This window comes from Xenopus laevis, chromosome 6L (assembly GCF_017654675.1).
Source record: "Xenopus laevis strain J_2021 chromosome 6L, Xenopus_laevis_v10.1, whole genome shotgun sequence".
Classification (NCBI taxonomy): domain Eukaryota; kingdom Metazoa; phylum Chordata; class Amphibia; order Anura; family Pipidae; genus Xenopus; species Xenopus laevis.
The window spans coordinates 137656508-137728596 of NC_054381.1; the positions used below are offsets into that span (position 1 = coordinate 137656508).

The 72089-nt window shown below is 40.0% G+C and overlaps 2 protein-coding genes and 1 pseudogene across 3 annotated transcripts; 2 read left to right on the forward strand and 1 right to left on the reverse strand.

Annotated features, from left to right (window-relative positions):
- Window positions 1-14108: 14108 nt before the first annotated feature.
- Window positions 14109-22945, forward strand: LOC121393050 (pyruvate dehydrogenase [acetyl-transferring]-phosphatase 1, mitochondrial). Of its 2 annotated transcripts, none has more exons than XM_041566551.1 (2): window positions 14109-15300; window positions 19343-22945. In XM_041566551.1, exons 1-2 carry the CDS (start codon window positions 15243-15245, stop codon window positions 20971-20973), a joined length of 1689 nt encoding a protein of 562 aa, XP_041422485.1. In that variant the 5' UTR covers window positions 14109-15242; the 3' UTR covers window positions 20974-22945. The 2 variants fall into 2 exon arrangements, with proteins under 2 accessions (XP_041422485.1, XP_041422486.1); XM_041566552.1 differs by having other exon boundaries at window positions 14109-15114.
- A 16961-nt stretch (window positions 22946-39906) lies between these two features.
- pdp1.L (pyruvate dehydrogenase phosphatase catalytic subunit 1 L homeolog) lies at window positions 39907-49368 on the reverse strand (the record flags this gene model as incomplete). The annotated part of the gene is given in 6 exon segments (NM_001094221.1): window positions 39907-39997; window positions 40065-40565; window positions 41408-41434; window positions 42327-42389; window positions 42610-45018; window positions 49234-49368. A coding segment is annotated over 1 exon segment (1587 nt).
- Window positions 49369-63083: 13715 nt separating this feature from the next.
- On the forward strand, window positions 63084-64595 carry LOC121394506 (annotated as a pseudogene).
- Window positions 64596-72089: the final 7494 nt, after the last annotated feature.

The following is a 72089-nucleotide window of genomic DNA, read 5'->3' on the forward strand; positions in this document are numbered from 1 at the left end:
CTGATTCAAGTAGCCCTGCCAAGAGATTCTTTAGCCATAGTACTGAGCTGGTGCGGGGCTGCTGAGACAAGGATAAACAATGAAACCCAATTGCAATTTGTCTCAGAATATCACTCTCTACATCATACTAAAAGTCAACTCAAAGGTGAATATCTCCTTCAATATTCCATACAGTGTATGAAAAGCCCCCCTGCAATCACAGGGTCTGCAACCTGTGCAGTTAATCCATTGATACAGGTATGGGATCCATTATCTGGAAATTAGATTTTAACATCGGATTGAGCACCGGCTCTAGGGCCAAACAATCAGATTAGTACAGCATTACACACCATAGGAGGTACACTGCTCCGTTGGTGACGTTGCCAAATGAGCGGATCTTATAATGTATGACTGCAGTGTTGGACTGGGATATCAGGGGCATGGCCGAAAACTTTAGACCGTGGGCCCACTTTCCAAATTATTATTCCTCCTCTCCTAACTCAACCTCTATTCCTCTAGTCTTTTATTATCTATTTACTATACTCTATTCTTCCTTTATTAAGCCTCTATAGGCTAAATTGTTAGAAGAGGCCCACTGACACCTGGGCCCATCGGGATTTTCCTGGTATCCCGAGGGGCCAGTCCGACACTGTATGGCTACCTTTAAAAAGTGCCAGTGTTGCTTTAATACTTGCTCACTTTAATGTGTCCACTGGATTTTAATGGAAAATGCAATAGAAGCAACATTAGCTACAAGTTTATTGAAGTATAGCAGCCATATATTAAAGGGGTGGTTCTCCTATGATTTAACTTTTAGCATGATGTAGAGAGTGATATTCGCAGACAATTTGCAACTGGTTTTAATTGTTTTTTTAATATTTGTGGTTTTTGAGTTATTTCGCTTTTTATTCAGCAATTCTACCGTTTGCAGTTTCAGCAATTTGGTTGCTAGGGCCCAAATGACCCTAGCAACCATGCACTGATTTTAATAAGAGACTGGAATAAGAATAGGAGAGGGCCTTAAAAGAAAGATGAATATTATGAAGGAGCAATAACAATACATTTGTATTTTTAGATGGGGTCAGTGACGCCTATTTGACAGCTAGAAAATTCGACTTTGACCATTCGCAATCTAAAACCTGCCGAATTGCTGTTTTAGCCTATGAGGGACCTCCTAGGCCCTATGTGGAGTCAATTGGTAAATTTGGGGAAAAATTCATATTCGTATGATTTGAATTCGATCAAAATGGACCAAATCGATCGAAAAACAGACCTATTCGGCCAAAAAAACCCTTCAATTTAATTTCGGTTGGTCTTTTTAAATTCGAATGTCGAAGTTTTTCAAATTCGAAATTCGACCATTGATAAATATGCCCACGGTGTTGGGAGCCTTTGTTGTGATATAGTCCTGGTATCTCACTGACACTGGGCACTGCTAGTGCAATAGAGTGAGAGACATTAGATACACACACTCGGAACTTGAACCAAAGGGGAAGAAGAACTGAAAATAAGGAGACAAATTAAATGGCTGTGACGTCTCTAACTCCAGAAGGTGAGACAGTACAACAGTCAGGTCAGGTATGTACAGTTCTATCAGCATGTAAATATTGTTTCTTTATTGTAAATAGTGCAATGGGCAGTTCTACCAGTAGATGACAGTAACCCGTAAGGTTGGTCATATGTTTGAGTATATTGTATTTATATAGTTGAGAAGGGAAGTTAAAGGGCACTCGCTTTATATATCTGTGGAGGGGGTTATTTAATGAGGACAGTCTGTAAAACTGGCCATACACATACTGTCCAATATTGATATATATATATATATATATATATATATATATATGGAGCCCACAGCTCCTCTTCACTCCTCTGCTCTAATGATTGGACTAATACCATGTGTGACTCCCCATACACTGTCCATACATTCTGCCCGTGGCCTACTGGATGGAGAGAGAATACTTGGTGAGCTTATGTATGGCTTTCTTCAGGATCTCCATAGAGTGGATTTGTACACTGGCATAGGAACTTGTCCCAAGCACTGACCATTATAAAGTTAAACATTTGTCAGTTCAAGTCCCCATACCATGGGTTTAGTCATCATCTTGTGTTGTATAGTGCAGGGAGCAGTGCTGGATTGGATGTAATGGTTTTACAGCATGTTTGACTCCGCCCAGTTCCTGTACATCTACACTCTATAGGGATTTGCTTTGTGGCAGAAATGTGAACCCAGCACCTACATATTTTGGGTGTGTCTTGTCCATGGCCTTGGTTTTGTCCTCGATGGAAGGAGCTGGAAGCATCACAATACTGCCTGTTTTCTGAAATATTTCAGAAGCATTTTCGGGGAGAGGACTAAAAGGGTTAATCTCCCACACATAAGCTGTTTGCTCCATAGCTCTCTAGTTTGGCCTAACAATAGATACCTGGGCACCCGCGAGCCTCACCTGCACATCCTTCCCCCAGTAATATCTGGAAAATTTGTTAAAACATTTATTCTTCAAGTACTCAAAGAATTCAAGCAGAGGAATCAGTTTTACTTGAAAATACAATATTTACTGTGTTAATAACAAGAGTTAATCATTGCAGTGTTAATGTTACACTATGGGGGGGGCGAGTGCAAGACTCTCTGTCAGTCACATACACAACTTAAAGCAATAAGTGATTGGTGACTGTATGAGAACCATGGCAGAGCATCCGTCTGGTTAGTATTTTAATTCACGGAGGACAAAAAGCCATTTTTGTGAACATCGGGACAAAATCTTTATGTGAAAATCGGTAAAACATTTAAATAAGGAAAATGCATTAGTGTACAGGTCAACTAGAAGTCGACCCAACCCTCGCTTGCCCATTCCCAATCTGTACCCGACCTGAACCTGCCACTTCTATTTATAGGCCCGCGTCTGACCCACCCATCACTGACATCACAGAAGAGGGAGGGGCAGTGCGTGGCTATAAATAGACGCTGCATCACACATTAAAGGGGTGGTTCACTTTTAAATTAACTTTTAGTATGTTATAGAACGACCAATTCTAAGCAACTTTTTAATTGGTTTTCATTATTTATTTTTTTAAAGTTTTATTTATTTGTCTTTTTCTTCTGTTTCTTTGCAGCTTTCAAACGGGCGTCGCCGCCCCCTTCTGAAAAAACAAATGCATTATTATTGCTACTTTTTATTACTGATCCTTCTATTTAGACTCTCTCCTATTCATATTCGAGTCTCTTATTCAAATCAAAGCGTGGTTTACTAAGGTAATTTGGGCCCTAGTTACCAGATTGCTTAAAATGCAAATTGAAGAGCTGTTGAATAAACAGCTCAAGTAACTCAAAAACCTTCAATAATAAAAAATTAAAACCAATTGCAAATTATCTCAGAATATCATTCTTAAAGTTATCTGAAAGGTGAACAACCCCTTTAAGCCAGCCTGTTCTCTGCCCACTAATGAACCGTTATTAATGTTCTTTAATAAAGTTGATTGAATTATAAATATACATTGATTGTCCCATCGCTCGCTGACCACACCGGTAGTTCCGTTATTGTGGATTTTGTGAGCCGTCCTTGTTGTCTGTGGAGTCAGAATGGAGTGAATGTCGGCTGGTGGAACCGTGTGGGTAGGCTCCCTGTCATTGTGTTTATTCCGCTTTTATTATCACACTGGGCACACGTCAGATTCTTTTGTACCAGACTGCACAGGACCCAGTGACATAGTAAGTAAAGATGAAATAAGACTCACTTGGCCTCAGAGAATAAATATGCCCAACCACTTCTTATTAATACTCATGAGAAACAAGGGAGATAGCTTGTTCCTCCTACAGATACAAACTCGATTTTCACTGTAACTTTCAAAATACAAAGAAACCCAGAGGAAGTTCATACCTCCCAACTGTCCCGTTTTTAGAGGGGCAGTCCCTCATTTGTACTGGAAAGTCACGTTTATTTCAGCACTGAACAGCCAGAAAAAGAAACAATGTTTCTAAATTAATTGGCTTTTGGAAGAGAGCCCAGAACAGCCACAGCAGCAGATAAGATACTTTTGCGACAATTTCAAGATAAGCAAATAAGTAATTGTAACAATATAAAGTAACAGGTCCCTTGGGAAATGTTAGACTTGTAGCTTAAAGGGCAATTCACCTTCATTAGCAAAACTGTAATAACTGGAAAAAAAAACAGAAATATGTTCAAACTTTCAGAACCTGACAAATTTTGTAAAATGAACATGGTAATTAGGGGGTGTGGCCACAAAAATGGGCATGATCAAAAGAAATTGCCGCGCTACGCGTGACAACTTTTTTGGCCCTCTTTTTACTTCCAAAATGTTGGGAGGTATGGAAGTTAAATATTAAGAACACTATAATAAAGCCAGAAGATTTTTACATGTGAAAACGGAGATTAGTCCCACATTGGTTATAAGGAATTAATATAGGGATGAGCTAAATCACCTCATGTAATGCCTTCTGCCCCTGAAGGTCCTTATACCCATAAAAGAGACAATTCTATTCTATTAAGGGCATGTGGTTACTTTGCATGTAAGGGGCATCACAGCTGCTAACATATCTCTCATCCACTTTACTAGTATACTGGTACAGTACCATGGTTTCTGCAGTAGGTCCAGTTTCTATTTACATATAAACATATTTGACCCCTGTTATTGATGTGCATAGTGGGTTTTTTTTTAAATGAAACCTTAAAAGTAGGTTTTAAGCTTAGCTTGCCATCTAGTGGTTCATTATGATTAGTGCACTACAAACAAAGTTAAACAGAAGAAATCTACTGTATGGTATGATACACTGTGCTATATGTATGCTGTATCACTTAGTTAAAACATTCACACACACATATATGTGTATATCAGGCTAATATTACACCAGGCGTCTGCTCTGCCTGCGTATGTCTCCATGCACAATTGTTTGTTTTAATGAGTCTGTGCAATTCTTTTATAGAAAGACAATCATCTTGTTTCTGTGTTGGAGTTGAATAGAAGAAATAAAGTGAAAAATGTAATCTGTTGTAATTTTATTTTCTAGGGCTTACACTTTATTAACTCTATGTTGCCTGCCAGCACTGTATCCTCAATGGGAGTAAGTTACATTGAACAAAACCTTTGCACAACAAACGATGTAGAGCATAATATTCTGAGACAATTTGCAATTGGTTTTAATTTTACATATTATTTGTTGTTTTTCAGTTATTTAGCTTTGAATTCAGCAGCTCTCTAGTTTGCAATTTCAGCAATCTGGTTTCTAGATTCCAAATAACCCTAGAACCCAGGCATTGATTTGAATAAGAGACTAGAATATGAATAGGAGAGGCCTGAATAGAAAGATGAGTATTAAAAAGTAACAATAACAATAAATGTGTAGCCTTACAGAAGATTTGTTTTTATATGTGGTCAGTGACCCCCATTTGAAAGCTGGAAAGTGCCAGAAAAAAAATGCAAATCATTTAACTAAAACTATAAAAAAAAAAATAAAGACTGAAGACCAACTAAAAAGTTTTGGCCACTCTATAACATACTTAAAGTTAACTTAAAGGACAACTAAAGCTTAAGTAAAGAAATAGCTAGAAATGTTGTACATTATATTTAGGACTTCTGTACCAGCCCAAGGCAACCACAGCCCTTTAGCTGTAAAGATCTGTGTCTCCAAAGATGCCCCAGTAGCTCCCCATCTTCTTTTCTGCTGATTCACTGCAGATGGCCTTCCTGTAATTTGGAGCTTTCTGGATACTGAATTTCCATATAACAGATCCTATACTTGTATTTTGAAGGGCAGAAAAGTACAATTTATGTTTTTTAGTTCCTCATAGGAACCTTCCAAGTACATATATATACTGCCTTTATCTGGTGCAACTGCAATTCCTTCCTTGTATTCACATGATTATGTACCTTGTTAGGTATTCCGCGGTGTTACAGTAAAATCTGCCAAGGCTCATTTGTATTTTCAAGTGGATTAAATATTTTTTAAGATACTTGCTGTGTGAATTCTTTTTCTACATTAGATGTGGATGAAATGCGGTGGAAATAGAAGAAACTTGCATCAACTGGTTTTGCTTATAATAAAACCTGGAGTTCACAAATGATTTGACATTACAGGTGAGGAGATTGTATGCTGTTGTATTTACTGTATATAGAACCACAAATGCACACAGTGATTTATAAAGTGTAACCACAAATAAGTGTATAGTTATTGTCAATTAGACAGTGAGAATAAAAACTTAAGTGCTACGTGTTTCACTGAAAAAGTTACAAGCGGACAGAAGCTACAGTATGTTCTATACTGAATCAGCCTATAAGAGTAATGCGTTGGCCAGGAAACACTTTCCAATTAAAAGCGATTAATCCAGAAGGTGCCGGTCTATGAAATATATGAAAAGCATGGCACGTAGGATTGGTAAACTGATGCTTAAAGGGGTTGTTTGCCTTTGAGTTAAAGGGATACTGTCATGGGAAAAAAAATTTTTCAAAATTAATCAGTTAATAGTGCTGCTCCAGCAGAATTCTGCACTGAAATCCATTTCTCAAAAGAGCAGATTTTTTTATATTCAATTTTGAAATCTGACATAGGGCAAGACATATTGTCAATTTCCCAGCTGGACCAAGTCATGTGACTTGTGCTCTGATAAACTTCAATCACTCTTTACTGCTGAACTGCAAGTCCGAGTGATATCACCCCCCTCCCTTTTCCCCCCAGCAGCCAAACAAAAGAACAATGGGAAGGCAACCAGATAACAGCTCCCTAACACAAGATAACAGCTGCCTTGTAGATCTAAGAACAGCACTCAATAGTAAAAACCCATGTCCCACTGAGACACATTCAGTTAAATTGAGAAGGAAAAACAGCAGCCTGCCAGAAAGCATTTCTCTCCTAAAGTGCAGGCACAAGTCACATGACCAGGGGCAGCTGGGAAATTGACAAAATGTCTAGCCCCATGTCAGATTTCAAAATTGAATATAAAAAAATCTGTTTGCTCTTTTGAGAAATGGATTTCAGTACAGAATTCTGCTGGAGCAGCACTATTAACTGATTCATTTTGAAAAAATTTTTTAGCATAAGAGTGATATTCTGAGACAATTTGCAATTGGTTTTAATTTTTTATTATTTGTGCTTTTTAAGCTATTTGGTTTTTATACAACAGCTCTCCAGTTTGCAATTTCAGAAATCTGGTTGCTACGGTTCAAATTACCCTAGCAACCATTCATTTATTTGAATAAAAGACTGGAATATGAATATTAGAGGGGCCTGAATAGAAAACGAGTAATGAAAAAGTAGCAATAACAATAAATGTGTAGCCTTACAGAACATTTGTTTTTAGGCGGGGTCCGTGACCCCAATTTAAAAGCTGGAAGGCGTTAGAAGCAGGCAAATAATTAAAAAAAAAAACTATAAAAAGAATAATGAAAACCAATTGAAGAGTTGCTTAGAACTGACCATTCTATAACAAACTAAAAGTTAACTTAAAGCTGAACCATCCCTTTAAAGCTCAGTTCTCTTTGGTTCCCTAGCTCCGGGGCCAGGCCAAGGGATAGGCAGAGTAGCCACGTGCCTAGGGCGCAAAACTGGGGGGGCGCCAGGCACGTACCTCCTCTGTCACCTACCCCCAGTCCATTCCCATCTCTACCCGACTCTCTCTGGCCTTTTCTTCTTTGTGCGCTCCTGCACGAATTGGTGCTGACGTGCGGTCCCCTGTCTGCCAGATCGTTTCTGCCCTTTTCAGTGCATGTGCGCATGCGCAGTAGCGCAGAAAGAAAAAAAGGCCAGAAACGGTCAGCCAGAGAGGGGACCGCAGGCGGGCAGCAATTTGCGAATGCGCACTTGCACTGAGCCAGCGCGTCGAACCGGCTTGCCTAGGGCGCCCATGCGGCCCGGTCCTGCTTGGCTCTATGTACAAAGGACTACACAAATGAGCAATAAATCAGATTATACTGACATATAACACGGTTACAAAAACCATCAGAGCTCTATAGACCCAGGGAATGGCTAAACTGGGTGAGTGGGCTTGAAAGGAAATCAGATCAATAAGCACATCCACAAACAGGTAGAGATGTGAACACAGACATCCAAGAAACAAGAGTGACATTCAAACAATAATATCTGTTACTGGGGTTTTATACACTCTCTGGGAGGGAATTAATGGTTCACAGAGCTTTATAGATAGGAAAATACAAAAGTTATAGGAAAATGACCAAAGCACAGTCTATGAAGTTTACTTTTAGCTTCCCTGACATTCCTACTATGAGATAACCAAAACAAGAAGGGAAGAAGAAAAGAAAACTTCATCCAAGGTTATTAAAGCCCTTCTAAGTTTTATTCAAGTAAACTTTTATACGATAATCTCACAAGCATGACTTTTTATAAACCATTTTGTATGGCACACTACACAACCAGTTTGATATAAACAGTTATGGCCACAATATGGGGGTTTTTTTCTTAAAGGAGTTGTTCACTTTTAAATTATCTTTTAATATGATGTAGAGATTGATATTCTGAGACAATTTGCAATTGGTTTTCATTATTTATTATTTGTGGGTTTTTTTTTAAAAATTATTTAGTTTTTCATTCAACCGCTCTCCAATTGAATTTCAGCAATCCAGTTGTTAGGGTCCAAATTACCCTAGCAACCATGCACTGATTTGAATAAGAGACTGGAATATGAATAGGAGAGGCCTGAAAAGAAAGACGAGTAATAAAAAGTACCAATAATAATACATTTGTAGCCTTACGGAGCATTTGTTTTTAGATGGGGTCAATGACCCCCATTTAAAAGCTGGAAAGAGTCAAAAGCAGAAGGCAAATACTAAAAAAACTATAACAGTTAAATAATGACTACCATTTGAAAAGTTGCTTAGAATTAGCCATTCTATAACATACTAAAAGTTATATGAAAAGTGAACCCCCCCTGGTATGGTGGCTTAGCAATTGTATGATGACAAACTACAATAGAATATCACTGGCCCAGAGTATAAGGCTAGCAATAGTGGAAATCTGGCTAGCTTTGCCATTGCGGCTATGATTCTTCAATGATTTCCCTTTTGGTTGTGTATCTCACAAAACTGCAAATAAAATGGTATCTGGTTGTTAAGGTCAGTAATCCCAGGAACCCGATGAATCTGATCCTTGATTTGTATTATTATTTTATATTGCTCATTCAGGTCCTTTCCTATTCATCTGCCATTATGACAGCCAAGCAAGGGCTTGATTGCTAGGGACAGTGTACATAGCAACCAGGAAAAAAAGACAGTTGACAGTTGGAGGTATTTGCAAAAAGGTTTAAAGTATTATTTGAAACAATGTATTGACTGCCACAATACTTTCAGGGCAGTCACAAATCCTTTTGTCTCCTCCAGTCCTTTCTCATTGAATTAGAATTGGAATACTGTGGTGTTGTCAGACATGGATTAGTTACCCACACTCCAAATTCATACAGGCTGGTTAATTGGCTGCTGCTAAATTAATGTGATAAGGACATTAGATTGTAAGCTCCACTAGGGCAGGGAATGATGTGAATAAATGAGGGGTGGGCGTGTCCTAACGGTCCCTGCCAGAAGCACAGTAGGAAGGGGACAGCCAATCACAGCCCTGCAGTCACTCAAGACAGGATTCAGTTCCCTACCAGGTCGTCCTAGCTGCTGATTGGTTCTTGTCCTACAGTGCAGTGGACTGAGTGCCGCCGGCTTCCCTGCACATCCAGAGAATTCCGTCAGCAGGAAGTGAAACCAATGGGCGGGGCTAGTAGAGTTTTTGCTGAAATTTTCAATAAATGAACCTAAAACACTACTTTTTTAAGCACATTTCTTCTTTCTTTTAAAGAGTATAATACACTGGCACATTCTTGGTTTTCACACAATATGTCTCCTTTAATCTAGAGTCAGGTGTCCGGGGTCAAACAGAAAGAAACGACGGGAATCCTCCTGTCTCTACCGGCCACATCTGAGCACAGCGAGTTTCTCACCAGCATGTTGGAACTATAAATAAACTGCAGGGAATGTGACCTTTACATTTCATACTGTCTGCTCACTGTACAACTGTTTCCCTGCAACCTTGAAATATACAAGAACATTCTTTGGTGGATTTGTTGTGATATTATAAGTATCAGGCACAGACTTCGACCCATACTGCAGTGTAATTATATATTTCCCTTTTATATTATTGTGACTGACATGTTCTACACACAAACACCCTCCTACTGGCCTCTCCACACGCCCACAATATATCCAAATATATCCTTGCTTCTCCTAGACTCAGGAGGCGGCTGAATACCCCCAAGGGCAACTTGGCAGGTAACTGGGGGCCCATTTAATTAACGGGTCTGGGAGGAGCAGAAGTTGTAGTTACCCTGCAATTGTCTGAATCACAAGCTTTAGCAATGTTGTCCATATAAAGAAATCATTTTGATGCACTAGAGGTTGCTGTGCTGGTCCTAAAGGACTTTGGAGTCACTTGTATAGTAGATGACAGGTAAATATTTATAGTGGTGATAAACAGGAGCCAAATATTATTTACAGCTCTCTACCCACCTATAGGACTGAGCCATACTGTATAGGGCAAATATTCTGTTAAAGGGGTGGTTCCCCATTAAAGGAAAACTATACCCCTCAAACAATGTGGGTCTCTATACAAATATATTGCATAAAACAGCTCATATGTAAAACCCTGCTTTATGTAAATAAACCATTTTCATAATAATATACTTTTTTAGTAGTATGTCATAAATAGAAAACTGCCATTTTAAAAAATAAAGGCCGCCCCCTGGGATCGTAGGATTCACGGTGCACACAAACAAACCATACTTGTTAGGTGACATGAGCCAATTAACAGACAGAGCTTTGTCTTTTACTTCCACACTTCTTCCTGTAACAGTTAGAGCTGCAGTATTTCTGGTCAGGTGATCTCTGAGGCAGCACACAGACCATCACGAAATGGTGGTTCAAGGCAAGAGATGTAAAAGGGCAATATTTACTTAAATATATATTCCAGTTTGGTAAGATTCTTTAATATGTCACTTAATATGATGTAAACTATCTGCTGCTTAAGTATTCATATTGAGGGTATAGTTTTCCTTTAAGTTAACTTTAATATGTTATGAAATACCTATTTCTAAGTAACCTTTCGACTGGTCTTCATTATTTATTTTTTTATAGTTTTTGAATTAGGTATGGTTGCTAGGGTAATTTGTATCCAAGCAACCAGATTGCTGAAATTGCAAACTGGAGAGCTGCCGAATAAAAAGCTAAATAACTCAAAATCAGAAATAATAAAAAATTAAAACCAGTTGCAAATTGTCTCCGAATATCACTCTATACTTCATACTAAAAGGTAACTCAGAGGTGAACAGTCCCTTTAAACCCTAACAGGCAGGGGTGTAACTACAGAGAAAGCAGACCCTGTGGCTGCAGGGGGGTTCATGAAGCCCAAATTTATGAGCAGTTTGAACACACATTGGTAAAGCAGCACAGCAACTATTAATCTCCTTGTATGACATTAAGAAAAAAGACCTGTTGCTGTAAGTAAGTGCTTTATGGGCAGATGTTAAAGGGAAACTATCATAAACATTAAAATGTAATATAAGCTTCCTCTCAGAAAAACAGGAAACTTTCTAAATTTATCAATTAAAAATGATCTACTGTTCCTGAAATAACCAAATTATACTTCATTATCTACCTCTCAGCATCTGTTTCTCTTCATGCAGAAGTCGGGTCCGATTTTGATTGACAGGTATATCTTTTAGAAGGGGCTCCCGTTGTCTAAAAAATATATTAGAACTCACTCTCATAATAGGCTCCAAAATCAAACACTATATCTGACCGGCACAAATCCTGCATGTAGAGAAACAAGATTTCTGTCAGTTGGTTATATGGGAAAAGTAAGGTCTAGTTCATCTTCTAGGCAGAGGTAGGCCCCCCCAAAAAAAGATATAGTAGTCCTAACTGTCAATCAAAATCTGACTCCTGCACGAAAAGAGGTAATTTGAGTTGTGACTTGATTCATTTCAGAATTTCATTAATTCTACTTAGAAAGTTTCTTATTTCATTGAGCTGAAGCTTTTGTGACATTTTCATTTCTATGATAGTAACTGTTTAATGAGACAGAAGTACAGGTATAGGATCCCTTATCCGGAAACCCGATATCCAGAAAGCTCAGAATTACGGAATGGCTGTCTCCCATAGACTCCATTTTATCCAAATAATCCAAATTTTTTAAAATTGAGTTCCCTTTTCTCTGTAATAATAAAACAGTAGCTTGTATTTGATCCCAACTAAGATATAATTAATCCTTATTGGAAGCAAAATCAGCCTATTTGGTTTATTTAATGTTTAAATGAATTTCTAGTAGACTTAAAGCATGAAGACCAAAATTACGGAAAGATCCATTATCCGGAAAACCCCAGGTCACTAAAACATTATGGATAACAGGTCCCATACCTGTACTCTCTAAACATATAGAAATGTAAATATTAATGTTTTGTTGTTTCCAGCCCTTTGACATAGAAAGTAAGCAGTGAGTAATGATGGGCCTATAGGGCAACAGGAATGTGGCACAAATCACTACTAATTGAGCCACTCCTTCTATCTTTGTTCACTGGCAGGAAATCAAATATTGTGAAATTAAGTACAAAAACTAAACAACTTCGCCTCTGTCTAATCTACGTAACTAATTTAAATCACAAGTATCAAATTGCCTCTATGAAATATCACCCTGGTTGGCATGTTTGCAAAAAAAAAACCAACCTATAGCATCGCCTCTGTCCTTTGCAACACATTTGGTGCCCAGCTAAGGCATTGGTTCTGCACAATACAATCTATATACATTGCTACTAAAGGGGTTTCGATAGTGTGCCCCCCTTTTGGCCTCTTGACACAATTTGTCAACATATTTTAGTAAGAAGAAAAGTTTTCAATCCTTCATTTGAACAAGGATATGGTCAGTCTTGTGACAGTCAGAATCGGTTCCATGCACCACCTTGTGGGAACTCCAAACTCATTCTGATGGCAACACTTAGACAAGGGTCTGGGGGTCCCAATGATCCAGAAATACTATTAAGCTGCACAACTGAGACAAATTCTGGCCTGTGTGTGAGCTGGGCCCCACAGACTATTTGGAGGGGGGTTATTGAAAATGTAAGGGCTGAAGGGGCCGCTGAATTCTCTGGGGAGCTGGGACACTCAGTACACTGCACTGTAGGATAGGAACCAATCAGCAGCGAGGCTGAACTGATTGGACACACCTACCCCTTAATTGAATAACGGACAGGGAGCGTTGCAGATCTGGGAGCTCCAATAAAGGGGCCATTTTTAAAGATAATATTAAGTTTTAGCCCAAAGGGAAACCAGCTCCATATAATATTCATTATTGCCTACAAGATTAGGGGGCCCACTGGGTTTTTTCCCGGTGTCCCACCTGCCCAGTCCGATAGTGATGTGCGGGTTGGTTCAGGTTGACCTCGCACCACCCTGTCTGGACCCTACAAATGCTCGCCCCGCCCCTTTTGTGACATCATCAAAGGAACCCTGAAGTCGAGTTTGGGCGGTTGCGGGTGGAGCAGGGCTGCCATCAGTGGGGGGACAGGGGTACAAGTGTCCCGGGCCTGAAGGGGGGCCCGGCAGTGAGGCACTTTCGAAAGAGCCGGGCCCCCCTTGACAACTCCAAAGACTGCGGCCATTTCCGAAGTCCCGAACAGCCGAAAAGCTGAAGATTCGAAGCGGCGAAAAGACCCGAAGCCATGAAAAAAGCAGACGTGGAACTCCCAAAGTGCCGAAAAGACCCGAAGCCACGAAAATAGCAGAAGCCAAACTCATGAATCGACGAAAAGACCCGAAGTCACGAAAACAGCCAAAATGGAAGTCCTGTAGTGGCGAAAAGACCCAAAGTAGCAAAGGAGGCGAAGTTGAAGTCAGGAAGCCTTGAGTTCAATTCTACTGAACCCCAATTTGTGTTTTTTTAATCCCCTGGCCACCAATGTATTATTTTAGTATTCTATATGCCCCTGCCACCAATGTTTTTTTAAAAAATATTCTTTGGGGCCCCAATTTTTTTTTAACTTGTAAGCTGTTTTATTTTTTTTAACTTATAGGGGGGCCCTGGTCATCAATTATTTTTTTTTAACTTGTAGGGGGGCCCTGACCACCAATTTTTAAAAAATCTTTTAAGGAACTTTTTGTTTCAATGTAAAATTGTACAAAATGCTGTTTTATTGTTGGGGTCTGGACAAGACAAGTGGGATACGTATTTGTTATCATTGGATTCAGCAGAGTCAGGGATTATACAAACAGAAAAATTGTTGTCAGTAAATGTCACTTTTCCTGTAAAAAAGACACAAAATATTGTGAAATTTATTTCACTTTTTTTTTATAAACATATTTCACTTAAGATTTTTATTACATCTGCAGAAAAAGTACACAATTATGTTACAGTGTTGAAGCCAAATCCATATAGAAAACCACAAGATATGATTTGCCTTATTTAATGTAGGTCAGTAGAGGTTCCCTATTAGAAGGAATCGTGTGGCAGTGAAAGGGTTAAACAGGGAGAGTCTGGGGAAGGAGGGGGAGTGGCTAAACCTGCAGTGGATCCTATATCATGCTGCCAGTGACGGGCTCAGCTTCTGCCTTTGACTTTATAATCACTTACTGATGCTTCCCTTCTGCAGCTCCTCTCTCTGTACTTTCATTAGAAGCGCTAAACTCGCAGACCCACAGAACAACTGTTCAGTAACTGAGCCTAAAGTCTGTCACTCAGCCTCTCACGTGACCCCCCAGACCCCCCCCCAGTCTCCTGCACATGAACCCAATGCACTTTCCGTCCTTTTTGTTGTATAGTGTTTCAGAGGAGCTGTCCATTGGCTCTGGGTTGGCACATGACAGAGTGACAACCAATCAAAGCGGCCATGGGCGGGAATACGTCACTGCCTCAGCCAATCCTAGAAACCCAGGGCGGGAATTGGCTACTCTTATTGCTGCTGCTATTGCTACCGGTGGGGGAGTGGGCTTTAGATTGTGAGTGGAAGGGCTGCGGCTCGGTGTGACGCACTGTCGGCTTCATTCTCCTTTTCCCCCCTCAGTCGCCAACTTCTCCCCCACCCGCGTCTGTGGGTTTCCCCTCGGAGGGAGGGACGCGCTAGAGCCGTGTGAGAGTGGCTGCAGGTACACACAACCCCTCGCTTCGCACTCTCTGTCCCCTTTGCTTCTCTCTGTTGTGTCTCTTTCTGTTTCCGTGTCGGAGTGTCTCCCCCGTGTGTCCTGTCCCGCCGGGCGGTGCTGCCGGTTGGTGGATGTTCTCATCTTGTTGTGACAGGAGAATGTGTGTATGTCCCGGGCCCAGGCGCATCGGTATGTATCTTCCTCCTCCTCCTCCTCCTCCCCCTCCTCCACATCTTTCTCTTCTGCTGCTGCTGAGGGGCTCACACATTTCTACATCTTCCTCCTGTGTCTCCTATTGTATTTATATACTGATACCTGTGTCTCCTATTGTATTGTTATATACTGATACCTGTGTCTCCTATTGTATTGTTATATACTGATACCTGTGTCTCCTATTGTATTTATATACTGATACCTGTGTCTCCTATTGTATTGTTATATACTGATACCTGTGTCTCCTGTTGTATTGTTATATACTGATACCTGTGTCTCCTGTTGTATTGTTATATACTGATACCTGTGTCTCCTATTGTATTGTTATATACTGATACCTGTGCCTCCTATTGTATTGTTATATACTGATACCTGTGCCTCCTATTGTATTGTTATATAGTGATACCTGTGTCTCCTGTTGTATTGTTATACACTGATACCTGTGTCTCCTATTGTATTGTTATACACTGATACCTGTGTCTCCTATTGTATTGTTATACACTGATACCTGTGTCTCCTATTGTATTGTTATACACTGATACCTGTGTCTCCTGTTGTATTGTTATACACTGATACCTGTGTCTCCTGTTGTATTGTTATACACTGATACCTGTGTCTCCTGTTGTATTGTTATATACTGATACCTGTGTCTCCTGTTGTATTGTTATATACTGATACCTGTGTCTCCTGTTGTATTGTTATACACTGATACCTGTGTCTCCTGTTGTATTGTTATATACTGATACCTGTGTCTCCTATTGTATTGTTATATACTGATACCTGTGTCTCCTATTGTATTGTTATATACTGATATCTGTGCATTATACTGGGATTAAGGCCAGGCAGGAATGTGTTGCCTGTGCATCATGTTGCAGGACTGTGACTCCTCATACTGCAGGGATTGGGCAAAGGCAGGTGTTAAAGTCAGGGAGAAATGTCAGGAATGTTAAACTGTGCATCATATTTCAGACAGGGGGTGCAGAGCAGAATAATGAGCCTGTGCCTTATATCATAGGAAGAGTCGGCCAACACTGGGGATGTAGCACGTGTGTGTCTTGTTGCCCAGCAACTAGCTAAGTGGGGGGCTACAACAATGTGAAACGTGCAAAAGAAGGAGCACCGGCAGGAGCTATATGATACTGAATTGAGGAAACTCTGAAAATTTGGGGGTTACAGGGGTGTCTGAGATCTGTTCCTCCCTGAGGAACAAGCGCTCCCTGTATTTCCTTCCCCTGTCATTTGTTGGGTGTCTAAGGTTACTGGGAGTACTGGTCTTGGGTGGCTAAGGTTACTGGGAGTACTGGTCTTGGAACAGCTACAGGACAGCTGATTGCTCTATGATTGATATTGGAATGGACCCGTTACTTAACCCTTTCCTGTCCAGCCTGCAGCCCTCCATCCCCTCATAGCTAGAGGCTGTCGGGAGATTCTAGACAAAGCATCTCAGTTACAACCGAGGGCTCTGCCAGCACATGTGGGTGTAAATCACAGGATTAAAGAAGATTTGAAGGAGTAAAAGAGACAGCTTTGCTATCTGGCACCTTGTCACTTTATCATCACTCGATACACTTGTCATTAAAACTTCTGCTAATTGGGTTTGTTCCTGCTTCCTTACTGCCTGCCTCTAGGCTCCATAGACTTCTGCTTGTAAACTCATCCTTTTGATATAATCACTGCATGCAAAGAGTCAGGCAGCCCTGTAATAAGGTATCCATAGAGGTTGTTACACATCTTGTGGGTTATCTTCATTCATCACACTGCTGCTAGGAGTGGCTTGTGTGTATTGTACGGTTATTATGTAATTTGTATATAAATAAACCTGAAAGCATTGCATATTGAGTCCCTGCTCCCAAGAACTTACACTTTATTGATTCTAAAGCAGCAGCCAGAAACAGATAAACCTGACGTTGTGTGGTTTGAATTCACCCTGGTCCTCTCCTCCCCGCGTCTGAGTGTATTGTATGCAGTGTAGGGAGATGTGCGGGGCACCCATGGGTGATTCCTGATACCAGTGCTATTAATGGTGAAGGAAAGTAAAGGATAGAAATGGGGATTTATGTAACTCTTTTTATTCCAAAAGTCATCTTACGTAGTGTCTGCAAAGTGTGGCTTGAGGTTGTTCACCTTTAAATTAACTTTTTGTATGATGTAGAGATGAAATTCGGAGACCATTTGCAATTGGTTTTTATTATTTGTGGTTTTTGAGTTCTTAGCTTTTTATTCAACCGCTCTCCGGTTTGTAATTTCAGCAGTCTGGTTGCTATGGTACAAATTATCCTAGCAACCATGCACTGATTTAAATAAGAGACTGGAATATGAATAGGAGAGGGCCCGAATAAAAATAATTGTAATAAAAAGTAGCAATAATAATACATTTGTAGCCTTAAAGAGCATTCTTTTGATGAATCAGTGACACCCATTTGAAAGATGGAGAGTCATAAAAAGGCAAATATACTATAAAAAAATATATATTTAGTTGAAAAATTGCTTAGAATGAGCCATTCTATAACATACTAAAAAAGTTACCTTACAGGCGAACCACCCCCACCTTGACATTTGGTCAGTTTAAAAAAGAAATAGGGAAAAAAAAAACAGTAAAGTGTAAAAATGTCTGTGGGAAGTAAAAGCAGCTGGCAACTATAATTCAGTGTAGTCAGTTTAGGCATTGGATTTACATGTGTGAGCAGCACATTCCTTCATACATGGGAAGCAGAAGTGTAAGAGAAGATCATTTAAGGGTAGAACACAGGAGGGGAGAGGATAAAGTGCTCTATGGGCAGTACAGGGATATGGGCATATCTACAAGGATCTGTATATTCTTCCCATGTCTTTGTGGGTTTCCTCTGGGCAATACAGGCTGGTTAATTGGCTCCTGATGATATTTACCCAACTGGGGCAGAGAGCAATGTGACTGATGTATAATCTCTGCAAAGTGCTGCACAATATGTCTCCCTATAGAAATAAGCCCCAGGAGTTCACTTGGGTCTCACCAGTTATGCAAGGGGGGGGGGGGTTAATATTTGAGAAACACCAATTTGAGGTTTAGAAAGGCAGTTGTTAGTGCTCAACATCATGCAGGGCTACAGAATACTGTGAAGCTTCTCCTTGTGTGTTGTGTTTGCCCCAGGAGTATTTTTACATAGGATTCCTCTTCCTGAAATCTGGAAAAGTACCCAGAGATAAATGAAACATAATTATGTAAAATCTATATTTGTTGAAAGGTCAATATTAGACATGTAATTAGCAGCTTCAGAACTTTGTTTTCTGGTCTATAGCCGGCCATAGACGTGCAGATTTTATTCTTTGTACAATAAAAGATCATTAGTTTCAATGTAACAATCTACAACTAACCATTCAGACTAAAGTCGTGAAAACAACAAACCAGACTATGTTCTGGCCATTAATTGACAGACCGTAATCATATGGAACTTATGTCCGACAATTAGTAGTGACAGTCACCCAGTGATATAGTCAATACATGCAGAGAAATCATCGTTAGCTGACAGAAATCTCCTAACCTGTCCGATCGACATGGCACGAAAAATGTCGGTAGGCTTATTCCTACTCCGCACATTCATAAAATACTATGAATCTTTATTTCATACGACTATATCTTTGCGTCTATGGCCAGCTTAATGTAATTCTTTGTAATTGTTTTGCCTGACCTGGCAGATTATTTCTACATTTTTCAGGCATGATCAAATAAATATCCCCTCTGTGGTCATTCAACACCTGAGTTCTGAAAAGCTTCCCCATGCATTTCTGTCCTGTGATGCTTCAAGACCAAGTGGGAGGCAGGAGCAACATGGCTTCTATAAATTCTACTTTCCATTCATCATCTATGTTATGGCATTTTTATCAGGCATGATGGTGGCATTTATTCTCATGCATGCTCTACCAGTTTATTTTTGTTTGTTGTCTTTTTGTTCTTTCTTAGACAAAAGCTTGAATTAGTCCATAGTGTTTGATGTTGCCTTTGCCTACTATATGTCTTATGGATTTTTGTTTTATTTTCCAGGCGTGCCAGGCAGAAGTTGTTCTCCCTCCTTACTGTTTGATGCAATGTCGGCTCCAACTCGGCTTCTTTTCCCTCTGATTAGAAACTGTGAATTTGGCAGAATATGCAGTTCTGTATGCTACTGCCACCACAAGCATCTTTGTTGCTCATCAAGCCACTCTTCGTTAAAACTAGGGGCAGATACGAGGCACGTATCAGCCTTTCACAACCCCAGATGTGCTCAAGTGAGGAGATACGTAACTACTCCGCAAAGGTTTTACCTCACCCCGCCACAGGTCAACAGTATTCTCAAGGCCAACGAATACAGTTTTAAAGTTCCAGAGTTTGATGGAAAAAATATCAGCTCCATCCTTGGGTTTGACAGCAACCAGTTGCCAGCAAATGCTCCAATTGAGGACCGGAGAAGTGCAGCGACATGCCTACAGAGCAGAGGGATGCTGCTCGGTGTATTTGATGGACACGCCGGTTGTGCTTGTGCTCAGGCCGTCAGTGAAAGACTCTTCTATTACATCGCGGTTTCTCTGCTGCCTCAGGAAACTCTGCTTGAAATTGAAAATGCGGTGGAAAGTGGCCGAGCTTTGTTGCCCATATTACAGTGGCACAAGCATCCAAACGATTATTTTAGTAAGGAGGCTTCAAAGATGTATTTCAATAGCTTAAGGACCTATTGGCAAGAGTTGATTGACCTTAACACGGGTGAGACTACTGATGTAAAGGAAGCGCTTATTAACTCATTTAAAAGACTAGATAATGACCTTTCTTTGGAAGCACAAGTTGGAGACCCAAATTCTTTTCTGAACTACTGGGTCTTGCGTGTCGCTTTTTCTGGAGCTACCGCTTGCGTGGCTCACGTGGATGGGGTAGATTTGCATGTTGCCAACACGGGTGACAGTCGGGCGCTTCTTGGTGTCCAGGAGGAAGATGGGTCATGGTCAGCAGTGACAATGTCTCACGACCATAATGCTCAGAATGAATCAGAAATAATAAGAGTCAAATCAGAACACCCGAAGGAGGTTAAGACTATCGTCAAACAGGATCGACTTCTTGGATTATTGATGCCATTCAGAGCTTTCGGAGACGTAAAGTTTAAATGGAGCATTGACCTCCAGAAACGTGTTGTAGAGTCTGGCCCAGATCAACTCAATGACAATGAGTATACAAAATTTATCCCTCCTAACTACCACACCCCTCCGTATTTAACTGCTGAGCCAGAAGTGATATATCATAGGTTACGACCAAAGGATAAATTTCTCATTTTGGCTACTGACGGTCTTTGGGAAACCATGCACAGGCAAGATGTGGTAAGAATAGTAGGAGAGTATCTAACAGGAGTTCATCACCAGCAGCCTCTAGCTGTAGGAGGCTACAAAGTCACTCTGGGACAGATGCAAGGGTTATTAATGGAAAGAAGGGCCAGGACTTCTTCTGTGTTCGAAGATCAAAATGCAGCCACCCATTTAATACGTCACGCGGTGGGAAACAACGAATTTGGAGCTGTAGACCACGAGCGTCTGTCAAAAATGCTCAGTCTGCCAGAAGAATTGGCCCGGATGTACAGAGACGATATTTCAATTCTAGTGGTTCAGTTCAACTCACACGTCATTGGAGCACATCAGAATAAAGATCAGTGACATACAATATGCATGTATTACATATAGCTACCAAAGTGGAAGGGGTAAAGCAACTTGATCTTGGAAGGAAAACATTTCTAAGAATAATATCCCACGTGTTGATGTATATACAGTTGCTCAAGTCAAGAGTTGAATGCCCGGATCAATGCAGAACATGTTTAATAACCAATTTTACGCAGTTTTGGGACTATTTTTCTAATGTATTTGCTCAAGTGTTATCTATGCAGTTGCAGCACTTATTTAATGCTCCTTTTTTGGAAACATGACTTGGGGAGGGGGAGTCATTTGAGAAATGAGGCTATTGTTTGGGAATATGTCAAACAAATCAAATCACAATCTTCTGTATTTTTTTTTTTTTTCATAGTGTCTAAAGTATTTGTCTGCTGCACTGTGTGCCATAAATAACCCATAGTATGAACTCCATGCTTGCAGATGTTGGGAAAGTTGCTGCAACTTTTTTTTTTTTTTTTTTAATGTTTGCATATCAAAATCCCATTCTTTTGTTTCTTGCAACTCACTATTTTAGTATGCTAGTAGCACTTACCTACCTATAATTTTAAGCATGCCTTTCTCCAGGAAAACTCAAGGAGCGTGATCTTGATTGGGATGTGTCTTCCACATTTAAGCATGACCGCTGTGTGAACCATTGAAAGGTTAAGATGGCACAGTTAGTCACACAAATGTGATCTGTTACCTGTCATTGCTTAGAGTTCTCTGTGAAGGTTTTATTGCTCCCCACAGCTTTAAGGCTGAAGAATTTGTGGTAGATACATTGGTTGTGCATAGAGGCTTTTTGGGATTGGCTGATGGTAAGAACCTATTGGCTGTAAACCACATATAACTGGCTGGATATTATTAGTGTCATGGTGGTGTCACCAGAGGACCCAGCTAGTATTAATTGTGAGCTGTAATGCAATGAATACTCTCCAGGGGCAAACTTGTTAATGTCTTGATGCCTTTCATTTAAGTTCCTTGTGGAGGTGCCTGTGAATATCAAGCCTTGGATTAGGGGTCTCTCTTTCTTGAAACTCTGCAAAGGGAGCTGCTGTAACTAGGCCTGGGGTTGCTTGTTTATATTTAATTGTATTGGATTACCTGTGTCATATTACATCCCAAGCACCATCGCTCATCTTTATATCTCCTTTTATAAGGAACATCCATGAGATTTTAAAGAATGCATCTTAAGAGCTGTACTACATCCTTCTTAGCAGTTGTGGGAAATTACCTGCTACAATTGTTTATCCCGTATGATGGGCTCCTTCTCTGTAAACCTGAGACACCTTCTGTTGGTGGATGCAAGGGACACACACACTCTCACACACACACTCACACACTCACTCTACATAGTATGCAAAACCAACGTTTCGGTCCCCATTGGGACCTTTATCAAGGTGAATAATACATACAAAAAGCTTGTTTAAATAGCCTCCGCCCCCAAGGTAAGGAGGTACTCGTGACATCATGTGCATAAATTGTTTATATATATAATTTTAGTTACAGTACATTTTTGATCTTCATGCACTGCTCAGTTTGAGGGGAATTGCCAGGGTGAGGTCCGTTGGCATCTCGGAGTATCGGGTGCCACGAATAGAGGGAGAACTTTATGGGTGTCCATGCAGACCAGTGCAGTAAAGCCCACCCTCATCTATAAATACTTCAGAAAGAAAGAGTATGTGCCCAGTATGTGATATGTGCACTCACACATTACTGTCTATTTAAAGAGATCCTCATTGACCAACATCTGATTTTCTGTTGAAGACAAGGGAGAAATGAATACCTACTAATTTAGGCCCCAGGAATGTGTGATCTCTTTCGGAATACCTGGGACCCCAGGGTTTTTGGTTTTTTTAGAGCAAATTTACTAAATTAAACCATGAAAATAATTTGCTTTGCCAGCAACACCTTTATATATGCTGAATGAGTTGAAATATATGTTGTCTTATTTCAAAGGAACAGTAAATTGGATTTATGAGCAATATGGATTTATTGGAGTTATGAGCAACGGCATTGCCTCTGTCTGGATATCGGATCCCATACCGGTTGTTTAAGTAGTAGTTATGTACCAGGGCTGATTGCTATTGGAGATTTCTTGTCTCCGTAGCCAAAATATACATTGGGATTGACCAGTTGATATGGAGTTTGGTATAACAGTATGTTACATATTTAAAGGAGAACTAAAGGCACGTCAGCTTCTCTTCTCTGCAGTCTCCTTACAGGGGCATTTGGAGCTGAAGCTGATTCAGACTTGGCCTGACTGCACATGCTCAGTGTTGGTGATTTCAGAGAAGAGGAACTAAAGCAGTGTATGATAATGGCCGCCACCCACTGTGCTACCTTTTCTAATAATCGACAATAAACAGCCCTGGTTAGGGGTGTGGTTTGGACTTGGGGGGGGGGGGGAGGGGGTTGGCTTTAAAAAGTCTCCTTTAAAGCTTGACTTAAGTTAACTTTTAGTATGTTCTAGAATGCAACTTTTCAATCGGTCTTCATTATTTATTGAATATAATTTTTGAATTTGCCTTCTGACCCTTCCCAGCTTTTAAATGGGGGTCACTGACCCCATCTAAAAAACAAATGCTCTGTAAGGCTGGAAAAGTATTGTTATTGCTACTTTTTATTGCTCATCTTCCTATTCATATTCCTGTCTCATTTTGAAATCAGTGCAGCTTGCTAGGGTAATTTGGACCTTAGCAACCAGATTGCTGGACAGCTGTTGAATAAAAAGCTAAATAACTCAAACCATTAATAATAAAAAATGCAAATTGTCTCAGGATATCACTTTTTGCATCAAACTAAAATTTAATTCAAAGCTCCCTTTCAATTTGAGTTTATCACAGATATAGCAAGTTAAACTTCCTGATTTACAGCTTCTCTGCCACCTGCACCCCCTCCTTTACCACCCCATCTTAGAAATTCCCAAAAAAAAGTCTTATGCTATATAAGCCCCCACTGACTTCAGTTTCCATCTCCCTGGTTCTTCCAAGCAATTGAAGGAGGAGAAGATTCTTCCAATTAATTGATGGATAGGCAAAATATACATTGGGATTGACCGTTTGATATGGAGTTCGGTATAACCGTATGTTACATATTTAAAGGAGAACTAAAGCCACGTCAGCTCCTCTTTTCAGCAGTCTCCTTACAGGGGCATTTGGAGCTGAAGCTGATTCAGACTTGACCTGACTGCACATGCTCAGTGCTGGTGATTTCAGAGAAGAGGACCTGAAGCAGTGTATGATAATGGCCACCACCCACTGTGCTACCTTTCATAATAATGTACAATAAACAGGCCTGGATAGGGGTGTGGTTGAACGAGGAGACGGTTCTTCCAAGCAATTGATGGAGGACAAGGTAGTTTAGCAGATGAACCCCTTACATAATGGACTTCTCCTTATCTGTAGCTAAAAGAAAGTCATAAGCAAGGGTGTGGCTAATGTGACCTAATGGTAATTAGCCCAAAGAAAGTGATTGTTTTAAAAGGGGTAGTTGACCTTTATCTTTTAGTATGTTGGTTCTAACTTTATTATAGAATGGTCTGTACTTCGAAATTTTACTGTTGCTCTTTATTTTTTTTTTAGTTTTTGAATGACGTCCCTTCCTCTTCTGCCTCATACAAATAGGGGTCACTGACCCTACTAGCCCAAACCAGAAAAAATGATTTCTCTGAGGCTTCAGTTTTGTTATTGTTACTTTCTATGACCAATTTCTTTAATCAATCCCTCTCCTGTTCATCTTCCAGTCTCTCTTATTTAAACCTCTGCCTGGTTTCTAGGGTAAACTGGACCCTAGCAACTAAAGAGATGCTGATCATACACACTGGAGAGCCACTGAACAAAAAAAGCTAAATAATGATCTAAAAATGAAGACCAATTGCAAAGCGTTTCAGAACCCACTGTCTACACCATCCTAAAAGATAATTTTAAAGATGAGCTTCCCCTTTACCTCTGCTGATCTAGTAAGTGTAAAAGTAGAACAATGTTCTATTAATTTATTTGTTTAATTGATATTGGGCAGAATACATTTCAGTGCCAATTCTCTTGTAGAAAAAACTGTATATATGTCGTGTTGAACATAACAAGGAACAAGAGTATGTAATTAGTGAATATAATAATAAGCTAATGCTGCTACTGGTTTTACACAAAGTCACACACTACAATGCCATTGCACTAATTCACACTACACATGTCTGTGTGGCTCCTCCTTCCACTGGTTTCAGGGCTGTTACACATTGATCTCTGTGAGACTCCATTGTTTCAGACGGAGGCAACCAGAAAGCACATTTCCTTCCTTGTTTCTCTGGTCTCCTTTTCATCTTCCAGTCTGTCACTCACACCAGTGGTCAGTGAATAGTTGATATTCCATGAAAATGCAAAGTTCATTTCTTTAAAGGGGTGGTTCACCTTTAAGTTACTGTTTAGTATGTTATAGAATGACCCATTCTAAGCAACTTTTCAATTGGTTTTTTTTTTACATTATTTGCCTTTTTTCTGACTCTTTCCAGCTTTCAAATGGGATCACTGACCCCATGTAAAAACAAATTCTCTGTAAGGCTACACATGTATAGTTATTGCTGCTTTTTATTACTCCTTTCTATTCAGGCCTCTCCTATTCATATTCCAGTCTCTTATTCAAATCCATGCATAGTTGCTAGGGTAATTTGGCCCCTAGCAACACGATTGCTGAATAAAAAGCTAAATAACGCAAAAGCCACAAATAATAAAAAATGCGAATTGTCTCAGAATATCACTATCTACATCATACTAAAAGGTGAACAACTCCTTTAATTGCACCCAGTCCCCATTTATCAGTTGCTCTGGGTGCAGTTAGTCTTCCTTCCCTAACAGTCTCCTTCTCCCAATTGACACTAGGGCTCCTTTATCTCCTGTATATTTATTTGTACTGTGTGTCCTGCTCATTCTTTTATGCAGCCTATAGTTTTATGTGTGTGTGTGTGTGTGTATAATATGAAATACATGAGCCATGAATATCCTTATAAAGTCTGATTAGTGATGTCATTTCTGTCACATGACTCACTGAAACTTATTTCAATAAATAAATGACCCCCTGTTGCAAAATATCAGGATATAAGAAGTCACATCAGAGTTCCATGACCTGTATAAAATGATGTAACTTATAATATCCTTATATTCTACTCAAGGGGGTACTTTATTCATTATATAATATATAAATATAACTCTGGGATCCGTAACCATCATATGGTATGTTATAATCCATGTATTGAAGCTCCATACTGTACCTATATATGCGTTTATAATCATGTGACTAATGCCCATACACTCCTCATGTCTTCGGACTCCTTTGCCACTAACACTGAGATGCCACTAACACTGAGATGCCACTAACACTGAGATGCCACTAACACTGGCAGGAGGGGCTTCAGGGGCCACTAACTCTCTGTTCTCTACCCAGTAGGGCCTTGAATTTATTGCCACACAGTGAATGTAACGAACTGCTTCTCCCAACTCATCTGTTACACTATTTACAGTTTTTCTCTGTTTATTGCATCTGTTATTACTTGTATCCAATCTTTATACTCCATAGACTTTAAGAGGAATTTCTAGTTGAATGCTGTTTGGTAGATCATTGCTTGTATTTTATTAAATACTTGATGAAGTTCAATGTGTGACGTGTGTTTTGTTCCCCACCTGCTGCTCAAATTGGGGGGTTAAACCCTGGAATGTGATCAAAGAAACTGGTTATCAGAATTAGGTACAGACATTGGGCAGAGGCTTTTATGCAGATCCATTCAGTCTATTTCTTATACATTACTTTATGTTTTAAAGGGGGTGTTCACTTTTAAATGAACTTTTAACTATGTTATAGAATGGCTAATTCTAAGCAACTTTTAAACTGGAATACATTTTTTCTATTTTTATAGGTTTTTAATTATTTGCCTTTTTCTTCTGACTCTTTCCAGCTTTCAAATGGGTCACTAACCCTATTTTAAATAGCAAATGCTCTGTAAGGCTACACATTTGTTATTGCTCAATCCCTCTCCTATTCCAGTCTTATATTCAAATCAATGCATTGCTGAAATTGCAGAGTGGAGAGCTGATGAATAAAAAGTAGGAACACACCAAATCCACTATTATGGATTTGTCCGAACCCCCAAATCCTTTGTGAAAGATTCAGCCGAATACTGAACTGAATCCGAACCCTAATTTGCATATGCAAATCAGTGTGGGGGGGAGCGAGCCACGGATAAAGTACGCTGCAAAATAAAAATTTACATGATTTTAAGGATTTGGATTTGGTTCGGCCAGGCACGAGGATTTGGAAGAATCCGAATCCTGCTGAAAATGGCCGAATACCGAACCGAATCCTGGTTCTGTGCATCCCTAATAAAAAAACGAAATAACTTTAAAAAACACAGATAATAATAAATGAAAACCAATTGCAAATTTTCTCAGAATATCACTCTCTACATCATACAGTTAGAGTACAAAGTAAATTCAAAGGTAAACTACCACTTTAAAGGGGTTGTTCACCTTTGAGTTGACTTTTAGTATGATGTAGAGAGTGATATTTTGGAACAATTTGCAATTGGTTTTCATTTTTTTATTTGTGGTTTTTGAGTTATTTAGCTTTTTAGTCAGCAGCTCTCCAATTTGCCATTTCTGCAATCTGGTTGCTAGGGTCCAAATTAGTCTAGCAACCATGCACTGATGTGAATAAAAGACTGAAATATGAATAGGACAGGACCCTTCTAGAAGGATGAGAAATAAAATAATAAAATGTGTAGATTTACAGACCATTTGTTCTTTAGATGGGGTGAGCGACGCCCATTTGAATGCTGGAAAGAGTCACAAGAAAAGGCAAATAAATATAAAACTATAAAAAATAAATATTGAAAATCAATGGAAAAGTTTCTTAGAATTGACCATTCTATTACATACTAAATGTTTGCTTAAAGGTGAACCACCCCTTTAAGGCTGCAAATTGCATTGATTATGAATGAAAGGGACCAGAGGTCAAATAAATGTATATTACTTATATACATTATAGTAATCCAATCACAATCATATCCGCAATATTTAGCCAAGTTCAAATAGAAAATCAGACAAATATAAAATTGATTGGCCTCCTCTCCAAATGAATGGAGCATTAGATGTATGACCACCTTTAAGGGGCCCTGTGCTTCTCATCAAATTAAATCCAGCATGTGACCGGCCCGCGCATCACTACTGGCTTGGGGTCTGAATGAACAACTTGGCTCCCCCTAATGATTCTACCTCATTAATTCTATCTTATTAATAAATATATATATATAATCTCATATCAGTGTTCTCACTTAGTCTTTATTTTTAGTTTTTTTATTTTAAATAATTACATATTTTAACCTTTCAAGCTTTAACTGCTTTCTGATCTAATTGCTAATTTATTCCAGCAATCTAGCAGGTGTTTAGAAGTCAGAATGAAAGATGAACAGATTAAAATAAACATTAGACTGAGCACTTGCAGCCAATATGGCCTGTGCTTGCAATTGCCAGAGCACCAGACATCCAGCTGTTTCAGGCTGGAAAAGGGCAGAATAAAAAACTAATCCTGAAAACAAAAACAACATGAAATAAATAATCAAGACCAGAATAAGTTCTGTAAAAGATAATTGAAAGGTGAGCTTCCCCATTAGCAGTGCAAGTTACATAATGCAGTCAAATGACAGAACTGCCAGTTGCTGGGGGCATTTCTTACTTTGACCTCTTGTTGGCGCCAAGATACTAGAAACCCCCTTAAAGGGATACTGTCATGGAAAAACATGTTTTTTCCAAAACACATCAGTTAATAGTGCTGCTCTAGCAGACTTCTGCACTGAAATCCATTTCTCAAAGGAGCAAACAGATTTTGTTATATTCAATTTTGAAATCTGACATGGGGCTAGACATCTTGTCAGTTTCCCAGCTGCCCCAGTCATGTGACTTGTGCCTGCACTTTAGGATGGAACTACTTTCTGGCAGGCTGTTATTTCTCCTACTTAATGGAACTGAATCAGTCTCAGTGGGACTTGGCTTTTACTATTAAGTGCTGTTCTTAGATCTTCCAGGGAGCTGTTATCTTGTGTTAGAAAGCTGCTATCTGGTTACCTTCCCATTGTTCTGTTGTTAGGCTGCTGGGGGTGATATCACTCCAATATGCAGTACAGCAGTAAAGAGTGATTGAAGTTTATCAGACCATAAGTCACATTACTGGAGGTAGCTGGGAAACTGACAATATGTCTAGCCCCATGTCAGATTTCAAAATTGAATATAATTAACTATGTTTGCTGTTTTGAAAAATGTATTTCAGTGCAGAATTCTGCTGGAGCAGCACTATTAACTGATGAGTTTTGAAAAAAACATGTTTTTCCATGACAGTATCCCTTTAAGGTTTTTGAAGGCCTCATTATCACTGCACAACGCTAAACTTGTCTCTGAGTTTTATGACCACCCTGTTTGTGTTGTTATATACATTGTTTATCCACTCTTCTTTCTCTCTATATTCAAGTCATGGACAAACTAATGCCCCATGAGGATATTTGATAGAGATGGGCAGAAGAAGCCACCAAGGAGCCTATATGGTGACCCTGTTTCCAGCATATGAATATGGGAGAATTGTATTAATGCACAGATTATAATATGTCTTAAAATAATGAGATTACCAAAAATATTTGATGACCAAAGCCTAATATTATAATCCATGTGGGGGCTGTGAAGCTGTAAATGTAAAGTATGGGGCAATAAAGAGACTTTCATTTGTTTTCTTTGGAATCTGAGAGTTGAGATCCCCAACCAGTAGCTTGTGAGCAACATGTTGCTCTCCAACCCCTTGGATGTTGCTCCCAGTGGCCTCAAAGCAGGTGCTTATTATTGAATTCCAGGCTTGGAGGCAAGATTTGGTTGTATAAAAACCAAGTGTACTGCCAAACAGAGCCTCAATGTAGGTTGACAATCAACATAGGGGCTACTAAATGGCCAATCACAGCCCTTATTTGGCACCCCAGGAACATTTTTCATGCTAGTATTGCTCCCCAACTCCCTTTACTTCTGAATGTTGCTCATGAGTTCTAAAGGTTGGGGATCCCTAGAACAACCCAGGAGCTGCAGTGGGACCCCAAACAACTCTGTCACTAGTTAACTCAACAGGAACCTTCTCCAGCTCACTGAGGGCTTCTTTGTACATCAGAACATACCTCTGTAAATCATGTGCAGCAAGTGAAATGGTCTGTGGGAACAGTGCAGAGCTGGGGTCCCAGGATCAATTCCAGCCAGGACACTTTCTCCAACAAGTTTGTATGTTCTCTGCGTCATGTGTCCGTCTGGGTTTCCTCTCGGTACTTTGGTTTCCTCTCACTCTCCAAAAACATACGGGGAGGGTAACTGACTCCTGATAAAATTGGTCCTATACCACATAAATCAAATGGTTGGTTTCTGTATAAGAAACTAGACAGCTAAAAGAATTAACACTGTATATATCATAATAATAGTGAATTATAGTGGAAGACATGGTCCCCATGGAATAGATTTGTAGGGATGTTAGATCAGGTGACCAGTAAATAAGGAGTGTAAACAGGATAATTTATGAGAAACCGACTATGGAAAAAGATGCTGGATAGAGTTAAAGTGCTTACAGTAATATGGTGTTGAGAGACAAAGTATATAGTAACTATTTGTATGATATTTTAGAGATAATGTGTGATTAAATAAATGCATTACAATATGTATATTGGAGCTATCTCCTCCCTATGATTTCAAAAATTCAGAAATAAAAATTGGCCCTACTGAACCTTAGATTGTAAGCTCCACTGGGGCAGGGACTTACAAATAAAGCATGATAATAATATACAACTGAATTCAGAATGTGCACCCATAGTAGATTGTACCAGTTGTCACAGTCGGGGGCAGAATTAAGGACAAACAAGAGCAGCTCCTGCCTAGGAAGCAAACAGTTTAGGAAAAAGTTGGGGGCACAATGTTTTATTGTTCATTTCCAATAACCTGTCAAAAATAGAACCAAACACCTTTGTAAAAGGCCGGGTATGGGACCTGTTATTCAGAATTCCCAGGACCTGGGATTTAATGTATGTATCACCCGGGGCACAAGTGATAGGGTGCAATGGGGCATAAATGAGCACCCCTACACTTGGAGCTAAAAGTCCTCTCTGTGTCAACTGTAAGAGGAAGGGGGAACTTGCTAGTGGATTCTCATGAAGAGCAGTCACATATGTACAGTAATAGGTTTTCAGCATGTGCTGGGCTTTTCCATGGCTCCCTAACTTGAAGGGGACAGCGAATGGGTCCAGTGGAATAGCCTGAGTTTAAGGGCAGCAATATGAGTGAGAGGCAACCCCCAATATCTTAGTTTGGATCAAGTACAAGGTACTGTTTTATTATTACAGAGAAAAAGGAAATCATTTTTAAAAATGTAATTATTTGTTCAAAAAAAGTCTATGGGAGATGGCCTTCCCAAAATTTCTTGATAACAGGTACCTGTAATTATAGGTCTATACAATGTCTTAGGATATTGTTACCTTGATCTCCAACTGTATGCTGGTGCACTCAAAAATCCAAGTGTAGTCACTGCCTGGGTGCTGGTTAAACGTGATACAAAACTTCAAAAAAGAACCGCACTCACAGGACTTCATATTAGTGCAAAATAATTTCAACGTTTCAGCTCCTAACTCAAGACGTCTTCCTGAAGATGGCTTGAATTAGGAGCCGAAACGTTGAAATAAACAAAAAGTAAGTAAAGCTCTTTTTGTCCTGTGGTACAGCCTGGACATTATGATTGCTGACTGCTTGTGGCTCTACCTGAACCTACATTTCACAATTGTATCACCGTGTGTGATTGTTCCCTTAGGTAGGGAGTATGTTATGGAGTAATACAGGCTGCTGTGGTAGAACCTGAGGTAGGAGGTCTTAGTAAGACAATTAAACCCTAAGGTAGCCAAAGTCTCAGTCAAGTCCGGGATAAGGCACCCTGTGAATGAAGTGTATAGCGGTGTGTAACTCTTGTTATAGGATATACTAGGTTATTACTAATAACTCGTTTTGGTTAATATATTTCAATTAATTATTTTATTTATTTAATTTGCTCTGAAATTGTCATGTCAATTGTATGAACTGTTTATTGCTGGATGATGATGCTGGATGATAGATAGAGATAGTGAGAGAAAGATAGATAGAATAAAATGATGATAGAGATTGATACAATAAGATGATAGATAGATAGATAGATGATAGATAGATAGATAGATAGATAGATAGATAGATAGATAGATAGATGATAGATAGATAGATAGATAGATAGATGATAGATGGATAGATAGATATAGTGAGAGAAAGATAGATATATAGATAGAATAAAATGATGATAGAGATTGATACAATAAGATGATGATAGATAATAGAGAGATGATAGACAGACAGAAAGATAAGAGTGTGGGTAAGCAGCTTTGTGCTCCACCAAGGGGAGTTAGTGTGGGGTAGGTCCCCAGTTGATACCTGCCAGACTGTAGGGCTCAGGACAGGCATAGTAAGTGAAATCCCTTGGAGAACACTGTAAGGTCCTGGTACACTGGAGGCAGACACCGTGTAAATATTTGGTGTACAAACAAAGTGCCTTTTTGTTCAGAAAATCTATGTTCCTGGTTAAGGACCACTGGCGCCCAAGTTCCTTTGTGAAAGTAAATGTATAAATAGTTATAATTCAGCCACTAGTTATCTGCTGAAGAAGGAATTATGACTGCATTAAAGACGACCTGATCTGCACATCATGGAGACCCAATTTTGGGACCAGGCCAATAGGTTAAAGGTTCCCATTTGAGTTACGTTTTAGTATTATGTAGAGTGATATTCTGATACAATTTGCAACTGGTTTTTGTTTATTATTATTTGTGGTTTTTGAGTTATTTATTTTATTTGGCAGCTTTGCAGTTTCCAATTTCAGCCATCTGGTTGCTAGGGTCCAAATTCCCCTAGCAATCATGCATTGATTTGAATAAGAGACTGGAATATAAATAGGTGAGGCCTGAATAGAAAGATGAGTAATAAAAAGTAGCAATAACAACACATTTGTAACGTTTGTTTTTAGATGGGGCCAGTGACCCCCATTTGAAAGCTTGAAAGAGTTAGAAGGCAAATAATTAAATGATAAAAAAAGAAAAAATGAAGGCCAATTAAAAAGTTGCTTAGAATTAGCCGTTCCATAACTAAAAGTTAACGTAAAGGTGAACCACCCCTTTAAGAAGCACGGTATTACACCAATGGTTGGTTGAGTATAGTGTAATAACTGTGAGAGGCAGTATTTTAGTCATATCTCGCCAAAGGTTCCTGCCATTACTGAGCACATTAAACACGTCTGGCTATTTTTAGGGGTTGTGTTTTGCATTAACCCTATCAGCCCCCCTTGGCCTGTCCAAAGTACATGGAAAGGTAGGAGAGATTGGAATATGGATGGATATATATAAGTGGATATTAGAGAAAATACAGAGTTTCACAAGCAGCTAAAAACTGTCCAGTTGATATTACAAGTTTTTCTTTCCATTGGAGTCTTCTGCCATAAATACACATTTCTCTGCCTTTTGGGATTATGACTTAATTGTCACTGACCCCTTGATGGAAAATCGGAGTCGTAGTAAAATCATCCGGAGCCCAGCGTGGATTACTGATTGCAGGAAACCTTCAACAATATGGCCGAAAGATCAATATCGGCTTATTTATTTATTTAGATATCCTCAGATACAAGGGCCGGGGGAACTGATGGCATTTCCGATATCTTCACCGTCACATTTTCCATTCGTTTTTTCCGTATTTTTTCCTTTACATAGAGACACATAGGAATCCTCAGTTACACTGCTTTTATACCACATAATTAAGCTAGTATTTAAAGTGACCAACTGCAGAAACATTGTTTCTTTTAGTTGTAATTGTGCCTGTTTAACGTTGGACTGGTCTACTAGCCATTGGGCGACGTTCCTGGTGGGCTCTGGATTCTTTGTCATAGTTTAACTTTTCCACACAAACCAACTGCCAGTCCTTTCACCCCACTCGTTTCATTTCCACAGAGCGTCACCATTGCACACTGGCCAGAGGGGTGCTTGAGGTCAGGTATAATGGTGGGATCCAGGTGTCCAATATGAATACTGATATTATTGTACAGCTGGTCCCAGAATAGGACAGGTTAAAAAATGAAACCTGATAAAGTGCAGTTGATCAGTTTGTGGTGCATGGGTAGGTGGCCATATTGTGTGTGGCTCATAGAATGTTTGTTTAGCCCTCGGTGAGGCAATTTCAGGCAACTATTGAAAACGCATCGCCGTGTGTGCATTAACGCAGGCGACTTTTCATTGTAGCCTATGGGGAAAAACGCTGAGGCAGTTCAGGGAGATAGTTGCTCAAAAGACAAGGCGATTAGTAGCCAGGCGACAAAATCTCCCTGAATCTCCTCGTGTGGCCTTACCCTTAAGCATAGGGTGGGGTATCCAAATTAAGGCTGCCTTAAGGAGAATTCAACCCTAAATTTAAAAAAAATAAACCCACCCCTACCCTACATAGACCCCCCTCCCTCCAGCCTAAGTGTTACCCCAGGCAAATGCCCCTAATGTTTTACTTACCCCTCGGTGCAGATTCAGGCATTGGAGTTCACGGGCATTGGAGTTCATGGGCGCCATCTTCAGCCGATTCGGTAATCTTTGGAATGAGACCGGCACTTCTGCAATTTCCGCAAGTTTCGTGCAGTGTCGTGAAACAGAACATTGATCCAACTGAGCATGCACCCCCACGCCGGTCTCATTCTAAAGGTTTCCAAAGAGAAGAAGATGGCGTCTGCACTGAGGGGTAAGTAAAACGTTAGGGCCATTTGCCTGGGGTGACACTGGGGGGAGGAGGGGAGTCTATGTAGGGTAGGGTTTTATAACTTTAGGGTTGAATTCTACTTTAAAGAAGGAAAGCTACAGAGTTTATTGCCAATAGATTAGCCACAATAGTGCAAGCTATAACACTAGATTTATTCTGCATAATTCTTTACCATACCGGAGTAAAAAGCTCTAGAAGTGCTGTTTGTTTAGAATAGCAGCTGCCATATTAGTTTGGTGTGACATCACTTCCTGCCTAGTCTTTCCCTGCTCACTCATAGCTCTGGGCTCAGATTACAGCAGTAAGAGGAGGGAAGAGGAGCAAACTGAGCATGCCCAAGCCCTAGCCCAGGAGGTTTAAGCTGAAAGAAGGAAGTCTGATACAGAAGCCCATGTGTACACAATAGAAGGAAAGAAATGTGGTGTTTCTTTTGACAGGGGACTCAGAGCAGCATTACTTTGAGGGTTTACTGGTATATTTATATTGATATATTCAATAAAAAAAGCTTTCTGATAAAGCTTACTTAATTTTAGCCTTTCCTTCTCCTTTAAGGCCAAGGCCCATCTGATAAGTAGGGCAGAAGTCACATGATGGACTGTATTATGGATTAGATGAAGGTTAAAGAGGTGGTTCTTTGACTATTGTGTAGAATAGGCAATTCTAATCAACTTTTCAATAGGTCTTCATAATTTATTATTTTTATTGTTTAAAGTGGACCTGTCACCCAGACACAAAAATCTGTATAATAAAAGTCCTTTTCAAACTAATAAAAAATAGAAATTGGATTTCATGTTTAAAGCATTCATAGCTGTTGTAAGCTCATTTAAAAATCTCAGCTGTCAATCAAATAATGTCTGTCACTCCTCTATGCCAGTGGCATAGAGGCGGGGCAGACAATTACTTTCACTTTCCATTCAGCACTTCCTAGATGTCACTGCTCTCCCCACATTCCCCCATTCTCTTTACCATTTAATTGTGTAGCCAGGGCATGGGGATGGACATCAGGTCCTCCATTCTGGTGCACAAACAAGATTCTGAGATGACAAAAGGCTTGTCTTAATAACAGTGTCCACAAGATGGCTGCTGCCTGCTTCCTATAATTTTGAAATCCCAGACTGAAGGAAACAAGATTCAAATAATTTACATAGTGTAATTAAAGTTCATTTTGCTTGACTAATGTGATAAAATAGGATTTTGAATAATTTCTTTGGGTGACGGGTCCCCTTTAATCATTTGTCGTCTTCCTCTGACTCTTTCCTGCTTTCAAATAAGAGTCTCTGACCCCATTTAAAAAACAAATGCTCTTTAAGGCTACACATTTATTGTTATTACTACTTTTTATTACTCATCTTTCTATTCAGGCCTCTCCTATTCATATTCCAGTCTCTTATTCAAATCAATGCATGGTTGGTAGGGTAATTTGGGAGAGAACCGTGGTGGGGGGGACATTTGTCTGATTTTGTATATGCACTTAGTGATTGGATTATACCACAAGTAATGTACATTTATTAGACATCTGAACCCTGTCATTTATAATCGATACAATTTGCAGGGTTGATGCCTTAAAGGGGTAGTTCACTTTAAAATTAACTTTGATGTGGCGAGTAATATTCTGAAACCAATAGGTTTTTATTTATTATTATTTATTTATTATTTTTTAAAGTTATTGAGCTTTTTATTCAGCAGCTCTGCAGTCTGCAAATTCACCAATCTGGTTGCTAAGATCCAAATGACCCTAGCAACCATGCATCGATTTGAGTATGAGACTGGAATAGGAGAGGGACCGAAGAGCAATAACAATAAATGTGTAGCCTTACAGAGAATTTGTTATTTTAAACGGGGTCAGTGACCCCCATTTGAAAGCTGGAAAGAGTCAGAAGAAAAAGGCAAATAATTAAAAACCTATAGAGAAAAAAAGGTTTAAAAAATCAACACACACCTAATACCATTTATTTGGAACAAGAAAGTCCCAAGAATCGCTTGGGAGAAACTAACCGCACCATACAACGAGGCTGGCCTAGCCCTGCCCAACTTCTAGCTATATTATTTGGCATCACAAATATACTACTTCTATTGGTCCCTATAACCCCAATATGACCCTCCAATGTTTACTGATAGGATCCATGGAAGGCATGAGGAATATACCATATTGTTCAATGGCGGACCTGGACAATCTCCCACCGACTAAGACTGTCCCCCATACCTCATGGCTACAAGCCTTAAAATACCTCAAATATAAACCCCCTCTTCTTACCATGTCTCTCCCTTTATGGGGCAACTCAAATCGCCCACAGTTCTGTGTACTAGAGAACTTTCAGTATTGGCCCTCAAGGTATCAAATATCTAAAAGACCTTATCAAAGACTCCAACTTTGCTTCATATCCTACAACAGCGGATCACTAAACAGCAATTGCCTTCAGTTCAGCACCCTCTCACCTACTCTTTTTGTCACCAATATAGAAGATACCCTCGCAGCCGACAATCCCACAAAACTAACGGCAAACCTACACTGCAATATTCTGGGAGGAACCCCCTCAACTTTCACATCTGCCCAAGCACAATGGTCAGAATACAGACCTACTCTATCCCAAGACGACTGGGATGAAGCCACTGAGCATATGTAGAAACCTCTTAGCTCGATTCGAGCCTATGACTATGGGGCCCATTTACTTAGTTCAAATGAATGAATAGAAGAAAAAAAAAACTTCAAATTTCAAACGTTTTATTTGGCTACTTCGAATCGAACTAAAAATCGTTCGACTATTCGATAGTTGAAGTACTGTCTCTTTAAAAAAAAAAACAAAAAAAAAAAACAAAAAAAAAAACAAAAAAAAACTGACCCCCCTAGTTCGCCACCTAAAACCTACTGAAGTCAATGTTAGCCTATGGGGAAGGTCCCCATAGGCTTTGTTATCTTATTTTGGTCGAACAAAAATCGTTTGATCGAATTGCGGTAAATCCTTCGACTTAGATATTGGAATTTGAAGGATTTCAATTCGGCATTCAAATATCGAGGGTTTATTAACCGTCGATATTCGACCATAAGTAAATTTGCCCCTAAGTGTCCCTGGTAGACACGAAACGCATCAGGCCTTAATTATGGAGAATAAAATGTAATCTTTTTAACCTTTTACAATCTGATTTTGATCTTACTACTGTGTGGGTCCAGGCTTGTGCCAGCCTCCTTTGATGTTTCCTTGATTTGAGACAGACTAATACACTACAAACTCTTTCATCAACTATATGTAACCCCAGTCAAGCTTGAGCGCATGGGGAAAACTCCCCACGACCATTGCCCTCGATGTAACACCCAACTTCTACCACATGGTATGGAAATGCCTGACCATAGCCTCCTATTGGACACAAATAATAAAACTCTGGCCACATATTGGGTCTCCCTCATTCTGCTTACTAGGAATTATCAACAATGTCCTTACCACAAACCAGGCCGCTTGAGGACCAGAGTGTTACTATACTATGCCAAAAAAACTGGATGAGCCCTAATCTACCTAATTAAATCCTCTATCCCCCTCATTAAGTTTACTTATGAGGCCAGAGGCAGTTACAAAAAATTTGATGATCTTATGTACTATATAAACACACTGTATCTACTGCATACCTCTCTCTCTCTCAATAAAAAATGGCCAATTGAAAAGTTGAAAAATTCTATAACATACTAAAAAGTTTATTTAAAAGTCAACAACCCATTTATAACAAGTAATGTATAAGAAATATACTGAATGGATCTGCATAAAAGCCTCTGCCCAATGTCTGTACCTAATTCTGATAACCAGTTTCTTTGATCACATTCCAGGGTTTAACCCCCCAATTTGAGCAGCAGGTGGGGAACAAAACACACGTCACACATTGAACTTCATCAAGTATTTAATAAAATACAAGCAATGATCTACCAAACAGCATTCAACTAGAAATTCCTCTTAAAGTCTATGGAGTATAAAGATTGGATACAAGTAATAACAGATGCAATAAACAGAGAAAAACTGTAAATAGTGTAACAGATGAGTTGGGAGAAGCAGTTCGTTACATTCACTGTGTGGCAATAAATTCAAGGCCCTACTGGGTAGAGAACAGAGAGTTAGTGGCCCCTGAAGCCCCTCCTGCCAGTGTTAGTGGCATCTCCGTGTTAGTGCCAGGGCAGAGGAGTCAGAAGACATGAGGAGTGTATGAGCATTCTAGAGATGCACGATTAGGCCGAATCCTTCTGCCAGGCCGAACCAAATCCGAATCCTAATTTGTATATGCAAAGTAGGGGCAGGGAGGTAAATTGCGTGACTTTTTGTTACAAAACAAGGAAGTAAAAAATGTTTTCCCCTTCCCACCCCCAATTTGCATATGCAAATTAGGATTCGGTTCAGTATTCGGCTGAATCTTTCGCGGTGGGTTCGGCCGAATTCAAAATAGTGGATTCGGTGCATCCCTAGTAGTCACATGATTATAAACTCGTATATATATATGTACAGTATGGAGCTTACACTTCGATATATGAATTATTACATCCCATATAATGGTTACTTATCCCAGAGTTATATTTATACATGTATATTGAATATAATGAAAATAATAAAGTACCCCTCTATTAAAATATAAGGATATTATAGGTTACCGAGGAGTTACATGACCATATATTTATACAGGTCATAAAACTCCAACAGGGGGCAATTTATTTATTATAAGTTTCAGCGAGTCATGTGACAGAAATGACATCACTAAGCTTAGATTATAACTGATGACATCACTAATCCCCTAAACCCTTTACAAGGATATTCATAGCTCGTGTATTACATATTATAAACACACACACATAAAACTATAGGCTGCATAAAAGAATGAGCAGGACACACAGTACAAATAAATATACAGGGTTCTTAGTGTCCGGCCTGAACATCACACGGGAGATAAAGGAACCCTAGAGTCAATTGGGAGAAGGAGACTGTTAAGGAAGGAAGACTATCTGCACCCAGAGCAACTGATAAATGGGGACTGGGTGTAATTAATGGAGTTGTATGATTTAGAGAGTGATATTCTGAGACCATCTGTAATTGGCTTTCATTTTTTTTTTTTTTCTATTACTTGTGGATTTGAATTTAGCTTTTTATTCAGCAAGCTCTCCAGGAATCTGGTTGCCAGGATCCAAATTACCCTAGTAACCATGCACTGATTACAGAGTCTGGAATATGAATAGGAGAGACCTGAATAGTAAGATGAGCAATAAAAAGTAGCAATAACGATACATTTGTTTTTTTTAGATGGGGTCAGTGACCCCTATTTAAAAGCCGAGAAGGTCAGAAGAAGGCAAATTCAAAAAACAATATCAAATAAATAATGAAGGCAGTTGCATTCTAGAACATACTAAAAGTTAACTTAAGTCAAGCTTTAAAGGAAACCTTCTAAAGTCAAATCCCCCCCCGCCCAGTCCAAACCACAGTCCAACACCCCTAACCAGGCCTGTTTATTGTAGGGATGCACCGAATCCAGGATTCGGCCTTTTTCAGCAGGATCCTTCTGCCCAGCCGAACCGAATCTGAATCCTAATTTGCATATGCAAATTAGGGGTGCGGAGGGAAATTGCGTGACTTTTTGTCAGAAAACAAAGAAATAAAATTGTTTCCCCTTCCCAGCCGTAATTTGCATATGCAAATTAGGATTCGGATTTGGTTAGGTATTCGGCCAAATCTTTCGCAAAGGATTTGGGGGTTCGGCCCAATCCAAAATAGTGGATTCGGTGCATCCCTAGTTTATTGTACATTATTATGAAAGGCAGCACAGCGGGTGGCGGCCATTATCACACACTGCTTCAGGTCCTCGTCTCTGAAATCACCATGTGCAGTCAGGTCAAGTCTGAATCAGCTTCAGCTCCAGAATCAGATTCAACATTCCTGGGGCCTAAATTAGTAGGTATTCATTTCTCCCTTGTCTTCAACAGAAAATCAGATGTTGGTCAATGAGGATCTCTTTAAATAGACAGTAATGTGTGAGTGCACATATCACATACTGGGCACATACTCTTTCTTTCTGAAGTATTTATAGATGAGGGTGGGCTTTACTGCACTGGTCTCCCTTTACTCATGGCACCCGATACTCTGAGATTCCAATGGACCTCACCCTGACAATTCCCCTCAAACTGAGCAGTGCATGAAAATGTACAACATTTGCCTATTTAGTTATAATATTCATATTTGATTAATTTTATCAGAGACCACTATTACATCATTCATTTATGACAAACTTCCTCTTCCACCAGGAGTGTTTCAGAGAGATAATGGACCTTTATAAATAAATCCCTCACATCCACCACTAACCGAAGGTGTCTCAGGTTTACAGAGAAGGAGCCCATCATAAGGGATAAACAATTGTAGCAGGTAATTTCCCACAACTGCTAAGAAGGAAAATGACATTACTTTTCAATTGCACTGCTCTTCACGTACCAGATGTAGTACAGCTCTTAAGATGCATTCTTTAAAATCTCATGGATGTTCCTTATAAAAGGATAAATAAAGACAAGGGATGGTGCTTGGGATTAAATGGGACACAGGTAATCCAATACGATTAATTATTAGGGATGCACCGAATCCTTCTGCCTGGACGAACCGAATCCAAATTTGCATATGCTAATTTGGGGCGGGTAGGGAAATCTCTGGACTTTTTGTCACAAAACAAGGAAGTAAAAAATGTTTTCCCCTTCCCACCACTAATTTGCATATGCAAATTTGGATTTGGTTCGGTATTCGGCCGAATCTTTTCACAAAGGATTCGAGGGTTCGGCCGAATCTAAAATAGTAGATTCAGTGCATCCCTATTAAAGGAAAACTATACCCCCAAAATGAATACTTAAGCAACAGAGTTTATCTTCAAATTGAATGACATATTAAAGAATCTTACCAAACGAATATATATTTACATAAATATTGCCCTTTTACATCTCTTGCCTTGAACCACCATTTCGTGACTCTATCTGTGCTGCCTCAGAGATCAGCTGACCAGAAATACTACAACACTAACTGTAACAGGAAGAAGTGAGGAAGCAAAAGGCAGAACTCTGTCTGTTAATTGGCTCATGTGACCTTACATGTGGTTTGTATGTGTGCACAGTGAATCTTACGATCTCAGGGGGCGGCCCTTATTTTTTAAAGTGGCAATTTTCTATTTATGATTACCCAATGGCACATACTACCTTTTAATAGAGACCTAAATTGTTTGGGGGGGTATAGTTTTCCTTTAAATATAAACAAGCAACCCCAGGCCTAGTTACAGCAGCTCCCTTTGCAGAGTTTCAAGAAAGAGAGACCCCTAATCCAAGGCTTGATATTCACAGGCACCTCCACAAGGAACTTAAATGAAAGGCATCAAGACATTAACAAGTTTGCCCCTGGAGAGTATTCATTGCATTACAGCTCACAATTAATACTAGCTGGGTCCTCTGGTGACACCACCATGACACTAATAATATCCAGCCAGTTATATGTGGTTTACAGCCTATAGGTTCTTACCATCAGCCAATCCCAAAAAGCCTCTATGCACAACCAATGTATCTACCACTAATTGTTCAGCCTTAAGGGTAGGGACACACTGGGCGATTTGGGGAGTTGCCTCACGAGGAAACTTCGGGCGACTTCGGAAAACGAATCGCCGCGTGTGATTAGCGCAGGCGATTTTTCATTTTAGCCAGGCGCAGAGCGAGGGGAGGCATTCGGGGAGAAAAGTCGCGGAAAGTCGCGGCGATTAGTCGCCAGGCGACTAAATCTCCCCAAATCGCCCAGTGTGTCCCAGCCCTAAAGCTGTGGGGAGCAATAAAACCTTCAAAGAGAACTCTAAGCAATGACAGGTAACCGGTCACATTTGTGTGAAGTTTTGTGGAAACTGTTCAAGCACAATTCACCTTCTCATACAAAGTGTCTGACACTAACTGTGCCATCTTAACCTTTCAATGGTTCACACAGCGGCCATGCTTAAATGTGGAAGACACATCCCAATCAAGATCATGCTCCTTGATGCTGATAATTATACGTAGGTACTATCAGCATCCTAAAATAGTGAGTTGCAAGGAAGCAAGAAACAAAAGAATGGGATTTGGATATGCAAACATAGAAAAAAACATGGAGTATTTGCAGGAACTTTCCCAACATCTGCAAGCATGGAGTTCATACTAAGGGTTGTTTATTGCACACAGTGCAGCAGACAGATACTTTAGATACTGAAAAAACAACCACAATATACAGAAGATTGTAGTTTGCCATATTCCCCAACAAAAGCCTAATTTTGCAAAGGATCCCCCTCCCCCAAGTCATGTTTCCAAATAATGAGCATTAAATAAGTGCTGCAACTGCATAGAGAACACGTGGAGCAAATACATCAGAAAAACAGTCCCAAAACTGCATAAAATTGGTTATTAAACATGTTCTGCATTGATCCGGGCATTCAACTCTTGAGCAACTGTAAATGCATCAGCACGTGGGATATTATTCTTAGAAATTATGTTTTCCTTCAAAGATCAAGTTGCTTTACCCCTTCCACTTTGGTAGCTATATGTAATACATGCATATTGTATGTCACTGATCTTTATTCTGATGTGCTCCAATGACGTGTGAGTTGAACTGAACCACTAGAATTGTAATATCGTCTCTGTACATCCGGGCCAATTCTTCTGGCAGACTGAGCATTTTTGACAGACGCTCGTGGTCTACAGCTCCAAATTCATTGTTGCCCACCGCGTGACGTATTAAATGGGTGGCTGCATTTTGATCTTCAAACATTGAAGAAGTCCTGGCCCTTCTTTCCATTAATAACCCTTGCATCTGTCCCAGAGTGACTTTGTAGCCTCCTACAGCTAGAGGCTGCTGGTGATGAACTCCTGTTAGATACTCTCCTACTATTCTTACCACATCTTGCCTGTGCATGGTTTCCCAAAGACCGTCAGTAGCCAAAATGAGAAATTTATCCTTTGGTCGTAACCTATGATATATCACTTCTGGCTCAGCAGTTAAATACGGAGGGGTGTGGTAGTTAGGAGGGATAAATTTTGTATACTCATTGTCATTGAGTTGATCTGGGCCAGACTCTACAACACGTTTCTGGAGGTCAATGCTCCATTTAAACTTTACGTCTCCGAAAGCTCTGAATGGCATCAATAATCCAAGAAGTCGATCCTGTTTGACGATAGTCTTAACCTCCTTCGGGTGTTCTGATTTGACTCTTATTATTTCTGATTCATTCTGAGCATTATGGTCGTGAGACATTGTCACTGCTGACCATGACCCATCTTCCTCCTGGACACCAAGAAGCGCCCGACTGTCACCCGTGTTGGCAACATGCAAATCTACCCCATCTACGTGAGCCACGCAAGCGGTAGCTCCAGAAAAAGCGACACGCAAGACCCAGTAGTTCAGAAAAGAATTTGGGTCTCCAACTTGTGCTTCCAAAGAAAGGTCATTATCTAGTCTTTTAAATGAGTTAATAAGCGCTTCCTTTACATCAGTAGTCTCACCCGTGTTAAGGTCAATCAACTCTTGCCAATAGGTCCTTAAGCTATTGAAATACATCTTTGAAGCCTCCTTACTAAAATAATCGTTTGGATGCTTGTGCCACTGTAATATGGGCAACAAAGCTCGGCCACTTTCCACCGCATTTTCAATTTCAAGCAGAGTCTCCTGAGGCAGCAGAGAAACCGCGATGTAATAGAAGAGTCTTTCACTGACGGCCTGAGCACAAGCACAACCGGCGTGTCCATCAAATACACCGAGCAGCATCCCTCTGCTCTGTAGGCATGTCGCTGCACTTCTCCGGTCCTCAATTGGAGCATTTGCTGGCAACTGGTTGCTGTCAAACCCAAGGATGGAGCTGATATTTTTTCCATCAAACTCTGGAACTTTAAAACTGTATTCATTGGCCTTGAGAATACTGTTGACCTGTGGCGGGGTGAGGTAAAACCTTTGCGGAGTAGTTACGTATCTCCTCACTTGAGCACATCTGGGGTTGTGAAAGGCTGATACGTGCCTCGTATCTGACCCTAGTTTTAACGAAGAGTGGCTTGATGAGCAACAAAGATGCTTGTGGTGGCAGTAGCATACAGAACTGCATATTCTGCCAAATTCACAGTTTCTAATCAGAGGGAAAAGAAGCCGAGTTGGAGCCGACATTGCATCAAACAGTAAGGAGGGAGAACAACTTCTGCCTGGCACGCCTGGAAAATAAAACAAAAATCCATGAGACATATAGTAGGCAAAGGCAACATCAAACACTATGGACTAATTCAAGCTTTTGTCTAAGAAAGAACAAAGACAACAAACAAAAATAAACTGGTAGAGCATGCATGAGAATAAATGCCACCATCATGCCTGATAAAAATGCCATAAAACAGACGATGAATGGAAAGTAGAATTTATAGAAGCCATGCTGCTCCCACTTGAAGTATCACAGGACAGAAATGCGTGGGGAAGCTTTTCATAACTCAGGTGTTGAATGAACACAGAGAGGATATTTATTTGATCATTTGGACAGCAAATCTTACATAACAGCTCATAAGTCACTATAAATGGCCGACAGTGTGCACTGCTTATTCCAAGTGTCAGATGGACTACTGTTGGGCTCAAATGTCTCGGAACATTGCACAACATGATATAGCCTAGGGCTGAGTTGTATATTAATATGAACATATCGAGATCATAATTGTTGGAGCAAACTTAAGCTGGATATACACTCACTGGTACACATATATGGTCAAGATGCCAAACGAGGGGAATCTTTGTCAATTGGACCAACAAAGAGTTGGACCAAAGTCCGCTAATCAAAGTGATTACACAGGGTACCCAGGTAGTGTTGTTGGTCATAGGCCACATACATGGACTAAAAGTCCTCTCCAATCAAGATTTTTAATGGTCAGAATGATATCAGGTCTGAATGTATCTTGGTTGGTAAAGGGGGTTGGCAAAGGGGATGTAGAAATCTGCCAGATCAGTCAAAGCAATTACAAAGAAGTTACATTAAGCTGGCCATAGACGCAAAGATGTAGTTGTATGAAATAAAGATTCATAGGATTTACGAAAACGTGTGGACCAGGAATAATCATACTGATATTTATCAGCGGTTTAGTTGATCAGACAGGTTAGAAGATTTCTGTCAGCTAATGATCATATCTCTGCACGGATTGCCTATCCTGACGATATCACTGGGTGACGGTCACTACTAATTGTTGGACATAAGTTCCATATGATTACTGTGTCAATTAATGGCACGAGCATCATCTGATTTGTTATTTTCACGACTTTATTTAATCTGAATGGTTAGTTGTAGATCGTTACATTGAAACAAATGATCTTTTGTCATAGAAAGAATAAAATCTGCACGTCTATGGCCGGCTTTAGACCAGAACCCACATCTCCCCCTGTGACTCTTTACAAACCACTCAATGTAAATATCACCAGTCATGGACCAAGTGTAGTATAATGCACCTAAATGCAGCAGGTAAGTACAAGTAAACATGTAAGTGATCACATTTCGTCCAATGTTACACAACCTACAAGACAACCATACTTGCTGTACAGACGTACAAAACCCTGCAATGGACAACTGGAAAGACTGGCAATGTTAAGGAGCTTCAATATCACCTACTTGCCACTATCCCTAAACCCTGGTAAGAGATCAAACAGTTGTTATATCTCCAGAAGATAAGAGCTGTATATCACATAGTGAATACTGGTTAGCATCATGCTGCATGGCAAAGGGAAAGATCACTAGTACAGGTATGGGACCCATTATCCGGAAACCCGTTATCCAGAAAGTTCCGAATTACGGGATGGCTGTCTCCCATAGACTCCATTATAATGAAATATTAAATTTAAAAAGTGATTTCCTTTTTCTGTGTAATAATAAAACAGTAGCTTGTACTTGATCCAAACTAAGATATAGTTAATCCTTATTGGAAGCAAAACCAGCCTATTGGGTTTATTTAATGTTTAAATGATTTTTATTAGATTTAAGACAGATCTAAATAACGGAAAGATCCCTTATCAGGAAAACCCCAGGTCCCGAGCATTCTGGATAATGGGTCCCATACCTGTATATCTAACCCTGCAGCTCAATAGGTTTAAGAGCACACAACAAACCTGGAAGATTGAGACAAAACAAAGCTGAAGCTGCTAATTACAGGTCTATTATTGACCTTTCAACGAATATAGATTATTTTGCATAATTATTTGTTCATTTATGTCCGTGTCAGATTTTAGGAAGAGGAATCCTATGTAAAAATACTCCTGGGGCAAACACAACACACAAGGAGAAGCTTCACAGTATTCTGTAGCCCTGCATGATGCCGAACACCAACAACTGCCTTTCTAAACCTCTAATCAGTGTTTCTCCTGCAGTCTCTTATTCAAATCAATGCATGGTTGCTAGGGCAATTAGAACCCTAGCAACCAGATTGCTGCAACTGCATACTGGAGAGCTGCTGAATAAAAAGCTAAATAACTCAAAAATCACAAATAATAAAAAATAAACCATTTGCTAATTGTATCACTATCTATATCATACTAAACATTAATTTAAAGGTGAACAACCTCAAGCCATAAAGCAACACTTTGCAGACACTCAGCAAGATGCCTTTAATAAAAAATAAAATAAAAAAAAAAGTTACTTAAGACCCCATTTCTATCCTTTACTATTAATAGCACTGGTATCAGGAATCACCCATGGGTGCCCCGCACATCTCCCTACACTGCATACAATACACTCAGACACGGGGAGGACCAGGGTGAATTCTAAAAAACACGTCAGGTTTATCTGTTTCTGGCTGCTGCTTCAGAATCAATAAAGTGTAAGTTCTAGGGAGCAGGGACCCTGTATGAAATGCTTTCAGGTTTATTTATATACAAGTTACATAATAACCGTACAATACACACAAGCCACTCCTAGCAGCAGTGTGACGAATGAAGATAACCCACAAGATGTGTAACAACCTCTATGGATACCTTATTACAGGGCTGCCTGACTCTTTGCATGCAGTGATTATATCAAAAGGATGAGTTTACAAGCAGAAGTCTATGGAGCCTAGAGGCAGGCAGTAAGGAAGCAGGAACAAACCCAATTAGCAGAAGTTTTAATGACAAGTGTATCGAGTGATGATAAAGTGACAAGGTGCCAGATAGCAAAGCGGTCTCTTTTACTCCTTCAAATCTTCTTTAATCCTGTGATTTACACCCACATGTGCTGGCAGAGACCTCGGCTGTAACTGAGATGCTTTGTCTAGACTCTCCCGACAGTCTCTAGCTATGAGAGGATGGCGGGCTGCAGGACAGGAAAGGGTTAAGTAACGGGGCCATTCCAATATCAATCATAGAGCAATCAGCTGTCCTGTAGCTGTTCCAAGACCAGTACTCCCAGTAACCTTAGCCACCCAAGACCAGTACTCCCAGTAACCTTAGCCACCCAACAAATGACAGGGGAAGGAAATACAGGGAGCGCTTGTTCCTCAAGGAGGAACAGATCTCAGACACCCATGTAACCCCCAAATTTTCAGAGTTTCCTCAATTCAGTATCATATAGTTCCTGTCGGTGCTCCTTCTTTTGCACGTTTCACATTGTTGTAGCCCCCCACTTAGCTAGTTGCTGGGCAACAAGACACACACGTGCTACATCCCCAGTGTTGGCCGACTCTTCCTATGATATAAGGCACAGGTTCATTATTCTGCTCTGCACCCCCTGTCTGAAATATGATGCACAGTTTAACATTCCTGACATTTCTCCCCGACTTTAACACCTGCCTTTGCCCAATCCCTGCAGTATGAGGAGTCACAGTCCTGCAACATGATGCACAGGTAACACATTCCTGCCTGGCCTTAATCCCAGTATAATGCACAGGTATCAGTATATAACAATACAATAGGAGACACAGGTATCAGTATATAACAATACAATAGGAGACACAGGTATCAGTATATAACAATACAATAGGAGACACAGGTATCAGTATATAACAATACAATAGGAGACACAGGTATCAGTATATAACAATACAATAGGAGACACAGGTATCAGTATATAACAATACAATAGGAGACACAGGTATCAGTATATAACAATACAATAGGAGACACAGGTATCAGTATATAAATACAATAGGAGGCACAGGAGGAAGATGTAGAAATGTGTGAGCCCCTCAGCAGCAGCAGAAGAGAAAGATGTGGAGGAGGGGGAGGAGGAGGAGGAGGATACATACCGATGCGCCTGGGCCCGGGACATACACACATTCTCCTGTCACAACAAGATGAGAACATCCACCAACCGGCAGCACCGCCCGGCGGGACAGGACACACGGGGGAGACACTCCGACACGGAAACAGAAAGAGACACAACAGAGAGAAGCAAAGGGGACAGAGAGTGCGAAGCGAGGGGTTGTGTGTACCTGCAGCCACTCTCACACGGCTCTAGCGCGTCCCTCCCTCCGAGGGGAAACCCACAGACGCGGGTGGGGGAGAAGTTGGCGACTGAGGGGGAAAAAGGAGAATGAAGCCCACAGTGCGTCACACCGAGCTGCAGCCCTTCCACTCACAATCTAAAGCCCACTCCCCCACCGGTAGCAATAGCAGCAGCAATAAGAGTAGCCAATTCCCGCCCTGGGTTTCTAGGATTGGCTGAGGCAGTGACGTATTCCCGCCCATGGCCGCTTTGATTGGTTGTCACTCTGTCATGTGCCAACCCAGAGCCAATGGACAGCTCCTCTGAAACACTATACAACAAAAAGGACGGAAAGTGCATTGGGTTCATGTGCAGGAGACGGGGGTCTGGGCGGTCACGTGAGAGGCTGAGTGACAGACTGAGGCTCAGTTACTGAACAGTTGTTCTGTGGGTCTGCGAGTTTAGCGCTTCTAATGAAAGTACAGAGAGAGGAGCTGCAGAAGGGAAGCATCAGTAAGTGATTATAAAGTCAAAGGGAGAAGCTGAGCCCGTCACTGGCAGCATGAAATAGGATCCACTGCAGGTTTAGCCACTCCCCCTCCTTCCCCAGACTCTCCCTGTTTAACCCTTTCACTGCCACACGATTCTTCTTAAAAGGGAACCTCTACTGCCAGGCCCGGACTGGCAATCTGTGGGTTCTGGCAAATGCCAGAGGGGCTGCTATAAGTTGCTATAGAAAGTCGGTATTTAGTGGGCTGGTGGGGGCTGTTTGGGCCTCTGTGTACCTGAAATGCCAGGGCCTATTTTAATTCTCAGTCCGGACTGCCAAGCGGTTTTTAGACGTTTAGAACCCATCTCATTTACTAGGATTTTGTGACAAGAAAACCTACAAGAAATAAGACAAAGATATCTTGTATTTTTCATAACGAATTGGGCTTCGACACTGTAACATCATTTTGTACTTTTTTCCGGAGATGTAATAAAAATGTCCAATGAAATATGTTAAAGGAGACATTGTGTAAAAAATAAGAACGTAAAACCCTAATAATCCCAACCTTCTTTTGCACTTCCTGCTTCCTGAATTCCCAGGCTGTGCAGGGGAGCCGGTGTTACTCAGCTCACTGCACTGTAGGACAGGAACCAATCAGAAGCTAGCAGGACCTGATAGGGAACTGAAGCCTGTCTGTGCTTGTGTGACTGCAGGGCTGTGATTGGCTGTCCCTCTCCTACTGTGCTTCTGGCAGGGACCGTTAGGACACGCCCACCCCTCATTTGAAACACTGACAGGGACCAGGGAACATCTATAGGGAGCTCTAATAAAGGGGCTATTTTTAATATCTGTAACTGTTGCTCAGACGCACCCCTCCAGAACCGCTATACTTGTGCTGCCCAAATTGGTCTCCCGCACTGACACCAAGCCATTGAAGTTTTAGCCCTCTACTGACTTTGTGGCCGACATGTTGGCCGTGTGCGCGTCACGTCCTGTGTCTCCCTCTGTGAAGTGCGCAACTATGACGTTGCCTTGTACCACCTGACCTGATCACCGCTCGCATGGGGCAAGTAAAGGATCTGGTACGCATGTGCAGGGCTTGCAAAATCTCTACTGCGCACGTGCGAGCCCTATTAATGCCAATTTGGATAGCAAGAGGGATGGCTTTTTTTATTATATGCACCTTGCAAAAATTTGCAATACAATCTTGGGTTACAGCAACAGGGAAAAACATATCGAGGAACGATTCCTGTAAGTATCTCTCCACTTTGTGGCAAATGTATATAACTTTACTTGTAATTTACCATTCCTTCTCCTTTAAAGATAATATTCATTTTTAGCACCATGTAAAAGCAATACCATATATTACTCATAATTGCCTATAAAATTAGGGGGTTTTCATTAATCCTATATGTCTCAGTGAAATAAAGAAAAATGTGTTTTTATTTTGTGTCTTTTTTTACAAGAAAAATGACATTTACTGACAACAATTTACTGTTTGTAAAATCCCTGACTCTGCTGAATCCAATGATACCAAATATGCATCCCACTTGTCTTGTCCAGAGACACCCCAATAATAAACCAGCATTTTGTACAATTTTACATTGAAACAAAACAGAAAAGTGCATCTCTATGTTAATATATATATAACATATATAAAAATCAAAGTGAAATACCCCCATAAGTTTAAGGATTTTTAGAAACCGTGCTCCTCTAGTTTTTAGCTGTGGTGTAGTTTTTGTTCTCTATACAGCCACTGTCATACACATCACCATAAAACATATTTTTTTTCTGAAACCATCACAGTCTCAAAAAAAAACAATTTGAGTTAAATAAACTCCATTAAAAATGGCTTCAATAAATCCAACTATAAAAGAACAAGTTCTTCCGAGTAAAACAGTACCCTGCATGTATAGTTGCACCTAAAGACATGGCCTCCAAACACCCCAAAATAGGGCCAGTACACACTTTGCAGTATTTCAGTGTAAACACTCCATTACCTGTGAAATACCCTCCACAAACTATATATTCTTGGAAAGTGCCCACCTGCAGCTATTAAACAGCGCCCCCTAATCCTGTAGTCAATAATGAATTATATATGGAGCTGGTTTCACTTTGGGCTAAAACTTAATATTATCTTGTAAAATGGCCTCTTTATTGGATTTTCCAGATCTGTAGCGGAAAGATCTGTAACGATCCCTGTCCATGATTCAATTGAGGGGTAGGTGTGTCCAATCAGGTCAGGTCAGCCTCGCTGCTGATTGGTTCCTATCCTACAGTGCAGTGTACTGAGTGCCCCAGCTCCCCAGAGAATTCAGCGGCCCCTTCAGCCCTTACATTTTCAATAACCCTCCAAATAGTCTGTGGGGCCCAGCTCACACACAGGCCAGAATTTGTCTCAGTTGTGCAGCTTAATAGTATTTCTGGATCATTGGTACCCCAGACCCCTTGTCTAAGTGGTGCCTTCAGAATGAGTTTGGAGTTCCCACAAGGTGGTGCATGGAACCAGATTCTGACTGTCACAAGACTGGCCATATCCTTCAAAAGAAAACTTTTCTTCTTAATAAAATATGTTGACAAATTGTGTCAAGAGGCCAAAAGGGGGGCACACTATCGAAACCCCTTTAGTAGCAATGTATATAGATTGTATTGTGCAGAACCAATGCCTTAGCTGGTCACCAAATGTGTTATAAAAGGCCAGAGGCGATGCTGTAGGTTGGTTATTATTCAACATGCCAACCTGGGTGACATTTTATGGAGACAATTTGATACTTGTGATTTAAATTAGTTACGTAGATTAGACAGAGACACCGTTGTTTAATTTCAAAATATTCGATTTCGTGCCAGTGAACAAAGATAGAAGGAGTAGCTCTATTATTAGTGATTTGTACCACATTCTTGTTGCCCTAGGCCCGTCATTACTCGCTTACTTTTTATGTGAATGAATAGTTACATTTTTTATTGACAGGACTAGTACGTCTTTTGGGGGGGCTACCTCTGACTAGAAGATGAACTAGAACTCACTTTTCCAAAATAACCAACTGATAAAAATACTGTTTTGCCGTACGGGGCCCCGTGATTTCTGATGGCGGCCCTGGCCACAGGCCAGATATTTAGTTTGATTTTATTTGTGTTGGAGTCTGTTATGAGCGTGAGTTCTAATTATTTTCTAGACAAAGGGAGTCCCTTGTAAAAGATATATGAGACATACCTGTTGATCAAAATCTGACCCAGAAACTGATGCTGAGAGGTAGATAATGAAGTATAATTTGATTATTTCAGGAACAGTAGAGAATTTTTATTTGATACATTTAGAAAGTTTCCTGTTTTTCTGAGAGGAAGCTTATATTACATTTTAGTGTTTGTGATAGTTCCCCTTTAACTTCTGCCTATAAAGGACTTGCTTACAGCAACAGGGCATTTTTCTTAATGTCATAAAAGGAGATTAATAGTTGCTGTGCTGCTTTACCAATATGTGTTGAAACTGCTCATTAATTTGGGCCTCATAAGCCCCCCCTGCAGCCACAGGGTCTGCTTTCTCTGTAGTTACACCCCTGCCTGTTAGAGTTTAACGGAGCTGTTCACCTCTGAGTTTACTTTTAGAATGTAGAGAGTGATATTCTGAGACAATTTGCAATTGGTTTTCATTTTTTATTATTGTGGTTTTTGAGTTATTTGGCTTTTTATTCAGCAGCTCTTCAGTTTGCAATTTCAGCAATCTGTTGGTTAGAGTCCAAATTCCCCTAGCAACCATGCATTGATTTGAATAAGACACTGAATTATGAATAAGAGAGGCCTGAATAGAAAAAGGAGTAATAACAATAAATGTGTAGCATTACAGAGCATTTGTTTTTAGATGGGGTCAGTGGCTCCCCATTCAAAAGAAGAGAAAAATAATTAAAACTATAAAAAATAAATAATGAAGACCAGTTGAAAAGTTGCTTAGAATTGGGCATTCTATAACATACTAAAAATTAACTTAAAGATGAACCACCGCTTTAACAGATTATTTGCTCTACACAGTGTAGCACAGTCCTATAGATGGGTAGAGAGCTGTGAATAATATAAATAATATTTGGCCCCTGTTTATCACCACTATAAATATTTACCTGTCATCTACTATACAAGTGACTCCAAAGTCCTTTAGGACCAGCACAGCAACCTCTAGTGCATCAAAATGATTTCTTTATATGGACAACATTGCTAAAGCTTGTGATTCAGACCATTGCAGGGTAACTACAACTTCTGCTCCTCCCAGACCCGTTAATTAAATGGGCCCCCAGTTACCTGCCAAGTTGCCCTTGGGGGTATTCAGCCGCCTCCTGAGTCTAGGAGCAGCAAGGATATATTTGGATATATTGTGGGAGTGTGGAGAGGCCAGTAGGAGGGTGTGTGAGTGAACAGAATGAGCACCACCCTTTAATATGTTGTGTATGTACTCCTGACTGCACACTCGTTGGCAGCTGTCATTGTCTGACACCAGTCACACTAATATAAAAGGGTAATATGTAAATACACTGCAGTATGGGTAAAGGCTGTGGCTGATACTTGTAAAATCACAACAAATCCACCAAAGAATGTTCTTGTATATTTCAAGGTTGCAGGGAAACAGTTGTACAGTGAGCAGACAGTATGAAATGTAAAGGTCACATTCCCTGCAGTTTATTTATAGTTCCAACATGCTGGTGAGAAACTCGCTGTGCTCAGATGTGGCCGGTAGAGACAGGAGGATTCCCGTTGTTTTTTTCTGTTTGACCCCGGCCACCTGACTCTAAATTAAAGGAGACATATTGTGTGAAAACCAAGAATGTGCCAGTGCATTATACTCTTTAAAATATAGAAGAAATGTGCTTAAAAAAGTAGTGTTTTAGGTTTTTTTATTGAAAATTTCTGCAAAAACTCTACTAGCCCCGCCCATTGGTTCCACTTCCTGCTGACTAAATTCTCTGGTTGTTCAGGGAAGCCGGCAGCACTCAGCCCACTGCACTGTAGGACAGGAACCAATCAGCAGCAAGGAGGACCTGCTAGGGAACTGAAGCCTGTCTGCTTGAGTGACTGCAGGGCTGTGATTGGCTGTCCCCCTCCTACTGTAATTCTGGCAGGGACCATTAGGATACTCCCACCCCTCATTTGAAACATGGAGAGGGCAGATGTATAGGGAGATCAATAAAGGGGCCATATTCATTTTTAATAGTAAAATTCAAAGTAAATAATAGTAATTTCAAAGTAAATCTAGCCCCATATACAATTCATTATTGTCTACAATATAGGGGTTTTTCACCTATCCCATATGTCTCCTTTAAACCTCAAAAATCTGCACCATGAGTGTTATAATAATCCTTTTTTTCCCCATCAAAAAGTGTATTCAGGGCTGGGACCCAGGTATTACATGAAGGTGTTAGTACAAACCATATGTAATTTGGGGATTCCTAACCTTCAGTTGCTGTTGAATGATGTCTGTTGGGGGATGCTGTAAATTGTTAAAAACAGATAGTGGGCCACCAGTTTAACATCCCTAATTTGTATATTCCACTGGAAGCCTATTGACTCGTTAAAGCATCCAGTAAAAAAGATAAACAAATTCTTATCCAAAAGGGCTCAGCCATATAGCTCGGTTACTAGTGATGTGCGGCCCGAAACCCGCAGGTTTACCTATGGGTCAGCCAGATTTGGGCTGGCTACTGCCAATAAACTTTGGGTCGCCACCTCACACTGCCGGTTTCCGACCAGTCAATTTATAGACTCGCACCTGTCTCGTCCCATTTGTGACATCACTGCGGGAAAGGAGCGAGTCTATAAATAGGGGATGGTGCGGGGGCAGGTTGAGGAAAACTTGACCTATACATCACTATTGGTTGCGTAATTTTCATAACTTCAATGACTTGCCTAGAAACTTGTGTAACTTACATGTAAATTATGTATCAAGCAATGACAATGGAGAGCAGTGTGATGGGCAGGCAGGAGCGTAGGAGTTACATTTATGGCAAAATACACCGACCCCCAATGCATTAACGTAGTGCACACACAAGGGTGTAACCACAAATGTTGGTACTATTTGATTGTGTGGGACCCAGGTATATAACCAGTATGGGGCCCCAAAGTTTCTGATTTATAATGTAAAATATCCGCTGTGCCTTAGGCTTAAATTTCTAGAGAAATATTTTGCCACATCTGAAGTGGCAGAGCTTTCTGAGTACAGAGGGACCACACAAAGTGCAGCTGCTCTCTATATTACATTGGCTGGATGAAAAAACAATTGCAGAGACGCAAAGCAAATGTAACTTTACCCGTAAGGCTAATGGCACAGGGGACTGCAAGGAGCACAGAGCAGGAAGAACTAGTAGGCTGGTGTATTTCAAAGTAAGTTTTAATATGGGGAAGAAATGTAAAACTATATATAATAACACTGTGATATGCTTTATTCACGTAGTATCTAGATATCACCTGGAACCCAAGGCCAATCTATATACTGTAGTACATAAAATCCCCGAGAAGTCTAGGTTAGTACATAGAACCCCTGGGAAACCAAAATAATACATACAATTTATAAGGGTGGAAGGCAGGGTGCAAAATGCAAAATATAAGCACAATATGCCATTTGATTTTAACTCTGTCCCCAGCCTTCCATCGCTGTATAACTTGCCGCAGGTCTCTGCACTAAATCACATAGTTTTGCAGGTTTTACTGAAACAAAAAGGTTGAACTTGGTGGTTGTGTCTTTTTTCAACCTCCTCTACTAGATTACTATGTCCCTTGCTTGCAGAGACCTCGCATAGCCGGGGGGATACAAAGTGCCAGAGAAAAGCAACTTCAAACAGAACTTAATGTTCTTAGTTTTGGCACCAAACATATTGAAAATATTCCCCTAACTGTGAGGCAGACTTTCCTGGCGAGGGGGACAATGGAGTGCGCAGTTCCAGCAGTTCTTTCCTGTAGATTCTCTTGCAGAGACACGCAGCCCTCGCTGAACTAAATGTTCTTTTGGATAGAATCGCTGTATTTATACAATTTTATTAACCTTTTTTTATATAGTGCCAACCTATTCTGCAGCACTTTATTCACATCCTTCCCTGCCCTAGTGGAGCTTACAATCTAATGTCCTTATCACATTCATTTAGCAGCAGCCAATTAACCAGCCTGTATGAATTTGGAGTGTGGGAAACTAATCCATGTCTGACAACACCACAGTATTCCAATTTTAATTCAATGAGAAAGGACTGGAGGAGAGGAAATGATTTTTGACTACCTTGGAAGTCAATACATTGTTTTGAAAATAGTACTTTAAAATATTTGCAAATACCTCCTGTCATCTGTCTTTTTTCCTGGTTGCTATGTACACTGTCCCTAGCAATCAAGCCCTTGCTTGGCTGTCATAATGACAGATGAATAGGAAAGGACCTGAATGAGCAATATAAAATAATAATAGAAATCAAGGATCAGATTCATCAGGTTCCTGGGATTACTGACCTTAACAACCAGTTGCCATTTTATTTGCACTTTGGTGAGATACACAACCAAAAGGGAAATCATTCAAGAATCATAGGAGCAATGACAAAGCTAGTCAGTTTTCCAGTATTGCTAGCCTTGTACTCTGGGCCAGCAATATTCTATTGTAGTTTGTCATACAATTGCTAAGCCACCATACCATGGGGGTGGTTCACCATTCATTTAACTTTTCAGTTTGTTATAGAATGGCTGATTCTAAGTAACTTTTCATTTGGTCGTCATTATTTATCTGTTATATATAGTTTATTAAGTATTTGCCTTCTACTTTTGACTCTTTCCAGCTTTCAAATGGGGGTCACTGACCCCATCTAATAACAAATGCTCTGTAAGGCTACACATTTATTGTTGTTGCTACTTTGTATTGCTCATCTTTCTATTCAGGCCTCTCCTATTCATATTCCAGTCTCTTATTCATATCAATGCATTGTTGCTAGGGTCATTTGGACCCTAGCAACTGGATTGCCAACATTTCAAACTGGAGAGCTGCAGAATAAAAAGTTAAATAATTTAAAAAACACAAATAATGAATAATGAAAACCAGCTGCAAATTGTCACAAAATATCACCCTCTACACCCAACCTTTTTTTTACCCGTGAGCCACATTCAAATGTAAAAAGAGATGGGGAGCAACACAAGCATGAAAAAGAAAAGTCCCTTGGGGTGCCAAATAAGGACTGTGATTGGCTTTTTGGTAGCCCCTATGTGGACTGGCAGCCTACATGAGGCCTTCCAAGCCTGGAATTCAAAAATTAGCACCTGGGGTGGAGCGACATCCATGGGGTTGAAGAGCAACATGTTGCTCACAAGCTACTGGTTGAGGATCACTGGTCTACATCATACTAAAAGTTAATTTAAATTCAAACAACCCCTTTAAGGTAAACCCCCAATATTGTGGCCCTAACTGTTGTATATCAAACTGGTTGTGTAGTGCGCCAAACAAAATGGTTTATGAAAAGTCATGCTTGTGAGATTATAGTATAAAATTATACTTAAATGACCTCAGTTAAAACCTTAGCCTTGGATGAAGTTTTTCTTGGTGTCTGTGTTCACATCGCTACCTGTTTGTGGATGTGCTTATTGATCTGATTTCCCTTCAAGCCCCCTTGCCCAGTTTAGGCATTCCCTGGGTCTACAGAGCTCTGCTGTTTGATGTGTAGGGACCCATAGGGTATATATGCCCCTGTGGCTTTAAATCCTTAGTTGCTGAGCAGATGCCCATGTAGCTAGTTGTAATTTGCATATCCCTGTTATTGGCCAAGAGGTGTTGTGACCGCATCCTGTCACACACTTAATATAGTGAATGAGAAGGGGTGGATCTTCCTCTTTGGCTTCTGGTTGCAGATCCAGCTGGATGTTTTCAGGGAGCCTGTGTGCAACAAGGTCCAGTAAAGCCATGTGCCTTAGAAGGACCTGAAACTCTAGTGAGGAAGTCGGGAGCAGGGCCCCCTGAGAATAAGGCTAGTGAGTGGCAGGGAATATGATGTTATGAACAGGTGAATAATATGGCCGGTTTCATTCTGGGTCTGAGGTGTGAACAGTACAGGCTTTAGGATATAAACAATAGAGGTGTCACAAGTGTGAACAATACAGGGGGATCACAGGTGTGAACAATACAGGGGATAACAGTCTGAATTTGATTAAACAATGCAGGGGCCAGTTAATCTCTGTAGTGATACCTTTTAAATTTTACACATGGTAAGCAAACACAGCAGATAGGTGGGGGCCACACAAGGGGGGTATAGATTCTATTTTGTGGACACTGTTATAAAGACAAGCCTTGCATCATTTCAGAATCTTCTTTGTGCACCACAATAGGGGACCCGATGCCCATCCCCATGCACTGGCTACACAATTAAATGGTGAAAAGAACTGGGGGAATGTGGGGAGAGCAGTGGCATCTAGGAAGTGCTGAATGGAAAGTGAAAGTAATTCTAAGGCATAGAGGAGGGGCAGATAATATTTGATTGACAGCTGAGATTTTTAAAAAATAGAAATTGAATTTCATGTTTAATTTGAAAAAGGACTTTTTTTATACAGTTTTTGTGCCTGGATGACAGGTCCCCTTTTACTTTTCTGTGCATATTATGTTTACCTGCTCTGCAGAAGTCAAAACACGCCAGAGGGGATTGGGGCAGGTGGTTTATTAAAGCTAAATGCTAATAAAGGCCAAGCAAACCACAGTATCTTACTATAATAGGCTTTGTTTGTATTTATGAGTTGTATGTAAGTTGGGTGAATGTAACTCATACATACAAAAAAGGTGCAAGACTGAGAGACAGCAGACTTTATTTTATTGGTAGTGGTTTAACTTTGGTGCTGAACTACGACCCCCAGCTGCTACCCACAGCCAAAGGAGGAACTTAGAAGTGGGCAAGATGGCTCCTTAGACACTGAAAAAAAAATCTGACATCTGAAAAGGCTTTGGTTTTCTAAGTGTTGAGGTACTCAGCTGAAAGACTCTAAAGTGGACATGGTTGAATTTGAGCTCATTCACACTTATGGTGGCCATAGACACACAGATCCTATCGTACGAATCGAGGATTCGTACGATTTTCGGATCGTGTGTGACATGTGCCGACATCTTTCGTCCGGCGGAGATCGGTCGTTTGGTCGATCGGTCAGGTTTGATTTTGACCCGACCGATCCCGCCGGAGCCCATGGCACATCGTAATCAGATCGTTCGGCCATACGGCCGAACAATCAGATTACCCCCGATATAGTCATGCTTGTTAATGGCATATCGGGGAAAGATCCGCTCGTTTGGCGATGTTGCCAAACGAGCAGATCTTTGAGTCTATGGCCACCTTTTGGAACAAATTAAAAGGTGCTGCTTGTTTATTGGACAATAGAACCTCAATTTTGTGTTTAAATATCCAGATATGGAGATGGTTGCTTCCATAGGGAGCTAGCTCAGGCTTTTCATTTGGATAAACAAGAATTTTGAATTTGTCAGTAGACTTATTTTTGCAATATTTGATTTTATAGTACCTGCTTGCTCAGATGATGCATAGGTGAATGGTCACTGGTGAATTAGTTTAGTTACATTGCTGGACACACATAGTTTAGGATTGGCATAGAATCCCCCATCTTATCATTAAAACATGCAGAGTCTTAAGTCTGTTTGGTTGGCCACATGCTTGGGAAGGGGCATGGCTAAACAGACTGGCAATATAGTAAAATGCACTTTTTTCCGCAATGACAGGTGGATAGAGGAGTTTTGTTGGCCACTGTTCTCCACTTGAGGGCAGCAGTGGACAAAATGACTGGTGTACCATAGGCATTATGTATCTGTTGCCATAGGAGTTAAGCCAGGGTTTATTCACCTTTTTTAACATCTCTTGTGTAGCTTACAAGTTGGTTATCCTCGTAGTCTCTCTTCATGCAAGTGTTCGATTTTGATTGACAGGTCTAATATAATGATTCTTTTGCCTAGAAGATATATTACAAGCTAATTCCGTTATTTTGTTAGAATTTATTTGAGTTAGCTCAGATATATTCGATATTCGATCTGTCAAATCAAATCAGGCTCCCAAATCCTTCATGGGGAGAGAACGTTTGCTGAGATTGGGTGACTTAAGGTGGCCATAGACTCAAAGATCTGATCATTTGGCGACATCGCCAAACGAGCGGATCTTTCCCCCGATATGCCACTAACGGCATCGATATATCGGGGGTAATTCTGACGTTCGTCCATATGGCTGAACGATCGAATTACGATGCGCCAAGGGGCTCCGACGGGTCAGTCGGTTAAAAATCAAACCTTCCCGATCGATATCGTGGCCAGATATCGATCGGGAAGACCCGTCGGAAGCCCCCATACACGGGTAGATAAGCTGTCAAATCGGTCCAAACGACTGATATCGGCAGCTTTATCTGCCCGTGTATGGCCACCTGTATTCCAGAACTGGGCCAGAATTTCTTATTGATTATATGTAGAAAGTTTCTTATTTCGGTATGACGAAGCTCAGGTCACATTTTCATTTTCTCTGTAGCTCCCCTTTACGTAAGTGTTAAGCTTTTGGCTGTGGCACAAGGTGCGTTTTGCTGTCTGCCAAGTATTTGAGTGACATTCACAATACGTTTGAGGTGTGGGTCAAGCAGGATCACAATTGAAATCCATAGTCAGTAATTTCACTGGTTTTGTAACCTGCAGAGCTGTTAATCTTTTATTGTGTTTCAAACTGTCCAGAAATGTTCTGTGTACCATAGCCCATTAAGAGAAACTGAGCTTCATTGGGCAGTTGCTCTGATAATTGACATACAGTAATATCTAACATCCCTGCCATAATGTGAGATAATGTCTTCTTTTTGCCACAAATTAAATCTAAACAGTCCTTTTCATGTTTGCATGAAGCAATTCATCTCCAGGAACAAGTTTTTTTTCCTAGTACTGTAATACTGAATATTACAAATTAAGGCACTTCATGTGCTTAAAAGCCTGACCTGATATGATTCTGCCCTATGAACATGGTTACAGATCACGGGGAGCACCATACAGTATCTTTCTCAGTAAATGACACCCATTATACACTTTGGGGGATGAATCTTATTTAAGGTTCATGTTCCTTTTAAATGTAAGTGGCAAGAATACTTTGTTGTGATTCTCTGAAAAGGGTTTCAATTCAATCCCATGAAGTATTGTTGTGAGAGTTTATTACTGTTCAAACTTCTTCACTTCTAAGAGAGATGCATAGAAAGGCTCTGACATATGTTTTGGTTGGAAATCAAGAAAAATGATGATAAATATTCAGATTGAATGGAAATAAAGCATTCAATAAATAACAGTCTGGGCTGTGCCCTGGGTCTGTTTTTGGAATTTATTTAAAGAAAAATGTTGTGGGTTCCCTTTGAATAATTATCATCATTACCAGTTTAATTTTCTTACCTTATCAAAATGATTATGAAATCAAAGTGATTTTACTTGTGGAAAATTTATCCAATGATCTTTAAAAAATCACTGATTTTTCTTCTGGTGTTTATTTTAACATAATCTTTAGTTAATTATATCTGTGGGAAGCAAAAATTGTTAAATAGAATTGACAGGCCTTTATAGTTTTTATCAGGGGATTTGCTAAAAAACGATTTTCTTTATTTGTGCATCACTTAGTTGTGTGCTGATACTTTTCTGGTGTTTTTCATATATATGGTAAGATGCTAAATTAAATATCCAATTTAATTTGTTTTTCATCAGATTACATATGATTGGTGTCTAGTTTTTCAAGGCAGAAGGCTTTTGGTGCACAAGTGGAGTTTAATTACTCGGGATTGTTCTTTGGTAAATGTTCTACATTAAAGCAAGCTTCTTAGAGCATAGGTTTTTTTAAGTAGATTTTAAGTTTGCTTAATTCTATGGTTTTTTAACAAGATTGTTGGTTGAATAGATTCATATTTATCATTGAATTTATTTCTTTAACACTAATCAAACATTTAAAAAAATAATTTTAAATGATAGCTATGTTATGGTATTATAATCAAAAATTCCTATTGTGTACTTTATTTTCAGGTGACAAATCTTGCCACAACCTAAGAATGGCAGTAGTCATCCGCTTACAGGGACTTCCTGATATCCGTCATTTCTTTTCTGGACTGCATATTCCTGAAGGAGGAGTTCATATTACTGGTGGAAAGCTTGGGGAGGCCTTTATTATATTTGCAACCAAAGAAGATGCTCTACGGGCAATGAGCCGCTCCGGAGGCTTCATAAAGAAATCACAAATTGGGCTTTTTCTCAGTAGTAAGGCAGAAATGCAACATACCCTTGACATGAATAGAAAAGGAAACAAAGATTTGGGGCCAACACCTGATATTTCAAAACTGCTGAATGTCATGGCATTTATAAGAAAACATGGGCAATAAAAGCAATGCAGAAGCTGGCTTTGATGATAGTGGAGCAAAGCATAAGGAAGAAAATGTTCCAAGGCCAAAATATCAAGGGAAAAAAGGCACAAGGCCATAAAAAGGTAATGTTATGGTTATATTTTTTTTTTGGGCTTCCATACACAGCAGGTAAACTTGATGTTAAACAATTTTTTCATGGTTTCCATGTGGACGATGTACACTTTTCTGTTTGTCAAAATGGGGCTAGAGATGAAAAAGCTTATGTTAAATTTGCCAGTGTTCAGCATACAAAGGCATCTCTTTCACGTGATAATGAATACATTGGTCATAGATACATATCTGTAAAATTGAGCAATGAACAGAAGTGGATTGAAGCTGGTGGCCCAACTGATGGGAGGCAGGAGTCCGTTCATAATAATAAGGAATGGTCACCCAGTTTTTTTTCAAAAATTATTCAAGGTCCAGATCTCTCAACCTCGTAATCAGCAGTTCTACTTATACCTCTTAAACATGTCCTAATCTGTAGATAGAAGATTATAGATAGATGTTTTTTGGTGATCCAGATATTCCAGATTCACAGGTTAAATTCTTACTTGATAGAAAAGGTGACCGGACAAGAGAAGGCTTTGTTTTGGTCAAAAATGAAAAGTTTTATCAGAAATGTCTTGGCTTACACAAAGGCCTTTTAAATGGAGTTTGGGTACACCCCATTGCCTGAAAGGATATGTTAGAGTTAATTGAATCCACAGAGAGACCACAGCTAGAAAGAAACACCCCAGAAGACACTTCTCCAAAGAGGAAATCCAGGGACCATTTAAACCTAAAAAGATATATGTATTTGAGAAACTTTCCATTTAATGTTAGTAAAAGTGAGGTTCAAAAATTCTTTGCTGGATTTCCAGTGGATGAACATGATATGTTTTTGCTGTATGATAGTAGAGGTGTTGGTCTTGGTGAAGCTCTCATTAGCTTTCCTTCAGAGCACCAGGCTATCCTTGCTGAGGGCTTGAATCAGCAGACATTTTTGTGAACAGAAGTGTTACTAAGACGTATTTCAGAGGAACAAAGGAAAGAACTTGGAGCCTTCTTTGAGGATCACAATGAGAGAGAGCCCAAACGATCAACTAATTATAGAGATGAATATCCAGAAACTGCTGAACAGAGTTTTGGGGAGTCTAATTATGCATGTGGCTCATATGATGAGCCCCGACCTTATTGGGCCGATGACCTTGGAAATGGTTCTGGGAGTGTAAGGCAATCAGCGTAAAGGTTAAGAAGCCCATATGATATGAATCAAGATGAGCATTATGGGAGGTTTCATATGGGAAACCAGAACGTCTTTGTTTAATTCCTTATTTTGTCTCCATTAAGTGTAGTGACATCAGTTATCTGATTCATTTTGTGACTAGTTCTAAATATACTATTCTGATTTGTTATAATATTTGGATTAATGACTTTAGTTCAGAGTCATTATGTGACTATTTCTTAACAAAATATTGTGTACAGATAAAATTTGTGGATTAGAACATTTGATTTACACAACCAGCCTTTGTATTCTTCAGTGGAATATTTTTCCTATTCACTATTTAAAATTTAAATTTTTAAGGCAAGGGTTTTTTCCCTTTATTTCAGCAGTAAGAAGATTGTGGGTCAGTGTTACAGTGCGGACGCTGACAAACTGTTACACCGGAGTATCCCAATTTGACCTTGCGAGATGAGAGGCTCAGATCCACCAGTAAATAGTAAGAGTTGTGTGGTGCAATCGTCATCTGCTGCAAATCCTCTGTGTTTTGTATGAACCTGCTATTCTTGATTGGACCTAATTTGGCACATGGTGCCCTTTGAGCTTACTATTGAGTAGAATGTTCACCTTCCAGTGAACACTTTGATTACACTTCAGACTACCACTTTTAATATTAAAATGTGTGCACACTGTCAAACCAACTAAATATATACCTTGGTTAACTGTCATTGATCTCTAAGAAATGTGTTCTTGCTCTATCTAGATGATATAAAAATCTGGTTGTAATCCTGTTTGACTGCACAGGTTTTCCTGCAATGGAAAAAATCCTGTTGTGAGATGTGAAAATGATTTATGCATCAGCCTTGCAGGCTAGCCCACTTGGATCGGCTATGCATAGCCAACCATAAACAGGTTTAACACAAACCAGGACCGATTTGTTAGACACCCCTAGTAAATTCAATTGCTACTTTTCCAGCTTAGTATCACCATCATATGCCATCTTTTTATTCAGTTCTTTCATGAGCCAGGACCTTCAATATTTGCTTGTTTAGCTCATATCTTAAAAAAAGGCCAACTTAGACCTAAAACTCCCCAGGTGATAGTCTGCTCCATTGTGTTAATAGTGGGATTTTAATATTTCAAATGTTTCTCAAGTGCTGTTCAACATGGATGGAGTATTGTTGCCTGTGGAAAGTGGCCTTGGTGGGATGTCCACCCAATCTAAAAGATTCTCCCAGTAAGGTGCTTTTAGTAAAATGCTAATGAGTTTATATAGATAGGACAATGGGAGCACCTTCCATCACCATGAGGAAACATGAAATGGTGTGCAAGGCCACATGGATCGACAAATAAAAAAAGAGAGGAGAGAAAGAGTGGCCTATAAATTGCACCGACCCATATATTGCCCTAGAAGTGGTTAAACATTAACTGCATTTAAAAATGGTGTTTCACAAAACAATACTAAATGAATTGGTTGGTAAATGGAAACTGGCTATTCAAATCAGGAAGGAAAGCTCTATAGTATGGATAACTATGAGCTTGAGTGTAGGAACAAAACCAATGTTGTGTTATTGCTACTATGACTTCATGGTTTCCTGCTTAGCGCAATAATGATTGCTTAGTGAGATAGTGGTATATTAGCGTTTCGCATATAAGATGGATGAAAGTATTGTTAAACCCCCAATCCTCCTTCCCAGGGATCCCTCCCCCGTAGAGTTGCCACAGGTATTGGGTTTGAATGAGGGTTAACGGGATCTGATCTGCTATATCCAGATTTTCATATTGCCATAACTGATAAGTAAAATCCACCTCCACAACCCACGGTTAAAAATTGCACTGCCCCGCCGTAAGATATACCGGTTGGAATGGAGTGGATGAGGTGATGTAGTCCTGTGGATTTCTAGAAAGGGTTGAATATGGATACATTAGTGCTAGGTGTTTAAAGCCAACGATCTGCAAGATAAATAAATATACATTAAAATGAATGTCCTAACTGAGCACACTCTGCAGTTTTAATAACTCAGTGGGCAGCATAAATGAATGGAGAGATGATAGATTGTAAACTCTTTGGGACAGGAACCTCACTCATTATCTCAATTAGGGAAAAGGGGCATTGGACAATTACTCACCTAATTATTATACTCCTCCTGATTCTATAACCACTAAGAGTAAAAACAATTCTATATATTTCAACGGAAAATTACCCTTTTTTAGTAGTTATTTTAACCACTTAATAAAATACCATACTAAATCAATTATCCTACTACAGGAGATACCACCATTTGGCTAATTACATAAAAAAAATTACCCTCAACCAGTGTAAACAATTTGTGTCTCACATTTGTGTAATTAATTCACAAATGCAATAAAAGTAAAAGAATAAAATATTTCATAATCGAATTTTATGAACACCAATCAATTGCTAACCGTAATTAATCAATTAAAAGTACAAATTAGAATGCCATGTGTTTCCAAAAGCCAGTGCAATAAAAAATTTGATAATTAAAAATTTAAATTAATTATGTTAAATTACTTCAGACAGTTTATCAGTGGTCAGCATAAATGAATGGAGAGACAACAGTTTGTAAACTCTTTGGGGCAGGAACCTTTTCTATCACTAAAATAAAGGATTTGCTTACAGTATGGGTTAGCCTGGAGGGGGGTAATGAATGTAAAAATATTCAGGCAAGATTCCTTGTTTGCAAAACAGGGCAATATCTAAAATGTTAATAGTATGTAAAGTAGTATAGTAAAGTAGCCAATGACACCATGTGGATGTGTCTTAATAGTACAGAAGATGGGGAAGAGAAGGTCTTTTACAAGGTACAGACCAAACTCTGCCAAATTCAGAACACACAATCGCTGCTGTCTTATGAGACTGGAGGGAAAGCACTGAATAGAATTATACAATATAGAATTATTACAATATATTTGTCATTATTTGATGATTTACTCAGTCTGTCTCACTGATACTTCAGTACCAGGGTTACATATAACATAACAGGGATATGAGTTCACTACCTCTAAAAAGAAGGGCAAAAATTTGAAAGAGGGGACTGATTTTCCGCACTGTCTGAATTTCATTCCATTCATTTGCAATGAAGTACCGTAGCTCTTCCAGATGCTCACATGCGCAGCGCTGTTCTTTGTCTTGCCTGGTAAGAGGAAAAAGGTGGCCTTTTAATCACTCATAAATGCTCTTCATTGTTTAACATTTATCAATACTGGGCACATTTACACCTGGGCACTTACCAACATGACTATTCAGTGATTAGCTTTCCTTAAAGGACAAGACAAGCCCCCTAAACATGACTGCACCAATTAGTTGTAGTTTCCATGTGAATCAATACATGTGAATCAATATATCAGAAGCCGAACACTTGCGAGCACTTCCTCAAATTGCGGCCGCCATATTCAATGCAGTGACGTCACACACATTCTTCATGCATGCTCTTTGATGCACATGCGTAATTCTTGAATCGGGGTTAAGATAATGGCGGTACTGCGGGAGAATGGTGCCTTGCTAAGGAAACCTTGAGCACTTTTTGGCTTCAGTAGAAGTAGGCTTCTCGTATAAAATGTTATCTTACTTGGGGTTGCCATGCCCTTTAAAGGGGCATGGCAACCCCAAGTGATATTCTGAGACAATTTGCAATTGGTTTTTATCTATTATTATTTGTGGTTTTCGAGTTATTTGGCTTTTTAGTCAGCAGCTCTCCAGTTTGCAATTTCAGCCATCTGGTTGCTAGGGTTCAAATTAGCCTAGCAACCATGCACAGATTTGAATAAGAGACTGGAATATGAATAGGAGAGGCCTGAATAATATGTTTACAGCCTTACAGAGCATTAGTTTTTGGATGGGGTCAGTGACCCCCATTTGCAAACTGGAAAGAGTCAGAATAAAAATGCAAATAATTAAAAAACTATCATAAATAAATAATGAAGACCAATTGGAAAGTTGCTTAAAAAGTTAACTTACAGGCAAACCATCCCTTTAAGGTGGAAAGAAATCCAGAAACACATCACTGTATTACCCAGTGAACTCTGTGTTTTATTACGCCCATATGTATCCACAAAAAGGACAACAATTTGGGCCCCTCTGGGCGCTTTGTCAAGTCTAAAGTGTTCACACAACAAGATCTCAATTCAAGGAGCGAGTGGGGTAAAGTCCTGCGTGAAACCAATTTCTAAGACCCGGACCCGACCCCAGGCCCTGACTGGCAATCTGTGGGTTCTGGCAAATGCCAGAGGGGCTGCTGTATGGTTCCATATAAAGTTACCATATAGTGGGCTGGTAGGGGGCTGTTTGGGCTAGTAGGGGGGGCTGGCAACCCGAACTGCGACCTGCATATTTACCCACTTTGAACCGCTACCCAACCTGGACCCACAACTGCCTTATCCGCAACCCGACCCGCAACTCGCCAACCACCATTAAACCGGAAGTGATGTTGCTGCAAACCTGAAGTGACATCATCAAACATGCCTGAAAGTCAAGAGGGAGAGGGACAGAAGCACGCTGTGTGATGTAAGAGATCTGTGCCTGAAGGCAGATGGGAGGGGGAGACGAGTGGAGGGAAAGCTGCAGGGAGAGAGCTGCAGCAGAAAGAGACCTGCAACCCGACCCGTGTCCCGCAGACCCGCATCTATACCTGCACCTGAAAAGCTTACCCTTGTTCCTGCTTTTTTTTACGGGTAACCCATGGGTACCCGACCCACTGCAGGATTCTAGAGTGGGGGGGTGGTGATGGGACAGAGGGGTGTGGGTTACATAACTCTGCCCACATCCAGGATGCAATTAACCCAATTACAAAGTGGTATTTATATACATATTAATTCAAAAGAAAGTTCATTGCTCAAATGTCCATAGCAAAATGTCCATTGCATTCATTGTATTCTACACAAATGCCAATTAGGATTACAAAATTCACTTAGGTTGAAAAAGTCCACCATAAAGTCCTTGTATCGATACTGGTGACTAAAAAGGATTTCTCGAATAGATTATCCATTTGTGTTGTAATGTGTGTAAAAAACACGGATAATAGTGCACTACAATTTTTAGCAATACAATTTATATCACTATGATTTATACGTATAGTAAGCATATCCGCACATAGCACTCCGCACATTTTCTGAGACACTGTTATACATGCAGAAATCACGAACCACACTCAGGGTGTCCAATGTCAGTCTTGTTAGTAACCTTAAAAAAGGAAGAGAAATAGTACATAAGATAATACATGGAATTAATATTAGATGATATGATACACAAATGTAACACAAAGGAATAAACACGTATGTTTGTGTTACCTTTGTGTATCACATCATCTCATATTAATTCCATGTATTATTAAATGAATCTTTTTCCAAATTTAAATGTACAAATTAGGGTTCGGATTCAGTTTGGTATTCGTCTGAATCCTAAAATAGTGGATTCGGTGTATCCCTAAAGCATATACAAGTATGGTATCCGTTATCCGGAAACCTGTTTTCCAGAAAGCTCTGAATTACAGGATGGCTGAATTTCACACAATCCATTTTATCTAAATAATCCAATTTTTGTAATAATTAATCCTTATTGGAAGCAGAACCAGCCTATTGGGTTAATTTAATGTTTACATGATTTTCTAGTAGACTAGAGGTACAAAGATCCAAATTACAGAAAGGTCCCTTATCTGGAAAGCCCCAGGTCCAGAGAATTCTGGATAACAGTTCCCATAGCTGTACTGTATAACCTCCATGTAACAGACAAACTTATGTGCAAAGTTACTTACAGAATGTATTATGTAAAAAAAACAGACATATTATCTAATAGTGTAACTAACTAGTGCATGACAAGCTAGATTTGAATAATAAATAGAAAATAGATATTTGTGACAGAAAGCAAGATTTTATAGTACAGGATTCATTCTTTACACAAAATAAAAGCTCAGTTTCACAAAACAGATAAAATATCCATTCTGTGAAGCAACACTGTCAGTCACATTCCTGAACCAATAAGAACAAAGCTTATTGCCATATAACAAACAAGATGAGAAGTTGCCAGCTCTGCTCCACATGGCTGCATCATCCCTAAGGCAAAGTATTTGGCCTGCTATAGAGGGCGCCTCTAATGTCCCCTGTGCTGCATAGTAATAAACATGAACAAACAGTTCCTAAAAGGGCTGCTGTTAAACACTACAGGTTCATAATTGGAAGTTTTTACAAATGGCTGAGAAATATAATGCTGCACTTATAATGATTGTAGAGAAAGAAAAGTATGCAAAACATAAATATGATCATTTTAGGTGCTATGGCTATTCTTACTGTAGTAACCTGCTTGTGTGGCCATTTTGGTTAAGGGCATTCCTGCTGTTTTGCCATTGTCTTATGATTCATTCCTGTTTCCCTCTTCCTGTCTAAGCTGAGAGCAATAATGGGACAGGCCTGGAGGTATAGGGGCCCATGAGGCCCTAATTCATATACAGTTTCAATAAATTTTGGTAAAACAAGTCAACCTCTAGACATTTTGGGGGCCTGAAAAATGATTTGCTGTGGGGCCCAGTAATATCTAGTCCAGAAGTTCCTGTGCTTGTCTGGCTGCTTTGCCTGAACTAACACAGCAGAATCATTTAATCCACTACCAGCCAGTTTATCACACATCATCTTGCAGCCTAATTAGGGTTTCCACCCGGCCGGTATTTTACCGGCCTAGCTGGTAAAACACCTGCCAGGGCCGGTATTACAAATTTACCGGCAATGTAGCTGCCGGTAATTTGTAATACCATTTACAAAATCCCTTGCCCGCCGATGAAAACGTACATTTTCGTCGGCTTGTGACGCCCCTCATCGGCTCCATCCCTTTTTGTGTCACGTCCTGCCCCTTTATTTTCCGCCCCCACCACTGGCCGGTAATTTTTTTTTAAAAAAAGGTGGCAACCCTAAGCCTAAGCCATCATTATAATTGGTTTAATATCCCTTCAATGATGTCTGACAAACTCTCAGAGTCAGTTTTAAGTTTTGTATATGATTGTTAGGCTCCAATATTTCCTCCTAGCTGTAATCTTGCACCAGTTAGCTTCTAGCAGTCTCTTCATAATGCTAATAATAATTAGCTATAGTAATAGGTTTAGCCAGAGATCTGGTACTGCTACCTGTCCGGATTTCACCCGGACATCCCAGTTTTTGGAAGGGCTGCCCGGAGATTAGGAATTCTGAAGTAAATGACAATCGCTGATTGCCAAATAATCAGCCCGGTCAAATAGGATCTCCTGGTGCCCAGTGATAGAGGAATCAGCCACCTCACATCCAAGGTAAGAAGAAATTCACTGGCACACCGGAATATCAGCAGCAGGGCAAGCCCTTGCAATTTTATTAATGCAATGTGCAACGTTTCGGGGCACGCCCCTTTGTCAAGTCCCGAAACGTTGCACATTGCATTAATAAAATTGCAAGGGCTTGCCCTGCTGCTGATATTCCTGTGTGCCAGTGAATTTTTTTCTTACCCCTAGTTCCGGTCCTGGTGAAAGGGGTAAGCACTGGGCAGGTAAGGGGACGGCATCATTAGAGCCCTTTTGTTATAAATGAATGTAAAGTATTGTGCAGTTTGTTGCTTCTATATAAATAAATTATGATCCCCTAAAATTGCCCCCCCTAAATGACCCCTTTTGTTTACACACAGTACTCAGGAGTGGCTGCTCATATAACTTACACATCATACTATACGGAATATTTGTGCACATGAACAGTCCCACATCTCTGGCTAAACCTATTATGTAGTAGTTGAACTATAGCTAAGCGCATTATGAAG

Coding starts and splice junctions, on each gene's coding strand:
- LOC121393050 (XM_041566551.1), top strand. CDS start 15,243: ATGTTCTCATCTTGTTGTGACAGGAGAATGTGTGTATGTCCCGGGCCC. Junction 15,301..19,342: donor TCCCGGGCCCAGGCGCATCG/GTATGTATCTTC, acceptor TTTATTTTCCAG/GCGTGCCAGGCAGAAGTTGT.